We start from the raw sequence: 65339 nt of genomic DNA on the forward strand, positions 1-65339 counted from the left end.
AAGGAGACATGTTAGAGACCTATACAATCATTCCTGAAGTAGAGAGAGTGGACAGAGAAAAAAATTTCTCCCTCTCACAGTACTAGAAACAGGGATCACCCCATGAAACTGAACGTTAGGAAATTTAGGACCGACAAGAGGAAGTACTTTTTCACACAGCCACAGGATGTGTTGATAACTTCTAATTTGAATGGCTTTAAAGCGGGCTTAGACAAATTCATGGAGGTCAGGTTTATCAAAGACTACTAGTCTGAGGGCTACCCTCAGCTCTTGCCTGTGGGCTTCTCAGGGACATCTGGTGGGTCAAGGTGTGAAAGAGGATGTTGGTTTAGATAGGCTTTGGGCCTGATCCAACAGGGCTGTTCGTATGCTCCCATGGGATGGGGGATTTGTTGATTGAGGCTCAATATCTGCCCCTTCAGGGAAGGAAGGGAGGAGGAGAGAGTCGCAGTTGTGGGAGGAACCAAGGGAGAAGGCAGCAGGGAGCTAGCTGGGGAGAGCCTTAGCAAGGTGAGTGTGGAAATGGCAGCTGAAGCCCAAGTACTCCTATCAGTCTCACAGTGGACACCAGCAGAGAAAAGAAAGGAGCACCAGTTTTTAGTTAGTTGCATTGGCTTCTTGTGCCTGTTTTGAAACTGACTAGCCTTTGTCTAAAAAAGCGAACTGACTAGCTTTTGTCCTGTAGGAGCTACTTTCGCCATGTGATAATTAAATCATAGAATCATATAACTTTAAAGCTGGGAGCAATATTGGAAGTCTTCTAATCCATCGCTACTCAGTGCACAGAACCATATCCGTGAAAAAGAGCCCAGAACTTAGCAAGACTTTGCTCGAATTCGGATGTAATGTGGAACAAGTTAAATGGGGTAGAGGTTGGAACTCCATTATTTCTGGCCATGGTCTTCAACTGAAAGCAACTTGTGGTTTGCCTCGCCAAACTCCATTTGCAATCATAAAGATGGCAGCACAGACCTGCCTGGGATTGCGCCCTCTCCATGCCGGTCGCTTCTCCGAGCACCAGCCTCGCTCCTCCTGTGTCCAATGCAGCTATGTAGTAGCCCGACAGCAGGGATGCCACCACGTGACATCCCAAACCTGTCAGCCTATCAAGCGGCAAATTAGCACAGGGCGTTCCCTCTCCCCACTCTGTCTCTTGCTCCCCCCACCACCTGTCAAGCAGGGGGGAAAGGGGAGAGGATGGCAGGGCGGGCAGTAAGCGCTTTGCTCCCTGAGAATCAAGTGACAATGATGTATGTTTGAGGCTCAAGTGGCCTAACTTGTGGACTGTCTAGCTAATTTGAACCAAATTAGTTACAGTTGTAGTGAGTGACACACAGGGACACCTCAATGGCGTAGTTTGTGATGATGTCATCCACTCCATTTCAAGATGGCAGACGCATAAACTGTGAAGGTGCAAGTGGGCTAATTTGCAGACCGTCTAACTGATTTGAACCAAATTAGATACAGTTGTAGTGAGTGACACATAGGGATGCCACAATTTATTTATTTATTTAACACATTGGTATACTACCCAAAACACAAGTCTCTGGGCAGATTAAAACAAAATGGCATAGTTTGTGATGATGCCATCCACCCCGATCCAAGATGGCGGATGCATGAAAGTTGGAGGCGTAAGGGTCTAACTTGTGGACAACTTAACCAATGTGGACCACATTTAGTCCAGTTGTAGGGATAATGAAAGGAAAGTAGGCAGATTAGTTCTTACCACAACAACTTGTTTTACACCAGAACATGCTCAGGGGAAGCTGGAAACTTTTTTATTTTATTTTTAGAATAAATTCTGAATAAGAGACTTCTCACTCACCTGCACATACCACATTTTGCATGGACTGTCCTACGACTCTCCCCTCTTTCTCCCTCACCTCCACTCACTCTGTCTGGAGTGTGCCAGCCCTAGCAAAGTTGGGGGGGAGGGGAGAAACTCCTAGCCCGATTTTTGTGATCATCAGAACCACCAGGCTCACAGCTGAGCCCAGTGGTACTGGAGCGGCTAACCTGCTCCTGTAGCCCGCCCCTTACCCCAGGTTTGCGGAGCAAGCGCTCCGCAAACCTCGGCTATCTGCTCGTGAGTAGCCACAGCGTAGTTCTGCACTGTGGCTATTTGTGAGTAGACCCCCGGCCGGGAGGCTTAAAAGCAGCCTTGCGGCTTGCCCAGTATGCCCTGCACGCTCGCTCAGGGCATACTGGGGCTTCCGGGGGACGCATGGCCCCCGAGCTCCCCAGCCCCCACCAGCTCCGTCTCGGGGCCGGTGTGGCTCAGGGCTCCCTGCCTGCTCTCTCAGGGCTCCCTGCCTGCTCGTGAGCGGGGAGGGCAGGCTTAGCCTGCTCTTCCTGCTCACCACTAGGAACCAGGTCTCACTGATCGTGAGACCCAGTCCATTAAGTGTTATTAAGAAACTAAAACATCACACACTGAGAGAGAGAGAGAGAGAGAGAGAGAGAGAGAGAGAGAGAGAGAGAGATTGAACAACATACCCCAATAGTTGCTACCTTCAACAACTGACATTTCCTAACACACTCTGAGGCTATTCACACGATGGGGCGAAATTGGGCTAGCGGAGGATAGCCCAATTTTGCCCCATCGTGTGAACCACCGGGCTTGGCTGCAGGCCCGGTGGTTCCTAGGCGGGTAACCTGCCTAAGTACCCCTGCCCTTAAACCAGGTTTGCGGAGATTACTAAACCTGGTTTTAGTAATTGTGAGTAGCCACGGCGTGGCTTCACGCTGCGGTTACTCACGAGGAGACCCCCGGAGGGGAGGCAAAAAGCCGCCCCCCAGCTCCAGGGGTCTCGCCAGCATGTCCTGCACACTCGGGCAGGGCATGCTGGACCTTCCGGGGGCCTTTCGGCCTCCGCTCCCCCCAGCCCCCGCCAGCTCCGTCATGGAGCTGGCAATCGGCTTAGTGGCTTAGCCCGCTCTGCCCGCTCACCCTGCTAAACCGGGTCTCACTGATCGTGAGACCCGGCTCTCTCTATCTGCCTTTAGGGACCTATTAACACAATTCCTCATGCCTCTAGTGGTTAAAAGAAGTCACTGCGGCACAAAAGAATCAGGGCTGTAGATTTCTCACTTCTAACAGCTCTGTTCACTGAAGGGGCTGCTTGCATGTCCCTAAACTAAAGTAAGTTACACCAGAGCACACCTGTGCCAACTCCCAAACGGAGCAGTGGAGGTGGAGGTGCACTATCACTTGTGGCTGTCACCATCCAACCTGGTTAGCTTTCCCTCCTACCTGGCTTCCACACAATCAATTCTACCCAGTTTTTCCTCTTACCTTGCTTCCACACAACTGGAAATTGGGAGCACACCTCAGCTCCCAAACCTGGGTAGAACAGAGTTTTTGACTGTGTCTTCTCTGCTTCGCAAAGGGGGAAATTCATGTTTGCTACCATAAGACCAGCTCTCCTCCCTAGACCAGGGAGAGCAACAATGTAAGCACCCCATTGCCAGAGCTCCTTGAATGCTGTTGTGTGATGCAACGCCCACAGGAAAGAATGGCTGGCGTATCATGCAACTGCATGCCCTTCATTGCAACTCCATGGGTGCAGATGGTGCTCAAGCTGCCAATGTTTCTCAAGAGAGCCCGCATGGCGTAGTGGTTAGAGTGCTGGACTAGGGCCGGGGAGACCTGAGTTCAAATCCCCATTCAGCCATGACACTTGCTGGGTGACTCTGGGCCCGTCACTTCTCTCTCAGCCTCACCTACATCACAGGGTTGTTGTGAGGAGAAACCTAAGTATGTAGTGCACCGCTCTGGGCTCCTTGGAGGAAGAGCGGGATAGAAAATGTAGATCATCATCATCATCAGATTAGGATGGACAGGGGATATGCAGGCCACGGCCTTCTCCACCACTGTGCCTACTTTGTGCAAGTCTATTTCTCTGCCTGCTTGATCCTCTCCTTATATGTTTTTAGGTAGCACAGGGAGATTCCCCTATTTATTGGTATCTGGCCTGTGAAACTGTCTTAAGGCACTTTCCTATTCATCACAGAGCTGAACTACAACTCCCATCAGCCCTAGCCACAATTTATTGTGGTTTGGGATGATGGGAGTTGTAGTTCAGAAACATCTGGAAGCCCTCAGGTTGGAAACCCCTGTCATAGAGCCTTTGCGTCCTGCCTCTCCAGTCATAAGAAAGGTCAAGGTCATTTACAAACAAGAACAGATATTCTAAACAGCAAAATACACAACTTAATTATTATATGTTCATTGTCAACACAAACCAGTCTAGGCAAAGTTTAGCTATCTGGTACATTTTAAAATCAATAGAAATTGCCCTGCAATTGGTTTGCCCATCTGGCAAGCAGAAGAGTAACAGAAGAGCTATGAACCTGTAACAGCCTGCCCTGGATTCTGTTGTTCAAGGGCAACAATACCAGCTCAAATCCAGAAATCCCACTGCCAAAGGTCTTCTCTGTGGTTGCCCCCAGCCGCTGGAATGCTCTCCCAGTGAAATGTCTATTCTTTGACATCTGTGGCTGCTTTGAAAGAACAACTAAAGACCATTTTATCTGTTCAGGCTCTTACCGCTTAGGGGCTGCCAGGTTTCTCAACCTTCTTTTTAAGGGTTGTCCATTGTTTTATGGTTTTTCCTTTTTAAAACTGTATTTTAATGGATTTTAATGGGGTTTGTATTACACTTTGGGATACGATATGCCTTGGGATACATTTTATGAAAGGCGATATAGAAATTGAACTATAAATAAACAAACAAATGCATAAAGGATGGCGCTGAGACTACACGTGTGTCAAGGTCGGGTACAGATCAGCAGAAATTGAATGGACAAGGCTTTATTTTTAAATGCTGAGTGGCAAATCTAGAGAAAAACCTTTGTTCTCATTTAGGGTGAGTGTCAGCGCACTGGTTATGCGGGCCATCTTGCCTCCTTGATATCAGAAATGCAGATGGATTCATTGGCCAATATGATCGCAATCAATCACAAGTCCGTCGACCAAGTCTGGGTTGGCCTGTCTGATGAACGGGAGGTGAGTCCCCCGACCTTGACGTTCTTTTCCCCATGACTGTGTCCCAGTCCCAAGCTGGAGGAAGGAGTGGATCATTGCGAACTGCAGCATTGTTGCAGGGATGGGATGGGGAGGGCAAGTCTAAGAGATGGTCGCAGGGTCACAGGGATGGAATGGGGAAGGCAGCAAGCTAAGAAGGGTTTGGATAACTTCATGGAGGAGACTTCTATCAATGGCTACTAGTCAGAGGGCTATAGGCCACCTCCAGTCTCAGAGGCAGGATGCCTCTGAGTACCAGTTGCAGGGGAGTAACAGCAGGAGAGAGGGCATGCCCCCACCTCTTGCCTGTGGGCTTCTCGGAGGCTTCTGGTGGGCCACTGTGCGAAGCAGGATGCTGGACTGGATGGGCCTCCTTGGGCCTGATCCAGCAGGGCTGTTCTTATGTTCAAGTCAGCAACAGGCCTCCAGATGCCACTGGTGTGTTTGCTTGGCGTACCTTTTGCTGAGTGGTACTCTGTCACTGTTTAAGCCCCTGGTGGCGCAGTGGTAAAACTGCCGCCCTGTAACCAGAAGGTTACAAGTTCGATCCTGACCAGGGGCTCAGGGTTGACTCAGCCTTCCATCTTTCCGAGGTCGGTAAAATGAGTACCCAGAATGTTGGGGGCAATATGCTAAATCATTATAAACCGCTTAGAGAGCTCCGGCTATAGAGCGGTATATAAATGTAAGTGCTATTGCTAAGTGCTAAGTGTAGAACGGCATGTTTCGTCTGCCCACGGTGATATTTTCTTCTCCACATGGTTTCTCAGGCAGGGATGTGGGCATGGACTGATACAAGCCCATTCAACTACAGACCATGGAAGGCAGAAACCCAGCAGTCAGGAAAAAACTGTGCCATGCTGACACGGGAAACAGGTGAGAAGCAGCTCAGATAACCTGGGCTCAAAAGGTGATTTTCTGGACCAGAGGTTTGTGTGGGTGCCTTGAGAGTGGGGGATTGCAAGGTGTCCTGCATGGCCCTGGCTGACTTATGGGTAGCTTGAAGCAGGAGGAGGAATCTTGCTGCCTGGCATGGTACTCCACTCACTATATTTCCCAGAATGGAAAGGTAGAGGCTGCTTTCTATCGAGTCAGACCCTTGGCCCATCCAACTCAGTATTGTCTACCCAGACTGGCAGCAGCTTCTCCAGGGTTACAGGCAGGAGTCTCTCCCAGCCCTTTCTGGAGATGCTGCCCGGGAGTGAACCTGGGGCCTTCTGTGTGCAGGCATGCAGATACTCTTCCCAGAGTAACCCATTCCCCTATGGGGGGATAACTTATAGTACTCACACATGTAGTCTCCCATTCAAATGCAAACCAGGGCAGACCCTACTTAGAAAAGGCAAAAATTCGTACTTGCTACCACAAGACCAGCTCTCTTCCCATCAGGGTGTTATGAGCAGCCCATTCTGGAAGTTCAGGCAGGGCAGCAGCAATTTATTAGAAAAATATCAAAGCAGAATATTTTAGAACTCTAGAATGGGGCTTGTCCATTCATCAACCCATCCGCGCAGAGGACTATCAAACCATTCACACCATGCCCAAACTCATGGTATTCTCCTTCTCCTTGCAATAACTGGGGGCGTCTAGCTTCAAATCCTCACATGACAGGCAAAGTATAATTTGCCGTTTAGAACAGGAGAGCCATCCTTCTGTATGGAAGTTCTTTTTCTGAAATCCTACCTGTGGCATGTCTGTTTTTCAGGATCATTCACAAAACGTCTATACAATCACATGACTAATAAAGCAATGACACTCGGCGTGGAGGGGCAGTTATGTTTCTCCTTGCCAGAATTTAGGTCGCTGTCCCATTTAATCCCATTTTCAACTCAGATTTTCCAAATGGTGGGGCTGCAGCGGTACGTAATGTACCCAATTATACCTTGTGTAATTCTTGCAAGCAGAAGACATTGTTACAGCAGCCTCAAGGCAGTGAGGACAAGACTCCTGTGCCTTTGAGGGATGCATACAAAGGCTGCTTGGCACTGGATCAGCTGGCATTGCAGAGGGGAGAGAATCCACTCAAAGCCCCTCTTCGGGACCTTCTTCCTATGAAAGATGAAGTTCTCTCTTCTTCCATCTGGTCACTCTGCTGATCACTGCTCTTCTTCTGCTGAACCCCTGAGTTCAGAGGAAACGCCTCACACTGAATTCTGCCTCTCTCAGGGAAGTTCTCAGCCTCAATTCCGTGTTCCTATTCCACCTCTAACAGATACCCAGAACAGAAATCCCAGACACTCTGGGCCCAGACTTTCAGGTATCTCCTGTCCTGTATCGTTTAGTGTTGCACCAGGCATTAATTTCAACCCGGTGCGGTTGGGTTTGTGGTTTTTTTGCCTCACTGGAGAACTAGGATTGGACACGTTGCATCTCCTTTTTTTTTGGCCTTCTATGCCACTCATAAACATATGCCTCAACAGATTCAGAATTTGCATGGAGAAGTTTTAAATAATACCGATACCTGCGAGGTTTTCTACTGTCAAAATCTCATACCTGCTATCTCTTCATAATGCTAGAGCACATGCAGGTGGAGGCAGTCGAGTGCAGGAGGGAATTCTGCCCACAGTTTTCATCAGAGGGGCACACAGGAATCAGCAAAGAGAAAGGTGGGTGGGGGGAGTGCAGAAGGGCAGGCTCTGATCTTATTTTACTCTTGCCTTTCAGGGTTTCTGAAACTCATCCCTGCACGCTGCAGCCTACCTAAACCCTACGTGTGTGTGGGGAACCTGTCGTAAGGAAAGCTGTTCATGAACCACAAAAAACCCAGAAATGTCTGGATTGATGGCTTGTGTGCTTGAATAAACCTTTCCAAGATTTAGGAATCGTTCTTCAGTTTGCCCTTGGCATTCACACATGTTTTGCCCAGGTTTTGAATAATTCTCTAATGTCGTTCCTACGACCTCCCGCTTGGCCAGAGAGGGCGGGTGGGCGAGCACCGACCTCCCACCCCCCCAGATAATCCAGTGGTGATCCTAGCCACATGGCTTATGCACCCACATGGCTGGCGCTGCCACAAGCGGTGCAGTGTTGTGGAAGCCGGGAAAATGCATCCCGGCCTCCAGAGATCCCACAATGCACCATGCAGCCCGAGCATCCACATAATTCTGTATCAGGTAAAAGGTCGGGTTCTATTCCCGGGCTACCCAGGGAGGCAGCACCGGGTTCAGCCTCGATTCGACACTTCATTCGAGCAGCCCTTCCCAGGTAGGGCTGGGCTGCTCGTGTGAACAGCCTGACTATCTTCTTGATCTCACACTATTTTTGGAGAGTGTGAATGGTGAGGTGAGAATAGCCCTAATAGCCCGGTATTCAGTCAGACCTTTGGTCCATCTAGCTCAGTATTGTCTACACAGACTGGCAGCAGCTTCTCCAAGGCTGCAGGCAGAAATCTTGTCTCTCAGCCCTATCATGGAGATGCTGCCAGGGAGGGAACTGGGAACCTTCTGATGCTCTTCCCAGAGTGGCCCCATTATCCCCTGAGGGGAATATCTTGCAGTGCTCACACTTCTAGTCTCCCATTCATATGCAACCAGGGCAGACCCTGCTTAGCTCAGGGGACAAGTCATGCTTGCTGCAAGACCAGCTCTCCAGTGTTCAACCGACAAATCCCCAGAATGTCGGTGTTATTGCTGGGACCCATAGGGGAGTGGAGACTCTGCAGCATTCCATGGGGAGTGGTATTGAAGACAGCAGGGAAACTGGAGGGGGGGGGGATAAATATACGCTTTGGAGAAGTGGGCAGCAGCAGTGGCAGGCAGTGTACCTAGCTGGAATGCACCAAGGAAGGCTGTGCTGCCTCAAATGGTGCAGCCTTACCCAGAGCACTGCAAAAAGGGGGATTCCATCTCTGGGGAGGCAGCCAGCACATCCACCACTGCTTTTGTTGCCTGTTTCCCCAAGCAGGGCTTTATCCTTACATTTGCAGGTCAGCTGCCTCCACTACCATGCTTGCTGGGCTCCTCCTCCCTCTTGAATTCCGAGGAAGGCCCTGGACCGGCCATAATCATTTCCTATTTATGCTGCCAATGGTGCAGCAGAAGGAATAGTGGAAATGGGGATGGGGAATTTCAATGCAGTCCTTGTTTACACATATCATTTCCAAATACTCCAGGTGTGAGATGTTCCATGTCAAAGCAGCAAGTCGGAGTGACAGCATAGCCAGGGGTTTTGTTCAAATTGTGCAGGGACATTAGGCTGGTTCACACAACCATCGCAATCAGGGTAGGAGGTGGAGTACCCTGTTGTGGATATTCGTGAGAACTCATGCAGATCTTTCCAGTCTGGTTGCTCAAAGCAGGGCTACCTAGTTTTCCTACCTTGCTTTTAACTCAAGCTGGAGGAGAGGAAAGCTCTCCTGCCTTGGTTCTGTGCCCATTAGAATTTATTATTTGATTTATTTTATTGTTAAATTTCTATACTGCCTTTCATTAAAACCAGCTCAAGGCGGTTATAATCCATGCATCTCGTCTTCCCAGCCTCTTGGACCCGGCACACCCTCCCCCACATGGAAACCATAGAGAGCTGTGTCTACAGGAGACTGCTGTCAAGGGACATATTAGCCCGCAAAGCATTCTCTATGGTCTTGAGAAAGGAGCAGCTTTGGCAGGGCTGGGTCCGCCTCCTGCTCCTTTGGGGCCAATGAGAGAGTAGCTGTTGACCTCATGAAGCTCTTCCATTCTGCAGGCAGCACAAAACGTGCTGGGAAGGCAGAGGCAGCCCTGGAGGACCTTTCATGGCCGGGTGGCGCTTGCCACTGCCAATTTCAGTGGGCCCTATGGCCGGCTTGCTCATGTGTTTCCTGGGTTTGCAGACCAGAACAGTAGTTCCTAGGGTGCCCACCTAGCCACCCTGCTAATGGTCATGTAAATGAGCCTATTGGCTGGCATGATGTGGAAAATTTCTCTAAGTAATCCCATTGAAATTAAAAGGATGGGTTAGGCTGTGCTATAGATAACTGTGTTATGGGAAGATGGGCAAAAATAGTCTGACAAAAATCAGAATGCTAAGTGGTTGATGGACAGGAAACAGAGTGTAGGGATAAATTGAGAGTTTTCACAATGGAGTGTGTGTGTGTCATGCATGGTGTGGAGAAAGTGGAGAGAGAAAAATTCTTTTCCCTCTCACACAACACTAGAACCAGGGGTCACTCCATGAAACTGATTGCCAGGAGGTCTAGGACCAACAAACGGAAGTACTTTTTCACACAACACGTGATCCACTTGTGGAACTCTCTGCCACAGGATGTGGTGACAGCCAACAACCTGGATGGCTTTAAAAGGGGGTTGGATGACTTCATGGAGGAGAGGTCTATCAATGGCTACCAGTCGGAGGCCTGTGGGCCACCTCCAGCCTCAAAGGCAGGATGCCTCTGAGTACCAGTTGCGGGGGAGTAACAGCAGGAGAGAGGGCTGTTCATATGTTCTTATGAAGAAAGTAAGAAGTGGGGTCCCCCAGGGATCTGTACTGGGAACGGTGCTTTTTAATTTATTCATAAATGATCTAGCAGTAAGCAGCAAGGTGGCCACATTTGCAGATGATACCAAACCTGTTCGACGTCGAACCTGTTTGCACGCACCTAATCTCCAGCGGTTCCATGTAGAGGTTAAAAGGCATTGGAAACAGTATGGAGCCCTGGGGGGTGGCATGTGAAAGTTCAGATTTTAGCTACCAATATGTATCCAAGGGACACCATCTGGAATCTGCTCGAGAGGTAGGAGCGGGACCACTGCACAGCAGTGCCCAGCCAGTGTTCCCTCTAACACGGATTCCCAGATGTTGTTGAGCACAACTGTTTGAAATTGGTCCAGGTATTCAGTTTCCTCCAAGACTGTCTGGAGCTGGGAGGCCACCACCCTCTCAATCACCTGCCATGGAAGTTTGGAGACAGGCTTATAGTTGCCCAACACTGAGGGATCCAATGCAGGCTTCTTCAGAAGAGGTCTGCCTCCTTAAGACAGGGAGGCATCCTGCCCTCCCTCAGAGAAGCATTTATAATATCTACCAAGCCTTCTACAACAACCTTCTGCTATATAGTATAAGCCATGTCGGACAAGGGTCAAGAGGGCAGGTGGTAGGCCACACCGTTCCAAGCAGCTTGTCCACATCATCAGGAGTCACAAACTGAAATTGATCAAACCTAACCACATAAAAGGAGTTGCTGGACACCTCCACATTACACATCGCAGTAATTGTGGGATCTGAATTGAAGTTGGCTGAAATACAAGATTTTATCCACAAAGAACTCATTAAAACTGTCACAGTGGGTAATTGATGGTAATTAATGTGGATTACAGTCACCTTAAGTGATGCAGCAGGGAAATGCTTGACTAACAAGCAGAAGGTTAACTATTCGAATCCCCACTGATATATTTCCTAGACTATGGAAAACACCTATATTGGGCAGCAGTGATATAGGAAGATGCTGAAAGGCATCATCTCACACTGTGCGGGAGGAGGCAATGGGAAACTCCTCATGTATTCTACCAAAGAAAACTTCAAGGCTCTGTGAGCTCCAGGAGTCGAAATTGACTTGACTGCACACTTTACCTTTACAACACTGAAGTGATGTGTGAGAACCTACACCAAGGTGGTTTATGGCCCCAAATTCCCACCTTGCCATGGGTTCACTAATGACACTAATGTCAGTAACCCACATTAAACCTAGATTCAAACAACTGCGTGAACAAGCCTGGTTATTTTAGAGTCTGTGTAAGAAATAAGAGTCAGATCCTTTGAACCACTCAGAATTGCTAAATAATGTTGATTAAGAATCCCCTCCCCACCACAGGAGTGGGGAATGCCAGACAAGACTCCCTGAGACACTGACAGATCTGAGAAATCCAAGTTTATTTACTAGAACGATAAGATCAATAAGATTTTGAAGTAACGGCTGTACCAGTGCAGCAAGACGGGAGAGCCTGCTCCAGAGTTTTGCTGGGATCACAGCCGTCTATCAGTGTTGGGATCTCCATCTCCTCCTTCCTCCCGGAGCCCCTCAGCTCCAGCCAAACTGGACCTCGGTCTCGCAAATGAAGAAAGCCTCCTCCTGGCAGTTCTGAGAGTAAAATTCTCCATTCTGGAGATAGGCACAGGCCCAGGGAGCCAACTTTGCATCCCTGCAAGACAGAAGGGTAGAAGGAGTGAGCATCTGGTGCAACAGAAGCCTACTTTGGTGCTTCAGGGATGTCACACACAGGAAACCAAAGAGAAACTCTTCAGTCTGATGACGTTTCAAAGCACCCTCCGTACAAAGGGGCCTTCTACCCTGGAAATTTGGGGGGTTATTGCTCTGATGTCACACTTTGCGGAGGAGTAGGTCAATAATCATGTTGACCCGGGGTGACCTGACCTATGCTGCTATGTGTAAAAGAGCGGAATAGAATACATTTCCCATTTGTGTGACAGGTTGAAGGGACAAGAAAGGACCTATAAAACCTTTGGACTGATTAGTAAGAGATTCAAATGGTTTGTCCTGAAAAAAGCTTTAGCTGAATATCCCCACTATTCAAACAAGTGTTTACAGGAAGCTTTGGGATGCGGAATGAGGGAGGGTCTAGGCCTCACTCTGCAAGGATGTCATCGTGTGGGATGGAAGGCAGCCTGGAGACATACCAATTGAGATGATAGGGAGTTCCATTCGCCCCTCTCCACTTGCTGTCACTGTCATATTTTAGGCTGATCCAGAATTTGTGGTATTGGTATTGGCGATAGCGCAGGTCAAAATGTTTCTTTGTTTCCTGCATCAGGAAGTCCTGCAAGGGAAAGTGACAGCTCTCTAGCATTCCCTGCCTTCAGGGGCAGCGAGTTTCTACCATCACCCCAAACTGTCAGACCCATTTCGATGCCTAAACATAACTCATTCCAGACACTCAGCTAGATTAAAAGGTATGAGCCACAGGGCTGGGACTCACCATTATGCTAAGATCTCTGTGGCAATGGGGGTCCCTTCTGGGATGCAGAGATGCAGAATATCCAATGTGCAAAAGCTGGGGGATTTTTTCCATGATCGACCCTGCAGCTCAGATCACACTGGCTATTTTCTGGTCATAAACCCTCAAAAACCAATTATCAGTTCATCTGGTGGCTACTCAAGGACAGGCCTTCTGCTTTGCTGCCTCAAAGCTTCGGAATGTGCTCTCTGCTGGAAGAGGAGCCTCCTCACATCTGACAGCTTTTTAGTGGGCTGTTAAGACTTGTAAAAGAATATTCTACTCATTAGTCATGCTGGCATCCGCTTACACTTGTTGGCACTTTTGCTCATGTGTTGCATACATTCCAGCTCAGCTTCTGGTGTTGCAGCTTAAAATAATGCCCTTGCAACCTGGAGAAATCTCTCCAATGCATTTAAGAGATTGAGGCTGCTCTCACACGCAGCCAAACACAGGCTTGACTGCATGTGAGAACTGACGGGATCACCCCTGACCCTGGCGGCAAACCCACCTGCAGAGCCAGCCTCTTAAACGAGGTTAAGGGAGCAAGCACTCCCTTAGCCCGGTGTTTTTAATCATAGGAACACAGGAAGCTGCCTTCTACTGAGTCAGACCCTTGGTCCATCTAGCTCAGTATTGTCTTCACAGACTGGCAGCGGCTTCTCCAAGGTTGCAGGCAGGAATCTCTGTTAACCCTGACTTGGAGATGCTGCCAGGGAGGAAACTTGGAACCTCGATGCTCTTCCCAGAGTGGCGGCTCCATCCCCTGAGGGGAATATCTGACAGTGCTCCTATGTTCCTAGGATGACCCCCTTAAAAAAATAGAGGTTAAATTCAGGTTATACATGCATTTACTCAAAAGGAACAGGACTCTGAATTTAAGACAACTTCCTATTTTGTAATATCAAAAAATTTGGGAACAACCTAGTCTTGGATTCAGGTAAATACAATATTGGAGAATTGATGGAAGCAGCTAATTTTTTAAGAATGAGGCAAGACCTGGTGAACTTTAACATTTTCGGTTCTTTCAATTCCACCATGCTGTTTCAGCTTGTTTTTCTGCTTGTGTGTCAGCAGACTCGGGGAGGGGAGGGGAGGGGGGGTCCCCATAATGCACCACGTACATGCACAGTGCATTATTGGAGCTCCAGGGGGGAGGGGGCGCATCCCGGCACCCTGACCCTCGGAGCTGCTGGCAGCAGCCAGTGTCAGTCTGGGCAAGCAATCCACCTGCCCAGGGACAGTGGAACGATAGTCTGTGGGGAAGTAAGCACGTTCAGGCTTCCTCCCCACAAACCGGGTTGCCCTTTCTCACTGCTCGTGAGAAAGGCCTCGATGGCTTGATTCACATAAGCATTCAAATCAAGGTTTCATGTTGGTTGCCAACATTAGTGCGATTGTGTGAACCCATGCCAAGGTGGTTTATGACCTGAGAGGAATCTGAGATTCGTGCTCTGGCGCAGGCTAAAACAATCATACCAATGTCAGTAACTCACATTAAACCTAGATTCAAACAACTGTATGAACCAGACCAATCTGTATTTTCTCTGTCTTATAAATAATAGTAATAAATTTGACCCCCAGCCCCGTAAATTATTTATTTATTTATTTATTTATTTATTTGATTGATTGATTGATTGATATACCGCCCTTCCAAAATGGCTCAGGACGGTTTACAATTAAAACAAACCACTAAAACAATAAGGAGCTAAAACAAATTAAAAACAATATAACAACAATTAACAATTTAAAAACATTTTAAAACAACAATTAACCAATTACAGTGATTAAAAGCCCCAAAATTGGGTTAGAATATTAAAACAGATTTAAAAACCCTGGAAATTAAGCACTGCTTTCACTTTTCTTGGCAATATTCTGAGAACAGTCCCATTTTAATTTGTTTAAAAGAGTTTGCCCTGTCTGTGGATACTCCTGCAGAACTGCTACACCTTCTGCCCAAAGAGCTCTCAACTCTCCCCGAGAGTTTGGTTTGGGGCGGTATAGAAATCCATTAAATAAATAAACAAACTACAGATCCTCCTTCCCCACCTCCATTTGCCCAGCAAACCAACCATGACTCAGTACCATCTCCTCCTTGGTGCTGACAACTGCCAGAGTGGAAGACACCTCTTTGCAGTAGCCCATGCTCGAATGCCAGCCCATGGAGCGGCTGCTGAAAAGGAAACAGTGTTCTCCTCGCTGCACCCACTGGATTTTGCACACACTGCAGATGTTATCTGGGGGGCGGGGAGGGGAAGGGATAGAGATCCAACAGCTCACATGGGTATTTAAAAACACAGTAATCTCCCCACCCACCCTCATCTACTGGAATTCTGCCCTGAAAAAACTCCAGATTGGCACTAATTTACACAGTTCAGACAAACTGAAAAAAGAAGCAATTCATCTTCATGCTTTATTTTGCTTATAACACATGAAGCTGCCCTACCCCGAGTCACACCATGGCCCATCTCATGCTGCCACTCTGAATGGCAGTGGCTCTCCAGGGTATCGTGCTCTTCCCTAACCCTGCCCCCACCACACCCTGAATTTCGTCCCAAAATTACCCACCCCCATTTCTGCCACTATTTTTGCCAGCTGTGGAAATGAGCCTGGGAATTTTGGTAGGAAGGGAAATCCGCCCCCCCCTTCCACAGCTGCTAAAAATAGTGGTAGAGCCCTCCCAAGGGGCCACTCTGGGAAGAGCCTCTGCATGCTCTAAGTTCCCTTTCTGGCATATGCAGACAGGGCTGAGAAAGACTCCTGCCTGCTACCAGTCAGTGTAGACAATACTGAGCTAGATGGACCAATGGCCTGACTCGGTAGGCAGCAGCTTCATATATCTGTCCACAGGGGGCTATTCTCCTTGTTGAAATGAGCCAGGGCAGGACACGTGACATGGCTTGATGTGACATGAGGCAACACTATGCATCCTTTCCTGCTGCGTTCCAGTAAGGAGAATGACGTCATCAGGGAGATGGATGGTGCACCTGCCCCTGCTGCCCCTTTCCCCAGGGGGCTCGTTAAGAGAACGAGGAAACCACTGCCATCACTGCTTCTAGTGAACTCCCCCTGGCCCCTCAGAATACCCAAAAGCTTTTGTCCGACCTGTGCAAAATTTGCAGGGATTTCAACTCTCTTTTAAGCCCGGAATACCACCAGTATTCCAGCAAACTGCTGGAGTTGAATTCTTTGGCCCCAGTCCTGTCTTCAATGGGAACTCCTAAGGCTGGGGGGCTTCTAGAAGCCAAGTATGCGCTCTGGCCCTGGGCTCGTCTGCCTCTGAACATGAAGCTTCCATCCAGCCATCATGATTAATAGCAACTGGCGGACCCATCCCGCTCCATTCATTTGTCTAGAGCCTTTTTCCAGTGATGTAAATAAGTGACCATCTCACTAGGGTTATGGTAGGCTGTGTTGCTGCTGGAAGGCTAACCTGAGTCTGGGGAGAACATCTTGTTCACTGCTTCAAAAATACAGAGGAAAGATGTGCACATCTCCTCTTCCAAAGCCTATATTTTAAAAGGAACAAATACATTTGAGGCGGATGTTTACCTAATGGCACAGCGGAAAAGCAACCTGCCTAGGCTTGCATTTCCATAAGAGGGAAATGCTTCTTTAGAATGGACTCCTTCCATGGAAGATGAGCCCATATCCTCTCGCACAGGGGATACTCCTCTGGGGGGTGGGGGCCTCCTTGCAGTGGGTGATTCGATCATTAAAGGTATAGAATGATGGGTTTGTGACCCGCGTGTTCACTGCATGGGGACTTGCTTGCCTGGTGCGAAGGTTGCAGACATCACGCAGCATCTAGACAGGCTCCTAGGCAGTGCTGGGGAGGAGACAGCTGTCGTGGTGCACGTCAGCACCAATAATGTGGGGAAATGTAGTCGGGAGGTCCTGGAAGCCAAATTTAGACTAATAGATAGCATATTGAAGTCCAGGACCCCCAAGGTAGCATTCTCAGAAATGCTACCTGTTCCACACGCAGGTACAGTGAGACAGTAAAAGCGGAAGGGTTTCAATTTGTGGATGAGATGTTGGTGCCAGGAGGAGGGATTTAGATTTGTTAGGCACTGGGACACATTTTGGGGCAAGCAAGGCCTGTACAAAAGGGACGGGCTGCACTTGAACCAAGATGGAACCAGACAGCTGGCACTTAAAATCAACAAGATTTCAGAGCAGCTTTTAAAATGATGCCTGGGGGATAGCCAACGGGAGCTGGGCAGTATCCAGTTCGGCAAAAGTCGTCCTTTAAAGTGCGAGGGTGCAAATGATTCAGATAAAACAGAAGGGGACAGAGCAGAAACACACAAAGAGCAAATAGAAGGCTGTGCCAGCTGGTCAAAGATTCCAAAGAAAGATAGCATACAACAGGTGAGAGATTCACCGTATAGGTGCCTATATGCCAATGCCAGAAGCCTACGAGCCAAGATGGGTGAGCTGGAATGCTTGGCTGCTAACACAGAACTAGACACAGTGGGCATAACAGAAACTTGGTGGAACAGTGAGAACCAGTGGGACACTGTTAAACTCTATAGAAAGGACAGGGAGGGGCGCCTTGGAGGTGGAGTAGCATTGTATGTTAAAGAAGGGATAGAATCTAACAAGCTAGAAACCCTAGGTGGACTGGAGTCCTCCACAGAAACCCTGTGGGTGACAGTACAAGGCCAGAAATGAAATGTGTTACTGCGGACGACCTATCGCCCTCCGGATGAAAACGCTGACAATGACTGGGAGTTGCAGCAGGTAATCAGGGAGGCGTCAAGGAGAGGCAGGGCTGTAATAATAGGTGACTTCAATTACCCACACACAGACTGGGTAAATTCACAGTCAGGTCATGACAGAGAGGTCAAATTTCTAGATACACTGAATGACTGTGCCCAATAGATTCTATTGAGCATATTCTATTATCCTGTAAAATACATAGGCAATCAAGGGAGCACTTAATTCTACCTCTGGTCTGTAAACAGACAGACCAATCTGCTGAACAAATTGTTAAATTTTTACTCTCTGATGAAAATGTTTTTAATTTTAACTCTGTAGCTAAATTTTGTTATATTGCTTTTAAGATGTATAATGAGAACCTATAGAGTTTTCATAAATTGTTCTGCTATTTGTATGCATGGATTGTTTGGTCTAGGACCGTAAATAAAACTTGACTTGACTGTGCCCTACAACAGTTGATCTTGGAACCAACCAGAGAGAAGGCAACCTTGGACTTAATCTTATGTGGCACCCAGGGCCTGATGTGTGATGTCAGTGTCATCGACCGTTTAGGGAACAGTGACTATAGTGCAATCAAATTCAGCATACATGCAGGGAGAGAATCACCAAGGGGAGAAGAGGAAACTTCTCCAAAATATGGTGAAGAGAAAGCTGAAAGGGAAATCCAGGAGAGTCACCGCTCCAGAATGCATGGAATTTACTCAAAACCACAATACTAGAAGCCCAGTTAGACTGTATACCCAAAAGGAGGAAAGGTACCACTAAGTCCAGGAGGATGCCAGGATGGCTAACAGGTACCATCAAGGAAGCCATAAAAGGGAAGAAGACTTCCTTCCAAAATTGGAAGGCCTGTCCAAATGAAGAGAACAGAAAGGAACACAAACTCTGGCAAAAGAAATGCAAGGTGACAATAAGGGAGGCAAAAAGAGAGTTTGAGGAGCATTTAGCTAAAATTATCAAGGGGAACAACAAAAACGTCTTTAAATACATCAGAAGCAGGAAACCTGCCAGGGAGGCGGTTGGACCATTAGACAATGAGGGAGTGCAAGGGATGATTATGGAGAACATGGAGGTTGCATTGCAGAGAAGCTAAATGAGTTCTTTGCATCCATCTTCATGGCAGAGGATACTGAGCATATACTTGTTCCTGAACCAGGCTTTTGGGGGATGGAGGCTAAAGAACGGAGTCAGATAGAAGTGACAAGAGATGATGTTCTAAACTGTCTGGAAAAACGGAAAACTAACAAATCACCAGGGCCGCATGGCATCCATCCAAGAGTCCTCAAAGAACTCAAATGTGAAATTGCCGACTTCCTTGCTAAAATATATAACTTATCCCTGAAATTGGGCTCTGTACTAGAGGACTGGAGAGGAGCAAATGTAACACTGATTTTCAAAAAGGGACCCAGAGGTGATCCAGGAAATTACAGGCCGGTTAGCTTTATGTCCGTTCCAGGCAAATTGATGGGAAGCATCCTCAAGGATAAAATTGTAAATCACATAGAATAACAAGCCCTGCTGGGAGAGAACCAGCATGGCTTCCGCAAAGGTAAATCTTGCCTCACAAACCTTTTGAAGTTCTTTAAGAGTGTCAATGAGTTTGTGGATCAAGGCAATCCTCTTGACATAGTATACATGGGATTGTTTTAATGAAGGGCAGTATATAAATTTAACAATAAATAAAATAAATAAATACATGGACTTCCAAAAAGCTTTCGACAAAGTTCCTCATCAAAGACTCCTGAGGAAAATTAGCAGTCATGGGATAAGGGGACAAGTACATGTGTGGATTGCTAACTGGTTGAAAGACAGGAAACAGAGGGTAGGTATAAATGGAGAGTTTTCACAATAGAGGAAAGTAAGAAGTGGACCCCAGTACTGGGACTGGTGCTTTTTATAATGCCCTTATACAAATCTATGGTGCGGCCACACCTGGAGTACTGTGTACAATTCTGGTCACCACATCTAAAAAAGGACATTGTAGAACTGGGAAAGGTGCAGAAGTGTCAAATCTTTTAGCCCAGCTCACCCAACAGGATTTACAACCCCCTTCAGCACCCCCACTGTGAGTTAACAGAAAGCAGCAGCGAAGCTACACGAAGGAAAATAAAAGGCTCACAGAGAAAATAGTAAATGAATTAAGTTCCCCTGAACTGAACTAGGTACCCTCCTCTAACAATAACTGAAAAGAAAACACAGAGCAAAGAATGAAAGAGTGAAGGACACCAGAAACAAGGAATTAACAGAACAAAGCAGGAAATGATAAACAAGGGCAAACTAGCATTCCAAAAAGTCAGGAATTCTGATAGCACATGGGCTGTAGTCAGTGATGTTGCTAACAGCATCTGAGCAATTGACAGACTGCTAAATATATATGGCTCAAGAGAACCAGCAGCCAATCAGGCTTCCCTGAGTCAGCACTTCTGCTTCCTCTCTTGTTATCTCCTGCACCTGTGTGACTCTCACTGAGCCTGCCTCTTGAGATGTCTTCTCAAGACAGGTGAAATCCCAGGCTCCTCCTCATCAGAAATCATGTCTGGCAGCTGTTCTGAATCCTCAGCTCCAGAGTCTAGTCTCCCTGCTAAATCCTGTTGCTGTGCCTTTGAGCCCTCACTAGCAGGCGAATCCTCCTGCTCTGACTCTTCTGAGTCAGAAGTCTGAGCCATGACAAGAAGAGGACAACCAAGATGATCAGAGGCCTAAAGCACCTTTCTTATGAGGCAAGGCTACAACACCTGGGGCTATTTAGTTTAGAAAAAAGACGACTGTGGAGAGACATGATAGAGTTCTATAAAATCATGCATGGTGTGGAGAAAGTGGAGAGAGAAATTCTTCTCCCTCTCACATAACACTAGAACCAGGGGTCATCCCATGAAATTGATTTCCAAGAAATCTAGGACCAGCAAATGGAAGTATTTTTTCACACAATGTATAATCCACTTGTGGAATTCTCTGCCACAAGATGTGGTGACAGCCAACAGCCTTGATGGCTTTAAGAGGGTTTTGGATAACTTCATGGAAGAAAGGCCTATCAATGGCTACTGGTCTAAGGGCTATAGGCCACTGCCAGCCTGAAAGGTAAGATGCCTCTGAGTACCAGTTGCAGGGGAGTAACAGCAAGAGAGAGAGCATGCCATCAACTTCTGCCTGCAGGTTTCCAGCTGCATCTGGTGGGCCACTGTGTGAAACAGGATGCTGGACTAGATGGTCCTTGGACCTGATCCAGCAGGGCTGTTCCTATGTTCTTATGTAAAGAGCAGGAGGCTGTTGGTTTGAATCCCTGCTGGTGTGTTTCCCAGAATATGGGAAACTCCTATATCAGGCAGCAGTGATATAGGAAGGTGGTGAAAGGCATCATCTCATACTGCACGGGAGAAGGCAATGGTAAACCACTCCTGCATTCTACCAAGAAAACCACATGGCTCTGTGGTCACCAAGCGTCAACACTGACTCAACGGCACTATTTTTCCTTTCCTTTTACTGTAATATTTGGAGGGGGCATTCTCCACAAGGAAAATCTCCACTAGGGCATTTTCCAGATTATACGCTGCAATGTACTCGCACTGTATCTGCTAAGTGCCCCTCTATATTGCCTGTGTTTCCACATCAGTGCCACTGCATTGTCAGCAGGGTGCTGTTAATATTTCCCATCAATTGTAATGATGTGTTTTTGCCCTACAACGTTGTAAATGCACTGCAGTAAAGTAGCTGTATTTTTCCATTGTAGGGAGCCTTGCCCCGCATTTTTTGCATTGTAGTGTGTTGCGGTATGGACAGTTCTTTGCCTCTCCGCACCCGTGCTTGCTTCCTCTGCCTCCTCGTCGTGGGGAGAGAAACAGGCAGGGGAAAATCTCGGCTTTCCCCTCCTTTCCTCCCCACAGATCCCGAACCACACATGTCATTCCTCCTCTACTTGCTTCCAATGTAACTTGAACTTGTCAACAAGAAGGGGAGGGGAGAGCAGCTGAGCAGATTTCTTAATCCAATCTTTTCTCGTGCACTTTTTACTAAAGAGGAACCCCATTAAACTAAATCATTTACTTCTGTGCAATCTCACTTGCTTACTACTAGGCAAAAGGCAGGGAGAGAGAACCATCACTTACTTAAAAGGAAGCCCATTGAACTGAATAATGATTCATTTACTTCTGTGTAATCCCACAGCGCTCACTGGAGGAGCCCTCCCCTCCCCCTCCTATTTATTTATTTCCCTGGAGGTGCGCCAGTTCCTGTCTTTCCCCCTTCCTGGCTCGCCACAGGATTCCCTTTCACCCCTACCCCCTCTAAGCAGTTCTCTTGTTTTGTCACTCCAAAGGATCTTCTTACGTGCCGTCTTTTTCTTTTTAATCTCCGCCCTGCCGGTTATTGCTTGCACAAAACTGGATTGATGCAAGACAAAAGTTAGATTTTTGTTTTGGAATGGCGCTTTCCCGTGCTGGCAGATTTGCACAAAGAAGCCGAGAAGTTACAAAATTTTTTTATGTCACCCCCTCCTCCTGCTCCATTGGCTCAAATGGAGCAGGAGGAGGGGCAGATAAATGCGTTTCACGGAGAACATGGACAGTCCTGCCTTGAAAACAGGTTGCAATGGATGGAAAATATGAACGGCCACCAGCCTACAATGAAGCATTGAACAATGCTTTACTCTTGGCTTTAAATCGTTGCACGATTCCGGCACACTTTGCAACACTTGACCCGTTGCAAATCTCGTAGTCTGGAAAATGCCCATCCTTGATCATGCCCATCTTACTTCTGCCAGTTTGAAGATGTATCAGCGTTTCGGTCAGGACAAGGATCTGCAAGTGCATCTGGTGTGACTGTTCCTTAGAATGCTTTGATAGGCTGTTCACTTGAAACAGAGAAAACACAGGCACAGCTGAATTTTTAGTCCAACAATAACGAATCAGCTCAACCATCAGTATATCCCTGTGGACTTGTACCACCTCCAAAGAGGCAACATGGGCCATTGCAGACCATTGCAGACTATGGCTACGTTAGCACATAATGTGAAACCAAAGGTTGCCGAAATCATGGTTGTGAGCACTGAAAGAGATTCCCCTCAGGGGATGAAGCCCACTCTGGGAAGAGCAGAAGGTTTCAAGTTCCCTCCCTGGCATCTCCAAGATAGGGCTGAGAGAGATTCCTGCCTGCAACCTTGGAGAAGCCGCTGCCAGTCTGTGAAGAAAATAGGTACATTGGTCCTCACCGTGAAGGTGTCTTCTGGCTGGTGTAGAAGAGGTCATCCAAGCTTGGGATTACTTCCCCCCACATGCTCCAAAAGTGAGGAAGTAGTCATACTTGAAGATCTTTAACCCAGTGCATGTGGGCGGATCTCCTCAGTGCTTAAAACAGCTCAAGCTACAGAATGAAAACCACAGAACATAGCAATAGCAATAGCAATAGCACTTACATTTATATACCGGTCTATAGCCGGAGCTCTCTAAGCGGTTTACAATGATTTAGCATATTGCCCCCAACATTTCTGGGTACTCATTTTACTGACCTCGGAAGGATGGAAGGCTGAGTCAACCTTGAGCCCCTGGTCAGGATCGAACTTGTAACCTTCTGGTTACAGGGCGGCAGTTTTACCACTGCGCCACCAGGGGCTCATAGAACATAACAGAGAAAATACAACAAAATACAAACAATAATGCAGAGAAAGAAAGAAAAACTGTCCCTCTACAACCAGATCATCAGCTCCAGCCTAACACAACCTGGGCGGGCCTTGGGTGACCTCTTCTACACCAGCCAGAAGACACCTTCACGGTGAGTACCAATGTACCTTTCTTGGCTGGTGTAGGAGGTCACCCAAGCTTGGGACATACCACAGTACCAACCATGGGAGGGAAAATACCCAATCTGGAACTACTGACCCGGAAGGACCCGTTGCAGGACCCTCCGACCAAATGCCGCTCTGGCAGCTTCATGTTCATCCAACTTGTAATGCCTTGAAAATGTAAAAGGTGACGACCAAGTAGATGCCTTGCAAATATCTTCAAGGGACGCCGGTGAAGATAACGCAGTGGAAGTGGCTGCAGATGTAGTTGAGTGTGCCGTAATCCGACCAGGCACCGGAGGTTTCTGGGCTTCATACAACACCGTAATGCATGAACGGACCCATCGTGCGATAATAGCTGTAGAGACCTTGCATCCCATCTTAGAAGCCTTAAAGGCCACGAAAAGAGCATATGACTTACAAAAAGCCTGCGTCCTGTCAATATATATCTTCAACACCCGCCTGACATCCAGACGGTGCCACTCCTTCTCTGCAGGGTGACGAGCACCTGGACAAAAAGAAGGTAAGTAAATGTCTGCCTCACGATGAAACTGAGACTTTACCTTAGGGATAAATGAAGGATCCAGGATAAGTCTCACAGAGACCTTAGAGAAAATACACAAATTACTCTTAACTGTCAGAGCCTGCAATTCAGAAACTCTCCTGGCTGATGTTACAGCTACTAAAAAGGCCACCTTCCAGGACAAAAACTGCAATGACACAGATCAAAGTGGTTCAAATGGTGGAAACTGCAGACCCAGCAAAACAATATGCAAATCCCATGACAGAAAACGATGGCAGACTGGTGGAGACAACAAAGCTGCCCCCCTCAAGAACTTGTATAGAAGAGGGTGCCGTGCCTGAAATGAACGTTGATGAGGGGAAAACATCTGGATCAAGCACGCCGCCTGGCGTTTAAGCGTGTTGGGTTTCAGACCAAGCGCAAGGCCATCCTGAAGAAAATCCAGTAATTCCCTCAACCTGCACTTGTCCGGCTGCAGGGAGCGCTTTGCTGTCCAACGCAGAAAACTACGCCAAGTTGATTGGCAAATCTTGTTGGTTGAACACTTTCTAGATGCAAGGATGGTAAATCGGACCTTGACACAGCAGACCTGGATGGTCTGGCAGTCTGAATGGATGACCTACGGCCAAGTTGATGATCTCGGAAAACCAAGGCCCTTTGGGCCAAAAAGGCGCAATCAATATCAGGGATGCCTGTGACCCTCGCAGCTTCCTGAGGCAACAGGAGAGCAGCAGCACTGGAGGAAAAGCATGCAGCAGACATGGAGGCCATGGCACTGATAGCGCCCAACGTCGGAAAACGTGAGTAAAACCTCTGAAACTTGGCGTTCTGAGGATATGCGAACCAGTCTATCTGGAGACACCCCAGCAGCTCTGTGAGCCACCAAAATACTTGAGGGTGCAGGCCCCATTCTGCTGGCTGGATCTCCTGCCGACTTAGCCAATCTGCCCGAGCATTGGAAATTCCGTTCACGTGATGGCCCAGAATGGATATTAAGTTGTTCTCCGCCCAATCCAACAACTCCACAGACTGAAGGAAAGGAGATCTTGACCTTGTCCCCCCTTGCCTGTTTATGTGTGCCTTGGTTGAGATGTTGTCTCTACACACTAAGATGTTCCTTCCCTATGCCAAGGGCGTGAAGGCTTTTAGGGCCAGAAAGGCAGCCTGCAGCTCGAGCCAGCTTATGCTATGGAGCAACTCCTCCACCGACCAAAGCCCCTGGGCAGAACTGTTCCAACAGTGAGCCCCCCAGCCTGATAGGCTGGCGTCCATTGTGACCATCACTCTCTCAGGTTCTATGAACAGCTTGCCCTTGTCTAGGTTCCCCGGGCCGTCCAACGAATCGACTCGCAAAGAGACACCGAGAGAGGAATGTTCTTGTCGCGCTTGAGAGCAATCCTGTGCTGTTAAGAGAGGAGAGCCCACTGTAACTGGCGTAGATGAAAACTCGCCCAAGGCACTGAGTCCATAGCCGCCACCATAAGACCCAACAACCTTGCTAGATTGAGAAGGCTGGCCCACGGTCTCGAAGCAATCACACAAGCCAGTGACGATAAGACTTCCATCCGATCCTGTGGCAGAAACAGTTTGCATACTGAGGTGTCCATTACCATGCCCAAATGATGAAGGCTCTGTGTGGGCATCAGGTGACTCTTGCCCACGTTTATCAAAAATCCATGGGCACATAACACAGACATTGTTCTGGACAGAGCCAACCAAACTGCCCCTTCCGAAGTCGCACAGATGAGCAAGTTGTCAAGGTAACAATACAGGTGGACCCCCTCAGTGCGTAGAGTGGCCACTAGCGGACTAGAACCTTTGTAAAAACTCGGGGGGCTGATGAAAGCCTTAAAGGAAGGGCTCTGTACTGATAATGCCTCCCCATGTAGCAGAAGCGGAGTATATGTCGACTGAGTGGATGAATGGGGATGTGCAAATAGGCCTCCTGGAGATCTATTGAAGCCATGTAGTCCCCCACCTGCAATGCCTCTGAGGTGGTACAAAGGGTTTCCATCCTGAACCTCCTCTTTATCACAAAGTAGTTGACTGGGCGTAGGTTGAGAACTGCCCTGGCCGATCCATCCTTTTTGGGCACCGTAAAAATCACAGAATAGATGCCCTTGCTTCTCTGAAGAGGTGGGACCTCCTCTATGGCCCCTATAGCCACCAGATGCTGAATGGCCATGGACAACCCTTGTGCTTTTCTGGTTTCCTGGATCTTGGGATAAGGAGGAATCTGTTTCCTGGGGGGCTGGCCAGCTCCACTTTGTACCCGTGTAGGATAATGGAAAGAACCCACCTGTCATTGAGGGATTCTTTCCAAAAGGCGGGCCCCCACTTTGCCTGAGTGGAAGTCAGGACTTCTGCTTGGGGCCCTGCTGCTGGTTTCCAAAAGACTGACGGTTCTGCTGATTGAACCCTTGCCTGCCTTGGCCTCTGGATCTGTTCCACTGTGATCGAAAAGGCCTAAAAGCCTCCCTCTGAAAAAACTGAGGTCTAAACGCCCTGAAGGTTTGTGTCGGTCTACGATTAAAACTCTTGTCCTCCTTCCTAGGGGCTGATGGCAGAGCCCTGTGCTTGTCCTTAGTTTCAATGAGGACCTCTTTCAGGGCCTCATCCCCAATTAGCTTCCCCCCAGCATAGGGAACAGCAGCTAAATTAGCCCTAGACGTATTATCAACTTTCCAATATTTCAGCCATATGTTGCGTCTTGCCAGGACACCTGCACTGACCGCACGTGCCGAGAATCGAACACTGTCCAGAGTAGCAAGACCGATGCTCTAGACACCAAGGATGCAGTGGTGTCAGCTCTGATGGTCATTGCTGAAGCCTTGTGGGCCCTGCGCAGTGCAGATTCTGCTTTTCTGTCTCCTGGCTCCTTAAAAGAGGAGTCCCCATCCTTGGGTACCACTACGCTACTAAGTAGGGTCCCGAAGGGAGCATCCGTAAGTGGCACCTTCAGCAAGTCCAGAGTCTCCTCCTCAAAGTTGTACAATTTGATAACCAATGCCAACGTACGTCTGGGAGTCGCAATAGCCGCCCATTCCTCCTTGATGGTATTAGTAAAGCCCTCATGCATCACTGATTTAATCTGCGGTACCTTAGCCTTAGGCAGCACCAAGGAGTCCTTGGACTCAGGAGAGACCTGTTCCTCTGTAACTGGCTTCAGATCAAGCGCAGCAATAGGCTGGTTAATTAGTGGCTGAAAATCCTCCATAAGAGAGAGCCTCTGACTGTGTAAGTTTGCAGCAGAGTCCTCAATAATCTCCCCCTCTTCCGATGAGGAGGGCCCCTTGTCTGGGTTGCCCAGCAATGTCTCCGACCCACTGCCCCCGGGTCGCAATAAATCTGGGGAGTCCTCTCCTGACTCGTCTGAAGACCTCCCCCTACCCCTGGGCACAGAGTCCTGGCGTATAGCCACCCTGGGCTGCTTAGCGGGCACCGCCTCCTCCTGAGAGTCTGAGGACAACACATGGATCACAGCCTGCCTTGCAATGCCTTGCAGGTTTCTGCGCTTTAAGTGCCGCTGCCAGTGAGACTTGAACGGCCTCCTGAATCCAGCCCTTTACAGTGGCAGCATCGGGGGGAACCCCCACATTCCCCGTAAGAGTAGGCCCTAAGGGAGGGCCCACATAGGGGGCATCTGCGACACCTCCTCACCCCTCTGAGCAAGTCCCAATCTCACTGAGAGGAGATGTTCATGGCCTTCTGGGTGCTCCTACGCCCCATCCACGGGCCCAGCACCGCCTGCCTCATCATCCCGCACATCCTCCCCGTCTGATTCCGACGGGCTCTGGGGCGGCCACTCCTGCTGACGTTCCTTTCGGCGCAGCCCCAGCACTTCCTGAGGCAGTCCTCCTCCTGCACACCCAACTGCTGGGGAAAGGAGTTGGGGGGGGGGAGGGCGAGGCCAAATCTCGTGGGCTTACCTTGCCCGCACTGCCGGGCGAAAGCTCTCCCACCAACGGGGCCTTCTTGTCGGGACGCCTCCACTTCTTGTGCCGCCACTTGTGTCCTGCTACGGTGGATTGCTGGTGGCATGAATTGCGCCCAGTCTCCTCACCGGTATCTGGCGACAGAGAGGACCACTGTGGCCTATTGGTGCCAGCAAGGTCCTCTGATACATCCGCCATTTTCCTTACAGGATTTGCGCAGTCCCGGGTTTTTGGCGGGAACAGGCGCCGACGGGCGGATCTCTCCCTAACGGCCAGGAGTCCGAAGGTCTTCTTAGCGGACATCGGCCAAAGGGTTGGCAAGAGGTGAGGAGAGGTAACGAATAACAGAATGGACAGTAGGAAGAACAGATATGAAATAATATTTTTTTAATTGTAATTTTTTCTTTTTCTTTTTTCTTTAGTAACTAGAGAAAACTAATAGTAGTAGAATACCAGGTGAAGAATAGATTGGAAATAGTCAAAAACAATAGGAATATAAGCAGAAGAAAAGAAGAGGCCTAGTTAACTAGGCCAAAGCCAGCGAGCTGTAATGCGAGCCTTCTGGAGCAAAGGCAGGAAGTAGAACTGAGGAGATCCGCCCACATGCACTGGGTTAAGGATCTTCAAGTATGACTACTTCCTGCCTTTTGGAGCATGTGGGGGGATGTAATCCCAAGCTTGGGTGACCTCCTACACCAGCCGAGAAAGACCACTGGCCTGACTCAGTATATGGCAGTTTCCTATGTTCCTATGTCCAGTGTTCGAGACAGTTTGGAGGTGGGAAGGGAGTTTCTTTAAGGTACAGGAAGGGTGCTCTTACCTCTCCCGCCACATTTCCCCTGCTGGCTCTCTCCCCAAAATTGCTGGTATGGGGCTGCAGCATACCTCCTTGCAGCCCCAGTCAGCATCAAACTGGTAGTGCCATGAGAGAGTGTGCCATGAGAGGTCCAGTCTACTGGAGAGGACATTAGGCAGCTCACCAAACGTCAGTCTCTGCTGGACTGCGTGCTCATGAGTTGAGCTATCAAAAAAGCCCCCCCCCCCCGCGTTGGCCCCCAATTCTCTCTGGTTAATGATAGAACTTTTGCATTATGATCCCCCTCCTCTCCAGGGAAGCCTTTCATGCACCCAAAGGAGATTTTACCATTCCATGTCTCCGAGAGTAGCCAGGTGGGCAGACTGGGGAAATACTGGGATCAGAGATAGTTATTTATTTATTTGATTGATTGGTTGGTTGATATACCGCTCTTCCCCCCCCCACAAAAAGGCTCCGGGCAGTGAGCCGGTTCGTGCACATCCCTACTAGTCCCCTGGCGACAAGCTGCCACGGGGTCAGGAGTGTGGTTTGGTCTGCATGGACTTTACTCTCATTCAAATTTCCTGGGTTTGGTGTGCATATCTGCCACAGTGGGGACTGGGGTCACTGTTCCAAGCAAAAATAAAGGACATGTTCAAATGGGCAGGTGGCTTGACAGCAGGCTCTCAACTGATTCTTGGCAGCAGTCGCCAAGCCAGGGAGAGGAGTTGCCAGGGTACCCATCCTCACGGCTTATTTGTTTATTTAATAAATGTGTGTACCGCCCACTACAGAAGTCTCTAGGCAGTTCACAGCATAAAACAAACCAAGAATTTAACAGATGAGAATATCCATAAAAAGACTTGCTTGTATCAAGCAACCAGGCTGGGCGGCATCCACCATCCAGCCCATATGCAAATCTCTAGAGCCTGACACTCTCCTGAGTGGGAGAAGGGATGTCATCACACATTATTAGCGATTCTGCCCGACACCCCTGTCCCCACAGACGGTTCTTCTCATGAGATGTGAAGGGGTATCTCTATGACCTTCCACTCCATGAGTGAACAGTCCACTCAGGAGCAGCATCCATCCTCATCACATGGGAGGAATTCACTAGAGGCAATAGTGAATCCTCTGACCCTGCTGCCCAGCCCTTTTCACGAGCAAGCCCAGGGACTACATGCATTCCCCAAGGGTGAGGGGCTGGGTTCCCCTTCCCCAACACCACTGTGCAGGAAATAGACCTGAGCGATTCAAGAATTCCTGGTTAGGGCTGCCCTTCAAACCCAACACCTGGTATTGCTGCCCTGCCATCTGTTCCTGTCCCAGCGATCTAAGGGGGTTGCCCTGTTTATGTTGCCACCACGACTGCATGTGCTTGTGGACGTACATCTTGATTGCTTCATTTTCGGAGAGCTAGGCACAGTGCCCGTCTTGCCATCCCATCCCCTTTCTCTCCTGATTGCCAGGAGGGGGGAACGAGGGACAGAGTGGGAAGAGGGCATGCCCCCGTGTGACTTTCCCGTTGGACAGGCTTGGAAGCTTGAGATGGGATGTGGCAGCATCCCTGTTGTTAGGCAACTGCTAGATTAGAGCGGAGACAAGGGGGTGGGGCAAGTGCTTGGAGAGCCAGCCAGCCAGAAGTGCCGAAGGCATGGAGCGGTCTGGGCCGGCCTCTATCATTACAGAGAGGTTCCAGAAATGGCATGAAACCGCGGTTATGGAGGCATCCACATTCGGACTTAATGCTGCTGCCGTTGCGGTGGTAGAACTCACCACAAACTGAAGGTTCAAATTGGAGTTTGGGGAGGCAAACTGTAGGTCGCTTTTGCTGCAAAACCGCGGTTTCACACATTCATACGTTCACAAATTCAAACCTCTGAGGATAAGCTACACTCTTGAGCAAATTTTCACTCCTAAGAAATGCAGCAAAAATGCAAATGTAAATTTACCATACTCTTCAAATAGATCAAGCTTGTTTCTACTGAATCAGGTAATTGGTCCAGCTAGCTCAGTCCTCTACACTGACTGGCAGCATTTCACCAGAGACTCAGACAGAGACCGTCCCAGCCACAGATTGACCCTGGACCTTATACATATAAAGCAGGTGCTCTGCCACTGAGCTATAGTCCCCTTGACTGTAGGCAACTTGAGACATGCAGAAAATCATTTTTAATTTGTACTAATGGAGTAGTAATTTGTTCTTTCTAATGTGTACTAATGCAAGCTGGCTGGAAGACATTGTCACTGAAGGAAAGAGGATATGATCTAGGTCAGTATGAAGCTAGTAGTATTTAATATTTATCCAAGTATACTTTGACTATATAGGACCATTCAGGTAGTGGCAGTGATATCTTGGTCTGCCTGATTATCTCTGAGGATTTGTGACAGGACCAAGTTAGATGGGAGCTGAATAACAACACTGATGTCTCTATTCACATTTTTAAGAAGAGCAGCCATTAGAACCCACAGGTGGAGGGTTAACCCTTTCCCCTGACACTGTGGCCCCAATGCAAACCACCTTTCAATGAAAACCACCTAAGTTGCTATTGGGCAGCTTCTCTTCTGGGGCAATAGCAGCTTCATGGGAGTGGGGCAATTTTAACCAAGATGGCATTATTGAGCAGAAGTGTTAACCACTCCCCGCTCTCTCCATGGTCCAGATCCAGAATGAGATTTTCCCCACTGTTGAAATATATGTGGCATGATGCATATCATGTCATCTTTAGTATGATCTCAAAAACAGGCCTGAAAAGGGGAAAACCCTGATGGTGTGTTCTGCAGGCTACTGAAGGCGTTAACAGAGGCAGAGTCCAGATTGGAAAAAGCACTGTATTTACCCAAATCAAAAATGACTCTGAATTTAAGATAATCCCCTTAAAAGGTAGAGTATAAATACATGTTATACTTGCATTTACTTGAAAGGAACAGGACTCTGAATTTAAGACAACCTCCTGATTCCTAATATCAAAAAACTAGGGGAGGGGGCACACCTAGTATTGGGTTCACGTAAATACAGTAATCGTTTTACTGTGTTCTGTGCTGGTCAGACCTCACTTGCAATACTGTGTCCAGTTCTGGGCACGGTATTTTGAGAAGGAGATTGATAAACTGGAAGAGGTTTAGAGGAGGGCAATTAAGTTGGTGAGGTATCTTAAAATCACATCCTATCAGGAACAGTTTATGGAGGAGCTGGGGATGTTTAGCCTGGAGAAGAAAACACAAAGAGGAAATATGAAAACCATCAGATATCAAGACTAGAGCCATTGGATTAAAATTATGAGGAAATAGATCTGACACCAGGAAGGGTCTCCTGACCATAAGAGCTGTTAACAGCAGAACAATCAGTCTCACCCAGAGGCCATGTCTCCCTTGCTGGACTAAAATTAATGGGCAGAAATTACAAGGAAACAGATCCTGCTCTCCCAGTCTTGGGTAAACATATCCAGCTCTTTTAACCATTCATCATAGGATCTGGTTTCTAGACTCCCCACAAAGCAAAAGAAATTATTTCCACTCTAGGTTAGACTACTTCTAGGACCACAATGAGGGTGGTTAAAGAACAGGGAATGAGTAGATCAGATGTCTCCATCAATCTCCTTAAGACCTCCCGAGGGACCCCACAACCCTGAAGAACAGAGATTCAGTGGCAAGGCAGCAGGAATACGGCCTTTTCCAGCCCTTCTTTACCTTTGTGACCTATGAGGATCACCATTGTCAACATAATTGTACAGAGGAGCAGGAGGGAGATGGCAGCAACATGCCAATTGGTGGTAACTGCAGATTCATCTGAAAGAAGGGAAGGAGACAGATGTGAGGGGAGCAATCTTTCGGTTCTAATGTCCTAGGGTTTCAGGGCTATCTCTGAAGTTAATTCAGCAGCTTAAAGCTAATAGTGAACACATCCATGCATCTTAAGGAATCCTAGCTGTTTCCACTCCATGCTTCCAGAGCGAAATGGCACAGACCTCTGGAGTTCTGATTCTTGGTTGTCCATCTGCCCTCCATTCTAACTCTTGAGGCCCCAATTCACTTCCAGAGCTACAAACCTAAACATAAGAAGAGCCCAGCTGGATTAGACCAAAATGTCTCTCTAGTTTAATATCTTGTTTCCAAAGGTAGCCAGGCGGATGCCTATGGAAGCTCACATGCATAACGTGAAGGACTGCCATCCCCCAACTGGATGCAGATTGTTCTTATTGGCATTCAGAGACACACTGCCTCTGATTATGGAGGCTTCCATTAGCCATGACAGCTACATGTAACAGACAGTGTTACATTGATTTGTTTAACCACATTTAAAAACCATATGGTACATCTTATGGCAATACATGTGTAGTTTGAAGAAATACTTTTGGGGGGCCTGTTCTGAATAAATTACCCAGGAGTACAGAATTTTTTTAAGGAAAAACACTCCTTAATCCAGGAGTACAGAATTTTTCAGAAATGTACCTAATTTCACATGAATTTCTGACACTGCCATATATTATCAAGCCATTGGTCTATCCAGCCCAGGTCTGTGATTGGCAGCTCTTCGCTGACATCTCTCTGACTAAGCTTCTTCTCCAGTCCTGCTCCATCACCCTTTTAAATTGAGGTACAAAGGACTGAACCTTGGAACGCTTGAACAGCTGTCACTAAACTATGCTATGGCCTCTTCTATGAATGGTAGTTAGTTGCCAGGAAAAATTCCTGTTCCACAGGAGAGACCTCTCTACTTCCATCAAGTAGATGGACAGGCACAGACATGAACTCCTCTGTATTCCAAATCCCTCCAAAGTTGGTCTACTTTGTAAAGTGCTACTGGCTGACATGGTGTATAATGCTAATAGGAGTGTTTTATGGCACCACTGCTGTGCCTCAGGGGTATACTCGTGAGTCGAATGGGCCGTAACCCAAAATTTGGCTTTTAAAAAGCCAAATCTGGCAACAGAGCTGTGGACACAGAAGAAGGGGCACCATTGGCTGGAAGACATTTGCTACGCAATCAGCATTGCTGTAGCTTTCCCCATTTCCTCCAATGGGAGAAATGACAATTCGATGTGGAAAAAGAGGCCTGCATATTTCGTATCTATCACGTGCAGGAAAAAGCAGCTTGCATACTTCTAATCAAAAATCCACCTCTGTCAAGTATATTATGTTCAGCTCACAAGTCTGCAATATTCAGCTGTTTCACAGTTTAGCATGGTCAGCAGTGTAGGTTTTTCCAAGATCTCCTGTAGTGATGGAAAAGGAGGAACTGAAAATTACTCATCATGTTATTTCCAGACATTATGGGAACGAGGAAGAATGGTGATGTTTACCAGACAACATCAGGAAATAATGTGCTAGGCTGGTGTCTTTAAGATTACACCTTAAGTGGCGTAGTGGGGAAATGCTTGACTAACAAGCATAAGGTTGCTGGGTCAAATCCCCACTGATATGTTTCCCAGACTATGGGAAATACCTATATCAGGCAGCAGTGATATAGGAAAATGTTGAAAGGCATCATCTCATAATTAGCGGGAGGAGGCAATAGTAAACCTCTCCTGTAACCCTAACCCTAACCGGGTGAAAATAGCTGGGACTTCCCACTGTTTCACTGACAAGTGAAAACTGATTAGGGGAAATGGAAGCATAACATTTAATTTATAGCCTGAGGTCTTTGATTCCTGGCATAAAGGAAGGGACTTATGGGAAAAGGATATTTGGAGTCTGTGAGCAAACGGGTGAAAACAATGGTCACGCCAGCATAAAAAACAAAACTTTATCATTGGCAAAGACTAAATATATTTAACTGACAGTTCAAAATTCAGAGATGGGTGGTGGTTTCCAAGCTGTAACCATAAAGCAATAAGCAAATTCAGACCTTCCCCTGAAGAACGAGCTATAAAGTTCTGGGCTACAGTGTTTAGGAGTCATCATCAGATTCACATTGGATCTGCAGTTCATGATTTGACCACCCAATACTAATATTGCTTTTCTGTGATGCTGGACTCAGATCTGCAGACTCCCTGGAGTGATGAGATATCTATCTAATAAACCCTAAATTTGTATCCTTTGAGTTTGTGCTTCATTTTCTAAGCACTGGCCAATCCGCTGAACAAGAACCTACAGTATAGCTAAGGTCTGGCCAGGCAAGGCTATTAAACAAGACATTGGTTAATCTATTGGTTAATCAATACATTAGTAATCAATAAATCCTACAGCTGGTAGCACAACTGGTGCGCTTCCCAGAGGCACTGATGCTTCTGGGTCCATAGCAGCAATACCTTTCTGTCACTATTAACACTGTATATCATGTCAGCCATTGAAAGCACTCAGAGCACTTCGAAAAAGTGCTGTATACAAGAACTGCTCAATCCCTCCAAAGAGACAAACCAAGAACTAGGGGCAGATTATTTTTTTAAAAACATTTATATGCGGCTTTTCCTCCAAGGAGCCCAGAGCAGTGTACTACATACTTGAGTTTCTCCTCAATTTGCCACCATGCCACAACTTACAACAGCAGCAACTTACTTTAGACCCAATTTCACCTCCAGAACTGAGTGCTGGGACCCAGACATACTGGCTTCATCTTGAATTGAGCCTAGAAGTCCAGGGTAATTGGTTCCAAACCTTACAAACTCAAATTACATCTCTCTCAGCCAACGGCGTTCTAACACTAATAGTAAAACTGGGCATTTATTTACCACTTTTGAGTGTTAAAATGCTTTCATGTATATCCCCTTGTTATAATCCTGAAAAAACCCACCGTGCAACCTAGGCTACTAGGACGGAGCTGTGGCAGGCAAGTTGTAGCTTGCCAAGGTCACCCTTGGACAGAAGACAGACAAAGCAGGGAATTCCCAATTTGCAGCTCAGTCTCATAGGCACAACGCTGCACCAGTTAAGTTGGTCAGAACTGTAAATCATTTCATAGGCAATGCGAATGGCAAAGAAAGATAAATATTACGTCCAGGTCTTGGTTCTGAATTCCTTCCCTGTACTCCCTCAACAACCTTAGTTGCTTCCTTCCCTACAGCTGAGAACAGATCCTAGAAACCCTTGTTCTTGCTGATTTGCTAGATCGGGGCTGAACTACAACTCCCATCATCCCCAGCCACCGTGGCCTACAGCCAGGGATGATAGGAGTTGTAGTCCAGCATCTGCAGCTGGGCTGAAATTGTGCAGCCCTGTGCTAGATAATCCCCCCCGCCACTGCACACCTCCCCCCAAATAATGTGTTTATTTATTAAATAAGTAAATAAATATGATAGATAGATAGATAGATAGATAGATAGATAGATAGATAGATAGAGAAAGCAAGCAAGCAAGCAAGCAAGCAAGCAAGCAAGCAAGAAAGCGCTAGAATTGAATCCACCGATCCCAGCCAGGAGGACCCCTGCCACCGCCATTCTTCAAGCACTTACTGATACTGGGGGGGAAAGATGATTTCAGAGAAGTGTCCTGCCGCTTCAAGGGGGGCCGTCCCGAGCGGCTTTTGCTAGTCTCCTGCCACTTCAAGGTGGGCCGCTCTGGGCTTTTGATGCTCTCCGGTTGCTTCAAGGAGAGGTGCTCTGCGAGATGGTGGCTGGCCTGGGGACGGGTCTGATTGGAGCGACCACTGAGGAACGAGGTGGTCTTCTCGGGGAGGATGGTGAAAGGCTCAGGGTTGACCTTGCTGTCCTTGTGCATCCTACCTGGCCCCCAGGCCAACCTCTCCAGGAGGTGGCGGCACCGATGCCCACACCACACTCTTCTTTAGCCCAACCCCCCCCCAGCCTCAGAGCACCCCAAATCTGCAGACCCCCGGGTTCCAAGGCGACGCACGAGGCCTTGAGGAAGCAGCCAGTGGGGGGGGGAGGCCCCTCCAATGCCTTGTTTTAGGGCTCACGGCAGTGGGAAGGGAGGGAGGGTCCCTGGGTCCCCTCCAAGAAGAGACAGGGTGCCTTTGGGGAAGGGGAGGGGGCTCTGGCTGTGCCAGGACCCCGCCTGGGTTCTCCAGAACTGGGGGAGCTCTGGGGAAATGGCCAAGGGGGAGTCCAGCAAGCTCAGTCTGGGACAGGAAGGAAGGAAGAAGGGATGTCTTCTGCAGAGGAGGGCGGAGGCTTTTGAGAGGCTTCCTGCTCCCTGGCAGGGGGTAGAGCAGCAGGCTCAGGCTTGGAAGCCTGAGCTGGGCTGCATGGTGGGAGTTGAAGTCCCCGCTCCCTCACATTTAGGCCTAGCCTCCTACTAGATGACTACATGTCCCACAATGCACCCCTGCCACAGCCCCCATTCTCACAGGAAGTGAGATCACTGCTCCCTCCGAGCCAAGAGGCCTTTCCTCTGCAGAACAGCACTTCCTCTAACAGGGGCTGACTACAACTCCCATAATCCTCCAGCTGGGGATTCTGGGAGTCGTAGTCAACAACATCTGGGGATCCCTGTTAGAGGGGACACTGTGCCACAGACTACATTTCCTGGGTCTTTTTCGAAGCCTTTTTGTAAGAGTGAACACAAAAGGACAGAGTTCTCTGGCAGCTTAAGACTGGAGGACTTGGAGGCGGGGTGGGGTGGGGACAGAATGATCTTTCGTGGGGGGAGTGTTTGCTGTGACGCACCCCACACCTGGAATAGTAACAGAGCTGCCCAGAGCAGATAGTGAGGAATTCCAGGACTTAATTCCTGCACTGTCATGTGATTCTTAAAAACAAACAAAAAACACCACCATTTGCTACCATTCTTCACGTATGAATTCATGGCGGCTTCCCACCTTATTATTATTTTAAATGCAGTAGAACACAATAGCCTCTAAAAGCATAAAAGTGCAGGGGGCAAAACAGACAATGATGACAATAGAGCACTGAGAGAAAGAAACACAGAAATAGGGGAAGGCCAGATGAATTAAGAAAGTCTCCAGCTTTTGTTTAAAATTGAAGGCCAGGGCAGGGTGTGAGCTTCCCAGAGGTCAAGGGTGTTTCATGGGGTCAGGGCCACCATACAGAGATGGGACCTTCATAATCTCTTCACCTAATGCTCTTCAGTGGGGGAAACAATGTCAGATTTTGCTGTTAGTATCCTTGCCTGAAGATTTCTGGTAGGTGTGGGTCAGGATATATTGAATTATAGAAGCTCATGGGACTGTAGAATAGTTCATTTTTAAGGCACCACATATCCGCATTGACCTTTTTGCTGAGACAGGCAACTGCTTTTGAATCTTTCTCAGATCTGTTTTGGTGTGTGTGTGTTTTCCCCTAAGGACGCCAAGATGGCTCCCCTAACACAATCTGGAGAAAGCTCTGGGCATCTGCTCAGAGACAGTGGGGCTATTCTTACGATCACAAAAGTCGGGAAATCCTAGCCCGATTTTTGTGATCGTAAGAATCACCGGGCTTGCAGCCGAGCCCGGTAGTTCTGGAGCGGCTAACCCGCTCCTGTAGCCTGCCCCTTAGCCCAGGTTTGCGGAGCAAGCGCTCCGCAAACCTGGGCTAACTGCTTGTGAGTAGCTGCGGCACGGCGCCGCGCCGAGTAGACCCCCGGCTTAAAAGCAGCCTCCCGGCTTGGGGGTCTTCCCAGTATGCTCGCGCAGGGCATACTGGGGCTTCCGGGGGCCACGCAGCCCCCGAGCTCCCCAGCCCCCGCCGGCTCCATCTCGGAGCTGGCCATTGTGTGGGCGGCCGATCCGGCCGCCCAGGGCTCCCTGCTCGCTCGTGAGCGGGGACAGTGGGCTTGGCCCACTCTTCCTGCTCACCTGTTCAAACCGGGTCTCCCTGATCGTGAGACCCGGTCCAGCATCTTTAGGTCCTTTGAAACAAACAAACAAAACACCACACTTTCTTCCCTACAGAGGAAAGATGGGGAACTGAAGCTGAGATAAAGTGACTTGATCAAGGCTGTCCAGTGACTTTCCACCCAAACAGGGATAACTCTGGCAAATGTTAAAGGGAAAGGGGAAGACTAGCAAAGCACCCCAATGTGCAGATGCATACAACCACAGCATTTCTGCCATCAACCAGACACTAAACAGTTATTTGTAGGGTGAAACGGTGTGTGTGAGTACATGTCTTTCCTTATTACAAAAAAGGGGATCAAACAATGAACTTTTAAAACAGAATGATCCATCTGGACTGTTTTCTCTGAGCAATCCAGGTGGGTCTGATAGTCGTTCTTATGACTCTTGCAGTCTGTCAGTTTCATTACCCTTCATGTCAATTTCAACTATTAAGTGTTTTTCTGGTGGCTGTTGCTGGTGTCTTTTTAGAATGTGAGCCCTTATCACAGAGGAAACCCTCTTTTCTTTTTCTGTGTGGACTCCTTTGCGAACTTTTTTTGGGTTGAAAAGTGATATATAAATATTTGGCCCGTTATAATGCCATGAATGCAGTTGTGCCGCAGGGGAGATTCCAAAATATTCCTTATCATTGTCATGTTTGTCCGTGTGGATCAGAACAAGTTGAAACGACGGCTCCTGTCCTTTTGTATTGCCAATTTTATAGTGACACTAGGAAGAAATGTATTTCTCCTCAACTTATCCTGTTTCCAGGATTAACTGAAATTGACTGTTTAAATTTAATTTTAAAGGATTGTAAAGAGGAGAATTTATTCAATGTTACTAAATTTTGTTATATTTGTGGTGTTATTCGGAATGAAATTGTTAATTCTAAACGATTTTATTCTTGTAATTCTGACCATTGGCTGTACTAATAAAGACTGAGACTGATATATAAATATTTATCAATAAAATTATCAACTGCACAGTTAACTAATGTGGAGCCATCTTATTTATTTATTATTTCTCTGTGTAAACCGCCCTGAGCCACTTTTGGAAGGGCGGTATAGAAATTGAATTATTATTATTATTATTATTATTATTATTATTATTAATATGAATACCATGGTTTCACTAGGACTTACTTTAAGGTAAGTGTGCATAGGATTGCACCCTTACTAAGTTTGTTTTAAAACACATTTTACAGACAGCAGAAAAATGCTTGCTAGACTGCTTACCTTTATTTGTGCAGGCAACCTGAAATCCCTTCAAATGTTTTTCAAACACTTATTCATTCACAGATTGTAGGGTGGAAAGTAAAGCCAGGGCTAACTGTGAGTGGAGGGAAGTTTTTCTAGAGGAGAAGGAAAAGGTGGATAGACAGAAGCCTGCTGTGGGTGTCTTGTTGTGAACTCATCAGTACCCCAATGCAAGCAACAAGGGATAAAGAGGTTTGGGCAGTGGGAAATAGGACTTCTACATGGGCAAATGGGGGTGAGCGGAGAGGAGGGTGAACGTCTCCCAGAACCAGGAACCCGCTTCTCTTCAGTCATCCAAATGTACCTCTCCTCTGGACTGAAACCCCTGATTTGTTTCTCTTTGCCCAGTCCAAGATATAATTGGTTTATTTGGACTAGTATTGTTTTTGCTTCTTCACCTAAATAATAATTTGTACACTGCCAAACATTTTCCTCAAACACATGTCTGCAACACAAATAGGCTTAATTAATATTCCTGAGTGTGACAGGAAATAAACTCCTTCAGTGTGGCTCCACAAATAGTTTCCCTGAAAACTGAAGCAGCAGACTGTATGCTCTGCCTGTGGCGTGGGTGGATCATCACCCTATGCATACTCACTCAGAAAAAACAGCAGTTAATTAATGATTTCCTTCCTTCCTTCGGCACTTTCCTTTATCCCAACAGGCAGAACATGCATTCCGTTCAGGTTTTCCTATGAGCTACAGTACAAGTAGGAATTAAACTTCCCATTTCCTAGAAACAGTTCATAAATGCACAGGAGGTCAGAACTGCATTGCATGGATCTGTAATTCATATGCCTGCTGGTTATTTGAGATTAAAAGATCAGAAGATGTTGCAGACTAATTCACTAATTCAATTTCACTTCTCCCTTCACTTTGCCTATGAAAGACTATCACATGCATTGGTTCTTGCCAGCTCAGATCCAAATGTAGTAAGAAACCTCAGAGGGTGTGTGTGTGTGGGGGGGGATCAAACTGTAAACTGCAAAGCAATTTTTACTTAAATGAGCCATTTTTACTTAAATGCCAAAAATGTGTTTGGCTTGAAGTGAACTTAAATCTTTGCTGCATCACGTTTACTTGTCCAGTTGTATAATGCTGTTAACCAGAAGCCAGTCCTACTGTGTTAAATGAGGCTTACTTCGTAGCAGCTGTGCATAGAGTTACAGCTGCAATCACTTTTATCACAGGATCTTTCCTCTCACTCCCTACTGTGACCTTTTAGAGCCCTTTTGTATGGCTTGTTTGGAATGAACAAACTGCAGTTCAAGAAGCATGTCCACTCATGATAACAGTCCAGATTGCAACAAAAGTGTGGGATATTTATACTATCACAACTAATATTTATATAACCCTTTTCAACAAACGTACTCAAAGCAGTTTACACTGAAAAATAAACAACAAGAGGTTTCTCTCTTGTTTGAGCTCACAATCGAAAAGTGTGTGTGTGGAAAGTGTGGGGGCGGGGGTGGGGGCGGGGGCAGGGCAGGGCGGGTAGACACCAGCAACAAGCACTGGAGGGATGCCTTGCTGGGGTTGGATAGGGCCAGTTGATTTCCCCCTGCTAAACAGATGAGAATCACTACTTTTAAAGGTGCCTCTTTGGCTAGTTAGCAGAAATGCAGAACTCTATTTATATACTAGTGCAGAAATCTGGGTGCAGAAATCTATTTACATACCAGTTTGTCACTGGATGTTCACCTGGAGCAGCAGCATTGATTTTTACTGAGAACATATAACCTAGATTTCTTAGAATTATCCAAGTCTCAATAAGTTCCTGGGGCTGGCTCCTAGAGAAGTTCCTGCATGCTCAACCAACCTACCTCCTTATGCTGAAGCAATGGAAGGGAGAGCCTCAGCACTTCTTGTGAAGTCTCAACAAAGGTCTCTCTCTCTCTCTTTCTCTGAAGGCTACAGAAATTGCCTGGGAAGCATTCGCTACTCTTCCACCATTTTCTGCAACTGAATTTGTTCCCCATGGTGGAAGGAGGGTGGAGCGCCAACTCCTTTTCACCTGTTTGCCCACCTTGTGTTTTCTGGCTTTCTTTCCCCCGAATCACCAGATTGGAGGGGAGATCTGCCATCTTGATCACACTTTGCATAGGGCAACTGGATCCTTTAAACGAAATGGAGAGGTGATATTTGTTGATGTGACAGAGAGAAGTGAGGAGCTTCAGGGACATCCTGTTCAAGACTAGGGAGAGAAGAGTGCAGGGGGTGGAGCTGCCTAAAAAGACAGACACGAGAGAGTTTGCAGCATCTTTCAACCCCATGGCATGGCAATTAGTAAGCATACCTTTTCAAAATGCTTAGAAGCCATGGAATATAGAGTTTCCATGGGGCTGTTCCTGGCAGGGTTGATACAATTATAATATTGGGCAAGCTCTTTTCTGCAATCAGTTGATTTCTAAGGGTTGTTCCAGACTGTTTTGTTCCAGCGAGGGGTTGATATGCTAAAGTACCAGACAGATTTCTATCCCAAAACATTGGTCACAAGTGTCTCCTATACATCATCTTGTTTTTTGCTTTCAGCTTGATTTTTAAGAGTTAATCTGACCTATTCCATTATGTTCTATTTGATTATGTTTTACTAATGCCTGGGCGCTTTCCAGATTACCCACTACAACTGCGGTAAAATGTTTCAACTTGGCAGGATCGTATTCACAACAATCCCCAGAATAAAAGAATCCTACAACGGGGAAATACAGCAACCTGCTTGCAGTGCACATACGACATCATAGCCCTAAATCGCAGCAATAAAATCCAAAACAAGGCACTGCAAATATGAACAGCAGCCAACTGACAGCCTAGGGACTGTGGTGCCACAACACTGGAAGTGTGGAAGCCCAGTTAGCAGATATCCCGTGACCCCATTGTAGGGTCTAATCTGGAAAGTGCCCTGGATTTCATTCTCAAACTATTGTTTGCATTTATATGTTTAACACATCCCACAGCAAATAAATTATTTCTGAAATGCTTTTTCTGGGCCATTCTGAGCCATTCCAAGTGAAAACAATACCATGATTATTTATTATTATCTACAATATTTGTATACAGTGCTGCTTTTCATCATCATCATCAACAACAACAACAACAAGCCCTCCAAGCAGTTTATATAAGAAAAGGAATGAGACAAAGAATCAGCGAAGGGTTTGCTGTCCCAGAACCACTCATAATGCAAAAGAAACATGAGGAGGACCCCGGCAGCCGCCATTGGAGGGATGCTGTGCTGGGGCTGGATAGGCCAGTCTGCTCGGGGCTTCGGCAAGAAAGTGCATCTTTCTCAGGCAGGCAAGAGAGTTTTCCTTGGCAAACATATGATCGAAACACGTTGGAATCGACGTTTCCCCCACCGCCTGCTCTTGTACTGTTGTTGAAACCACCCCAGCTGACCCGGGCCCCCTATTTTGCAGTTGCTCTCCCGCTGCCGAACAGAAGAGAGCCTCCAAAAAGCGGTTCTGAGCCCAGGTCTGCGCTCTCTTGATCCAGGGTCTGTTCAACTGCCACCCCCACCGGGCACTTAGCATTCTGACTGGCCACGAGGCCCCCTTAGCCCCAGGGCAGAGGGCTGGCAGAACCAGGCAGCAGCTGCGGCTGGCTTTGGGACAGGGGAGCTTCGGCTGGAAGCGGCTCCCTCACAAAGCGTGCTATCCCCCCCCAAAAAAAACCCCCACATACCCACACACATCCCCCCGCACTGTCCCCACAAGGCCAGAGCTGAGGCCTCTCTGGGTGTTCCCCTAACGCTGCTCCTCGGCCAGGGCAGAGGTGGCCCAGGCAGCTACCAGCCCCAAAGGTTAGGGGCCTAGGATCTGCCTGAGACGCCTCCCCCCCGGGTGGGGGAGTTGCTCCGGGGAGACAGAGTGGCCGAGGGCCACGCCTCTGCCTTAGGTTCTTGCGTGGGTCCCCAGACCTCCGGGAAGGGGGCGCGGAGTGCAAATGGACCACCAGGCCAGAGCGGTCTTCAAGGCCGGGCGGCAAGCCATGACCAAGCCCGAGCCCCACACAAGCTACAAGATGAACATCCGCCCCACGGGCACCCCAGGACCGGAGCACATGAAAGGGCCGGCCTTCTGGAGTGCCGCCTCCAGACAGCACAGGCAACAGGCCTCCCCCGTCATCCGGAGCCTCTGGGAGATGGACGACAAGGTCCCTGTCCCCCCCAGTAAGTGGGCGCCCGTGAAGACTCGGGCAGGGTGGTCCGAGACCCACAGGCAGGCAGGCAGGCAGGCTTGTCTGCATGGGGCTGAGAAGAGAGAGGAACTGAGGGAGCTGCCATATACTGAGTCAGACCATCGCTCCATCTTGCACTGTATGGTCGACCCTGACTGGCAGCGGCTTCTCCAAGGTGGCAGCAGGCAGGAGTCTCTCTCGGCCCGACCGGGAGATGATGCCAGGCAGAGGTGCTCTTACCCCAGGACTTCGGGGCCAAAGTCCCGGGCCCCCAAATCCCCTTTAGACTGTCCTGCATGGAGTGCTTGCCCGGCAAAGCATGATGATGCTTAATTTACAGGCGGGGGGGGGGGCCCTCAAAACGTCTTACAATCCAGGCTCCAAAATTCCCTAGGCGCACCTTTGCTGCCAGGGACCGAGCCTGGGACCTTCAGCGTGCAATTCCACTGAGCTTAGGTAGGGTTGCCAACTAGCGGCTTTTACTGAGGCCATGCAAGTATTTGGGGTACCAAACGACCTTTTTTGCACGAGGAGGTACAGAGTCTGTTTTGGGGACCAAACAATTCTTTTGGGCTTCATGTGTGTGTGTGTGTGTGTGTGTGGTGGTGGTGGGGGTTTGGCCCGTTGGCAGCCTATTATGCCAGCCTTTCAGTGCCTGCCACCCTGCCGCCCTCTGAGCTCAATGCAGAATACTGTTTGCACAGCTTTTCCTAAAGAGGCGGGGGCGGCAGGGGGGGAATGAAGTGCAGCTGCTTCCAGTTGATCCTCTTTCCCATCCCACTGGCCACGTGTGAGCTGAGCCCCGGCATTAACACAGAGCCATGCTGCCTGCAAGCCACCAATTCGTCAGGTACAGCTGTGCTGGGTAAGACGAGCGCACCCACCCCAGATCCTCTCCCCAAGGGAGGAGGGAAAAGCAGCGGAAGCTTCATAGACAAGCAAACTCCCGGCCTTCCGCTTGGCTTTTCACTAGCATCTGATCAAGGATCCAGAGCATGCACAGCTCCTGAACGAGGGAAGGAGGCTTCTGTCAGAAAGCCTCGTGTGTAGCTTTACCTTAAAAGATGGCCCCTACCCCCACCCCACATATACAATCTGTGAGCCAAATGCAATTTGCAGAGCCACCAAATTGGAATTCTCTCACCCAGGAGACACGCCTGACTCCCTTATTGAGCTGGTCTTGTGGTAGCAAGTATGTCTTGTCCCCTTAGCTAAGCAGGGTCTGCCCTGGTTGTATTTGGATGGGAGATCTAGAAGTGTGTGCACTGTAAGATATGCCCCATAAGGGATGGAGCCACTTTGGGAAGAGCAGAAGATCCTAAGTTCTCTCCCTGGCAGCAACTCCAAGATAGGGCTGAGAGAGACTCCTGCCTGCAACCTTGGAGAAGCTGCTGCCAGTCTGTGTAGACAATTCTGAGCTAGATGGACCAAGGGTCTGACTCAGTATATGGCAGCTTCCTATGTTCCTAATGGCAGAAGATACTCTTATTCGTGGGTAGTATTGGGAAGGGTCAAATTATTGATGGTTCCTACTGACAGACAAGTGACAACTGAAGCACACTCTGTACTCAGATGGCTTATTTATTTATTTATTTATTTATTTATTTATGGATTTAATATTGCCCAATCCACAGACTCAGGGCAGTGTACAAAGCAAGAACAGCATCTGAGATTTTTTTTAAAAACCTAGACCCTTAAATTAAAGGGCAATTGCCTGGCAGAAAAGAAATGTCTTCAATAAGGATTTAAAGGCAGAAAGGCAGGAGGCAGACCAAATCTGGGGGGAGGAGAGTTCCAGAGTAAATGGGCAGCAAGGGAGAAAGCCCTTCCACGGGCCCTAGTACTATGGACCTCTCTGAGACCAGGGAGTGAAAGAAGCGCGGCCTGAGAAGATCTCACAGGACGGGACAAGAGAGGCCTGGGGTGGACCATATGGGGACGGGAAGCCGCAATGCTAGGCTTGCTTAGCCCAAGCCCTGTGCATCTTCATCTTTCTTTTCTCTGCTAGAGTTTCTCGGTGTGGTCAACTGGTGGCAGCTGTCTGTGTTTGTTCTTCTGGCAACCATGCTGATCTTGTTCATCATCCTGATGAGTTTAGTTAGTGCCTGTAAGTATGTGTGGGATGGTGACTTTATTGATAGATTATTATTTATTTAAAAGGTGTGTATGGTGCCTTTTGCCCTTGGAAAACAACTAAAAATAATAAAAGTAATAAAAAAGCAGTAATTATAAACAGCAGAAGTCAGACTAAATCTGAGCTAAAATACATTGATCTAAAAGCTTTGTGAAACAGATGGGTCTGCACACTTCAAAACTGCAGGAGAGGGGATCTTACTAACTTCCCTGCCAGTTCCAAAGATGTGGTCCTTCCTTTCTTCCTCTGCGTCCACTTCTGTTGCCTCTTGGATCTCCATGTAAGAAGCACAGCAGGTAGGACTGCTTCCTGCCTAAGAACATAAGAAGAACAGACCTGCTGGATCAGGCCCAAGGAGGCCTATCCGGCCCAGCATCCTGTTTCGCACAGTGGCCCACCAGATGCCTCTGGGAAGCCCACAAGCAAGTGCTGGTGGCATGGCCCCTCTTGCTGATGCTGCTCTGCAACTGGCATTCAGGGGCCTCTGAGGCTGGAGGTGGTCTATAGCCACCAGACTAGTAGCCATTGTAGACTTGTCCTCCATGAATTTATCTAAGCCCTTCTTAAAGCCACCCAGGCTGGTGACAGTCACCACATCTTCTGGCAGAAAATCCCATAGGTTATTTATGCGCTGTGTGAAAAAGTACTTCCTTTTGTCGGCCCTCAATCTTTTGGCATCAGAGGGGAGAGGGAGAAATATTCCTCTCTCTCCACACCATGCATGATTTTAAAGATCTCTGTCATGTCTCCCCTCAGCCATCTTTTTTCTAAACCTAAAAGCCCCAGGTGTAGTCGCCTTGCCTCATAAGGAAGGTGCTCCAGGCCCTCTTGCTTCACCCAATGCTCTTTTGCCCACCAATATATCTCTTGTTAACTACACCTCGTTGCTTTCAGATATGGAGAAGGCGCACAGCATAAGTGCCCTGGTTCCACAGCTGCAAGCTCAGGAGCAGAGGTTAAAGGAGGCTGTGAGGAAGGAAGCCAGAGGCAAAAGTGAGTGTGCCCAAAGGGGTCAGGAGACACATGGCCCTCTCCCCACCCTATAACTGGGTCTCCTGGCTGGCATGTGATACCATCGCATGGCAGGCCTGGAAGAGAGGCCCAAAGCTATGCGGCCATAGTGAATAATAAAAGCGTTCTTAGCACCCTCAAAACATCATTCCTGGGCTCCCATGGCAGTTAAGCCAGTTTGCATTTGCAGTCTAGGAAAGTCTTTGGAGCCCTTAACTCTAGTTTGGCCTTTGAATCTTCAACTGACCCCAGGTACTGGCCTTTGGCTGACTCTCTCTACCCATGGGATCCTATCTAGTTTTCCTCTGAGCTCATTAAAGCCAGTTTCCTGGAATCCAGGTACATGTCTGACTTCCTTAAGGTTTCCCTTCTTTTGATATCATGAATTCCAAGATGGTCCCTTTCACCCAGGGTTCCCCCACTTACACTTTCTCAGCCAGCTCTTCCTTATTGATAAAGACTAACTACAGGATAGTTGACCCCCACCCCTTGCCCCACTGTACCTTCTTCTTCTGAAAGATACCAATATTGCCAGTGTATTTTGAGTTGTCTCCAGCAACCCATCAGCTAAAAATTCATCACAATGAACATGAGCACCAGTGCAGTTCAAATACATAATACGTGATGGCTTTTAAACAGCCGCACACTGAAAAGCCGCCCAAATACTGTATTTGCCTGAATCCAAGAGGAGGTTTTCTCCCAGTTATTTCCAGTTTTAATATAGGAGGGTCATTCTGAATTCAGAGACCTTTTTCTTTTGGGTAAATACAAGTATAACCTGCATTTGTAATCTCTATCTTTTGCAGCATTATCTTACATTCAGAGTCACCTTCTATTTGGGTAAATACAGTATACAGGTGGACCTCCTTATCTGTGGGGGTTTCATTCCATGGCTGTACCACGGATATGGAAACTGCAAATAAGGAATCATTGATCCCTATGGGATCGCGGGGGTTATGTTTCTGGTCGGCCATTTTCTGCTAAAAATGCCCCCAAATCAGCCTAAAATGGCTGAAAGCCAGTCAATTTTCGCTGGGGGGGGGAGCTCCTTACCTGTCTCTGCTGCTCCCCCCCAAGTCATGTTGTGCCCCCAAATGGTTGAAAATTGCACTTTTCCTGTTTTTTAAAAAACAGAAGCCATTTTGTGGCTCCGAGACCTAAAAGAAGGCCCGAGACCGGGCCTTCTCTGTGGCTGACCTGGGGCTTTGGAATGCACTCCTTGCTGAAATAAGAACAACCCCTTCTCTGTTTGTTTTTGGGAGGATCCTGAAGACGTACCTGTTTTGTTTCAATTGAAATTGAAATTTTTTGAGATTGTTATTTGTTTTACGAACTTTAACTGTTTTACATTGTTTTTATATTGTGTCTTAACTTGTACAGTGCCTGGAGATTTCTATATCATGCAGTATAGAAATTAAACAAACATAAAATAATTAAACAAAATTAATTAAAAATTAATTAAACAAAAATAAAACAATACATAAAATGGTGGCCGGGAATGACCTCCACGGTCATTTCTGGCCACCCCCAACCAAAGGATACGCAAGGTCAATGTGCGCCCCCCCACCCCCGGTGTATGCCGAGGTCGGGTGTCACTCTCCCAACCGCAGATACATGAAACCACAGATAACGAATCTGTGAATGAGGAGGTCCTCCTGAATAAACAACAACATGAGATGAAATTGCCAGGGCATTGTCCTGGCGCATTGTTGCTGAGTAAGTAGTGTGCTCCCAAGCTTTTCTGGGAGAGAAGAGCAGAACTGGAGCAGTCCAGGAAGCCTCACCCACTTTGCTTTTTCTCCCCAGCCTTGAACTGTAAAGCCTGCAAGAGTAATTGGGTGCAGCGGGCAGATGCCTGCTACCTGCCCACCACAGAAGTGATGTCCTGGGAAGACTGCATAGCACACTGCAAGAAACACAGTGCCAGCCTTTTAATCGGGAGCACGCATGGAGAAATGGTGACCACTCATTGGGGTTTTCTGCCTTGGCACTTGGTGGTGGGGGAACTTCAGGAACTGTAATTACATTTCACTCCCATTTAAATTTTGGCAGATTCAGCAGGATTCATATGGAATATTTTGAAATGAAATATTCAGGGAAACCCTTGTTTGTTTGTTTGTTTGTTTGTTTGTTTGTTTAGCGAGAAGTTCTCAAAACAGTTTACATTGATCTTTTCCTGTCTCCAAAGGGCTCACAATTTAAGAAGGTATGCAAGGTAGAAACCCACAACACCCACTGTTGGGATGCTGTGATGTGGATGGAGAGGGCCAGTGCCTCTCCCCCTGCTAAACGTAAAGGGAATCACCACTTTGAAATGTGCCACTTTACCCAGTCATCAAGAGTCAACTGAAACGTCAATCATGCTGATACTTTCCAAGGCAATATGGTTGAGCAGTAACTTGCAAAATTTATATTTTACATGCATATTGGGAATATAATTTAAAATGGGAAATTAGGAAAATGTGATGGGGGGTAAATAAATCATATTTAAATCATATAAATAAATCAGAAGCATTGCAGGGTATGCCAGCCTGTGTGCCCCTTAACGTGTGGGGCTGTGGTTGTTGCCCTGTGGGTGAGTCTGTGCAGGACGGGCCAGGGGGACAGAGACTGTCCAGATTAAGTCTGAAACCATCCATGATTCCTGGATGAAGGAGCAGACCAGGTATGTATTACAGAGACTTGGATGGGGGAGGCTGGTGGCCTAGTCTGGTCCCAGCTTCTCCCTCTAGGGTACTCTGTTGAGGAGCGGGTGCAGGGACATGGGTGGGGATGTGGAGTGGCTGTGGTCTGTAAGAATAATCTTTCATTAACCAGAATCCCTGTGGAAGTGTCTGACCATATTGAATGTGTGTACCTAAGTTTGGGGACCAGAGATAGACTGGAACTTCTGTTGGTGTACTGATTGCCATGCTGCCCAATGGAGTTCCTAACTGAGCTGACGGACTTGGTCTCAGGTTTGGTGTTGGAGTCTCCAAGGCTTGTCCGAGACTTCATTGTTCACTTTGGGACCAATCTGTCCGGGGTGGGTCAGGAGTTCATAGCAACCATGACAACTATGGGCCTATCTCAAAGGGTCTCGGGACCGATGCACATTGCAGGTCACACACTTGATCTGGTCTTTCACTCTGATCAGGGTGGTGTTCCGTGGGTGGGGACTCCTGTGATTTCCCCATTGTCATGGATGGACCACCATCTGGTTATGGTTGGACTCACAGTCACATCCCACCTTTGCAGGGGCGAGGGGCCCATTAGAATGGTCCACCTGAGAAGGTTATTGGATCCAGTAGGGTTCCAAGAAGCCTCGGAGGGATTTAGTGTTGGCTCTGCAGGTGATCCTGTTGATGACCTGGTGAAGAATTGGAACAGCAAACTCACCAGGGCAGTAGACATGATCGCTCCTAAGCGTCCTTGGGAATTTGCCAATGAACGATGTCCTTTCTGCCGAAGGGACGTGTGTATCTAGTTTGACTCTGTTTTGAAGCATGCCCCCAAAGTCCACATTTTCCTGGTGGAATGCAGTTAGGACACAAGAGGGAGAGGCTGGATAGATCAGACCACAGGTCTATCTAGTCGAGGAGCCTCTTTCTAACAGTGGCCAAGCAGATGCTTCCAGGAAGCCCATGGGCAGGGCGTAGAGGTATTGAGGGTATTAAGAATACACAGATATCCCTGCCTTTCTTTCCCCCAGCCAAGCAATTTAGAAGTGTTGACTTGGAATGCTGAGGATCCATCTAGCTATTGTGGCTAAGAGGACTCCTTCCATGAAAAGCTCCCAGCTTTCCTGATTTGACATTAGATGTATAACTGTGCAGATTTTTACAGTGAGTAAAATTTCAGAAATGTAATTTCTGAAAATGAGAGTGTTCGGGAGCTAGACTTTTAAAGACATGCCTGTTGTCCCATGTACTTAGGTGATTTATCATTGAGATCATCAGGAGGGGTCCGTCTTCAGGTGCCACCGGCTCATCTGGCAGCAACCTGGGGTTGAGGGCCTTCTCTGTTGTCACCCATGGGTTGTGGAACACAATGCAGTGGGACACAACCCAGGGTATATAAGAGGATTGTCTTTACTGGAGACTTTCAGGAGATCCTTAAAGACCCATCTTTTTAGCCATCTGGCTTTTAATGATAGTTAGTTTCAATGTTATCTAGTTGCAATTGTAATTTTAAACTGCTTTTAATTGTTTTTTTATTTTAATTGTGTGTGTTTTAATTTTAATGTAAACCACCCCGAGCCACCTTTGGAAGGGCAGTATATAAATCAAATAAATCAAACAAACAAACAAACAAACAAACAAATAAATGTATACCTGCCCCATCTGGGAAGCTTGGGGCCAGAGACAAAAGCAAACATGTACATTATGGCCTATGGGATTTCCTTCCCTTACATTCACAGATATTCCTGCTATTAGAGACCAATAAGTGGACCACCATGAAGTACAGAAGGCGTGTCCCTGGGAATTACTGGATTGGTTTGAAGTACAACTTGACTCAGAAAATCTGGCACTGGGCAGATGGAGAATTTCTGCACCTCATGCTGTGAGTCTCCCCTCCCCTCCCCCAGGACTGAACTTGTAAACATATGAAGCTGCCTGATGCCAAGTTAGACTATTGGCCCATCTAGGCTAGTGTCAGCACTGACTGGCAGCAACTCTTCAGCGTTTCAGACAGAGATCTTTCCCATCCTTACCTAGAGATGCTGCCAGAGGCTGAATCTGAAGCCTGCATGCCAAGCACATACTCTCCCCCCAACCTGCGGCACCGAGCGACAGCCCAGTGCTGGGCTGGCCCCACTCTCTGGCCACATGAGGCAATTGCTTAACTCAGGAAGCAGATTCCGGAGGGACTCCGTTTTCCTGTCTCCTCCATCTTTCAGTATTGCTTAAACCAAATTTGAATTCTAGTCCATAGCAGGGGTGAGCATCATTAGGACTTTTTATTACAGATACAGAAAGGTCTAACACTACTCTATGTGACTTTGCTTTTGGGCTACAGGACAAGCCCACCTCCCTAATCCCACCAGCAATCTTTCAAGCAGACCTTGTTCCCTTAACATTAGCAGCTTGGGTCCAGGGTGCTTAGGAGAGTGCCTACTTTTTCATGAATCCTGTCACCTATTAAGATGATCTGGAGAGGTCCGGTTACAGTTGCTGCCAGCTTGTTTGGTGGTGACTCAGACCCAGACCTTCTCTGTGGCTGCCCCAGGGCTTTGGAAAATGCCCCCTGCTCAGTTAAGAGCATCTCCTTCTCTGTTTGCTTTTAGGAGGCCCCTCAAGTTGCACCTGTTTTCTCAGATTTTAAACTGTTTAATTTGTTTTTCTCTTATGAGCTTGTTTTTACTTTGTAATCTGCGAAATTGTAACTGTTTCTAATCTGCTTTATATTGGTTGTGTTTTAAATTCCACACACCACCTAGAGACGCACATATCAGGCAGTACACAAATATGATACAAGGAATATTGGGCTCGTTCACATGATCATTATTAAGGTGGGAGAAGCCTCCTCCCCTGTTTCAGGAGCAGTGTGTGCTCTCGTTTGCCAATTGCCTGTCAGTGGAAAGCAGAGGGGCCTCTCTGGTCAGAGAGGTGCCGTCTGGCTGGAGGGCTCCCTCCTACCCAGCAGCTCTACCCAGGTCTGTAATGAGGTAAGAGGGGGAGCCCTCCTACCCAGCAGCTGCTGAGCATGCGATCAGCAACAGCAGCACCTTCAGCCTTGCGTTTAACTCTCAGGTGGCTGGCAAATGGGAGCCTGTGCAGCTCCCAAACAAGGGCAGGAGACTCGCTCTGCCCTAATCTTGATGTGAACAAGCCAGCCATCTGTCCACATGGAGATAGGTGGTAAAGAGCCCCCCCCCCAGTAGGATCACAGAGTTGCAAAGGGCTGCTTGATGCAAGCTGGCCCTGAGCCAGCTTGGAAGGGCAGTATAAAAACCAAATCCAATCAATCAATCAATAATCCAGAGCTAGCATTTCCCAGCAGATGACCTCAAAGGCAGGATGCCTCCGAGGACCAGTTGCAGGGGAGTAAGAGCAGGAGAGAGGGCATGTCCTCAACTCCTGCCTGTGGCTTCCAGCGGCATCTGGTGGGCCACTGTGTGAAACAGGATTCTGGACTAGATGAGCTTCCTTGGGCCTGATCCAGCAGGGCTGTTCTTATGTTTTTATGTTCTTATGACTGTTCAGCCTCTGTCTGAAGATCTCCAGGGAAGGAGAACCCTGCCCCCTAGGTTACCGGTTCCATGGTCAAACTGCTTTTGCTGTTAAGAAGTTTCTCTTAAGGGTTCAACAGAAATCTACCTTCTTGGAACTTAAACCCTTTAGGTCTAGTCTTGTCCTTTGAGGCAGCAGGGGACAAGTCTTTAAGGCCTTGCACACAAGCAGTTGTGGGGGGTGGGGGGTGGGTTTAAAAATCTCCTGCTGTGGTTTCCATAGATGAGCAGACTCTTTGTTTGGGTCTGCAATCTCAGCACCCACACGATCCAGGAAGACTCAGTCTCCATTTTTAAATCGGGAGCTGGGTCCTCTGAGGATCGAAAGGGCTATCCCAGCATGCATTGCACTTCCAGGATACTGGGAACCCTCACTATATCACCGGCTATCCCCTGATTGGCTACGAAGGGGCAGGAGGCGGGACCAGTCTTAATGAAGGCATTGCTAGCAAAGGCCAATCCAACAGATTCCGATTGTACTTAAACAAATTTAAAGTGTCATAATAGGCACAAATAATGTGATACAGATATAGTAACTGTTTATCTGGTTTTTTAAATTAATTTTTTATATTGTTTTAGTCTGTACACCACCTAGAGATATCTATATTAGGTGGCATATAAATTCAATAAATAAATAATAAATATCTCCCATAAATGACTAGAACAAACTCCTCCACTTGTTACTCATTCCACATTGCTATAAAGGCACAGCGGAGAAGTAACTTGCCTAGGGAGCAAGAGGTTGCTGGTCCGAATCCCCGCTGGTCTGTTTCCCAGACTGTGGGAAACACCTATTTCGGGCAGCAGTGATATAGTAAGATACTGAAAGGCATCATCTCATACTGCGTGGGAGAAGACAAAGGCAAACCCCTCCTGTATTCTACCAAAGACAACCACATGGCTTTGTGTTCGCCAGGAGTCAAAAAGGAGTCAAAAACTTCACCTTTTACCATACAAGGTACACATATACTGTGAAGTCCACCATGGTGACCAGATGACCTCCGTTTCGAGTAAAGATCTTTATCAAGTAGGAAAAATATAGAATGTGATGAAGTGAATCTTTCTGAAAATGGAGGCTTATTGAGGTTTATTATTAAACTTACAAATAAAAATATCTAAACATACTGCAGTATTTAGCGTAAAACGTAAATTTAATGTACAAGTAATTTTGATAGTGTACACATTCATAGTGTACACAGACAATGGTATTCTCCGTGACACTCTATGGATGCGAAAGCTGGACTGTGAAAAAGCAAGACAGAAAAAAGCATTTACATTTTTAAACTTTGGTGCTGGAGAAGACTTTTGAGGAGACCATGGACAGCCAGGAAAACAAACCAATAGATCCTAGAACAAATCAATCCAGAATTTTCACTCAAGGCACAAATGACCAGGCTCAAACTATCATCCTTTGGACACATTATGTGAAGATCCAGCTCCCCTGAGAAGTCCATAATGCTGGGGAAAGTTGAAGGAAAAAGAAGAAGAGGACGACCAGCAGCATGGTGGATGGACTCGATCATGACAGCAATGAATGCACTACTGAAAGACCTTCAAGGCCAAGTGGAAGACGGATCCTCCTGGAGAGCATAGATCTATGTGGTTGCTAAGAGTTGACACCCACTTGATGACACTCAATCAATCAATCAATCAATCGTGTGTGTGTGTGTGTGTCTGTGTGTGTGTGTGTGTGTATATATATATATATATATATATATATATATATATATATATATGAATGAATGAATTATTTTTCATATGCTCCTTGGAACTGTGGAAAGTATTGCATAGATTCATCACAATAATCAATCTCAGTTCTCAGAAAGATTCATTTGAAGCTGATTGGTATCTGATAGAACCGGCTTATTTATTTATTTATTTATTTATTTATATTCAATTTGTTTTTATTTTATTTATCCAATTTTATTTGACTCTTATTCTGTAAACTATACTGCAGATCAGACCCAGATAGTGGCTTGTGCTGTAATATCTCATTTTTTTCCCATTAGCCAGAAGTCTTTGAGCTGAAATGTTTGAGCTTGGGTGAGGAATCAATGAATTGCATTTAACATGATTTAAATGTCATTTTAACCTGAGACCTTGGGTTAGGGTGGTATAAAAATGTGCTAAATAAATAATAAATAAATAAATTTTCAAACACATTCAAATATTAACTTGGAAATTCTTTTCACTGGAATTTTTGTCAGGATTTTAGGATAGATAATTCAGTAGCATAACCTTTGCGTACACTGTTTTTATTTTAAAGACTAAAAGAAACGCCACTTAAGGCTGTTAAAAGCTAAACTTTAGAGCTCCCAAAGAACTGTATGTTGGAAATAGAAATATTTCCTAAGCTGCAAAGTGAATTACAGCTTTGAAACTGCCCAATTTGACTGGTTGTCATCCATTCAGTATGTTGCTAATTACATTTGCGAAAAAGTGAATTTTTAGAAATGAACAATTTTCTACAATAAAATTGAAAAAATATAGTGGTGTGAGATTTTTATTATTTTAACCCTTTTCCATAACAGAAAATTCCCCATGGGAAATTTCTGGCATTTAGAGGGGGAAAGGATGCAGCACCTACCAACATTCTACCCCAATTACCCACCCTGTCCCCTCTTTCAAAACATGTATCAGTCTTGTACAGATTGTTCTAGAATGACCCTTGTGCAGGAATAGATCAGAAACAAAACATCTGACAGCTTTGACCAGATTTTTTAAACTGAAATATGCAATTTCACATTTTAGCATTTTGAAATTTCAAAATCCATTTTGAGTGACACTTAAACACACACCACACACACACACACTTACTTCAGGCAGTTATGTTAACCCAGGTTCCACCTGTATTTCTTAATCCCTGAAAGTATCCATAATCAAAATGAGGTTTGGATTTTTTTAGATTGCAGTGCAATAATTTAGATTCATTTCCTTTCGCTAGAAAATTCAAGGTAGGACTGTGTAGAAAGTTCTTGAAAAGTGCTTGAGTCTCTCTAACTTTGTTACAGGTAGAAAGTGCTTGAGCTTCTCCCCATCCACCCCCACCCTCTCATGATCTGATGCTCTACCACCGTAAGTGCTGCCCATTTACGGTCAAAACAGCAGGAGTGGGTGAGATGCTAACATGTCTTTCCTTTTCCTAGCACGTCTATCTCAGTTAAAGAGACTGTACCCGCTGAAGACATCTGCGTCTTGTTAAGCAACGGCGAGGCGGTCACCAGTCACTGTGCATATATAAACCACTGTCTGTGCAAGAAAGTGGTCTAATGAACCAGGCAACTCACCACCCTAGACGTCCTCCATGTCCCTTTTGCTACAGTCCCATTTTAAGCTCATTTGCTGGCCCCTTTGCCTTCAAGAAAACTTCAGCGGACATCTCTGTAAATGCAAGTAATAAAGTGCATTTCTTACTCTGTGAAGGTGCATGCATTCCCCACCCCCTGCATTTCTTTCTTCCTCGGTGTGCCTGCCTTGGCCATATAACTCTTCACAACAACTTGGACCCTTTTGTTTGACAGAATTCCGTAATGGGAATGAAGTGAGATTGAAAGAGCAACTTCATTTGCCCAAATCATTTCACATCTAAAATGCTCCATGGAGGGAATTGTTAGCTCTTCTGAATTCCCTACCAGTCAGAATGCCCTAATTTTAGAGGCCTTTCTGTAACCTCCCCCCACAGACGAGGGGGGAGGTTTTATCCCTTAAAGAGAAACCAGCCCCTCAAAATCTCCCCTCCTCCTGTTAGTTAGTTTGAAGCAGGGGGTGGCTAGAGGTGGTTCGGTTTAGAAAAGCCTGCTCACCTCCTGAAGCCACTTCTGCTCTTCTCAGAGTAGGCTTCAAACTTGCGTGGGGCATCCGGGGACTTCCAGGGGTCAGATGTCCCCGATCCCTGCCTCCCCTACCCGCTCCAGTCATGTGGGCGGCTGATCCGACTAAGCCTGCTCTCCCCCAGCGCCCAGGAAGGCTCTCCACACTGCTCATGGGGAGAGCCTCACAGTTTGCCATGCCAGCCATTGACTCACGATTGATTAAGTGCCGTCAAGTCAGTGTTGACTCTTAGCAACCATAGATTTGAATAATAAATAATATTTGAAGTTATAATATTTGAATAAAATTTGAATTTATTATTCAAATCTATGCCAACCATAGATTTGAATAATAACAAGTCAACCAAGAAGAAAGGAGATAATCAGCCAGTCACTATTCAATGGCAGATAACACACCAGAAGCACTAGAATGGGCAAACAAAATGGCTACTTGAATCAACAATTCAATTCAAATCAGGATAAATTCAATTCGACCCCTAGAATCACCATTAGCTCCAATGGTGATTCACTTGGTCATATCGGTTGAATCAACTTGATTTGAATCAAAACAATTATCCAGCAAATCTCAATGCACATCCCTAGCTGTCACCACATCTTGTGGCAGAGAATTCCACAGGTTAATTATGTGTTGTGTGAAAAAGTACTTCCTTTTGTCGATACTGAATTTCTTGGCAATCAGTTTCATGGGATGACTCCTGGTTCTAGTGTTATGAGATAGGGATAAAAAATTATCTCTCCACATCTATCATGTTTCCCCTCAGTCATCTTTTTCCTAAACTAAAAAGCCCCAGGTGTTGTAGACTTGCCTTGTAAGGAAGCACTCTAGGTCCCTGATCATCTTGGTTACCCTCTTCTGTACCTTCTCCAGTTCTACAATGTTCTTTTTTAGATGTGGTGACCAGAATTGTACGCAGTACTCCAAGTGTGGCCACATCATAGTTTTGTATAAGGGCATTATAATATTAGCCGTTTTATTTTCAATCCCCTTCCTAATGATTCCAAGCATGGAATTGGCCTTTTTCCACAACTGCTGCACATTGAATTGACACTTTCAATTGCCGCACATTGAATTGACACCTGTCCACCATGACCCAAACATCTCTCTCCTGGTAAGTCACTGACAGCTCAGATCCCATCAGTGTATATGTGAAGTTGGGGTTTTTTTGTCCCAATATGCATCACTTTATATTTGCTAACATTGAACCGCATCTGCCTTTTTGTCACCCACTCTCCAATTTTGGAGAGATCCTTTTGGAGCTCCTCACAATCTGTTTTGGATTTCACTACCCTAATAGTTTGGTGTCATATGCAGATTTGGCTACCTCGCTGCTTACTCCAACTTCTAGATCATTTATAAATAAATAACAAGTTCTAGTAAGAACTAATCAGCCTACTTTCCTTTCACTGTCTCTACAACTGGAGTAAATTTGGTTCAAATCAAGGTCCACATGCTAGATCTCCTGCACTTCAAATGTTCATGTGTCTGCCATCTTGGATGGGAGTGGATGACATCATTACAAACTACACCATTGAGGCATTGTCCCTGTACACTACAACTGTACCCAATTTGATTCAAATCGGTTAGACAGTCCTCAGGTTAGTGCACTTGCACCTCAAATGTTCACACAACCACCATCTTGGATTGGGGTGAATGACATCATCACAAACTATGCTGTTGAGGTGTCCCTACAGCTGCAGTAATTTTGGTTCAAATCAGTTAAGTGGTTCACAAGTTAGCCCACTTGCTGTAAACAACTGTACCAAATTTGGTTTATATTGGTGCAGGTGTTGCGAAGTTGATTGGGGCGGGGATTGACACACGGAGACAAACATGGACACACACACACAGAGTGCCGGGTGATCTCATAAGCCTACTGGAAAGTAGGCTTAAAAAGCACTTGTCCCAGTACAGATCCTTGGGGGACCTCACTTCTTACCTCCATTTAGAGAACTATCCATTTATACCTACTCTCTGTTTTTTTGTCCTTCAATCGTTTACCAACCACAAATGAACCTGTCCCCTAATCCCATGACTGTTAAGTTTTCTCAAGAATTTTTGATGAGGAACCTTGTCGAAAGCATTTTGAAAGTCCAGGAGGCTATTCTCACAATCGGCTAAAATCGGGCTAGGGGAGCCTAGCCCGATTTTAGCAGACCGTGAGAACCACCGGGCTCACAGGCGAGCCCGGTTGCCTCACAGTGGGTCATCCACTTAGGAAGCCCTCCCCTTAGCCCAGGTTAGCGGAGCGAGCGCTCCACTAACCGGGGTTTTCAGATCATGTGTTGCTGCGGCAGGGCTCCGCGCCGTGGCAACTCACAAGGAGACCCCCAACTGGGAGGCTAAAAAGCAGCCTCCCAGCTCGGGGTCTCTCCGTGCGGCCCCGATCCCTGCAGCCCCTGCCAGCTCCGTGACGGAGCCGATAGTTGTGTGGGCAGCTGATCCAGCTGCCCGGGGAGGGCGTAATGATCGTCTGTGGGGAGAGCGGGCTTAGCCTTTGGAGGCGGGTCTCACCAATTGTGAGACCCGCCTCCAAGTATAATGTGTCAACTGGGTCACCTTTATCCACATGACACTCTCAAAGAACCCCAAAAGCAAGGTGAGGCAAGATTTACCTTTGCAGATGCCATTCTGGTTCTCTGCCAGCAATCAAATAAATTCTCAATTTATCCCTAAGAATGCTTTCCATCGATTTGGCTGCAACAGATGTTAAGCTAACCAGCCTATTTTACAAACAAACAAACAAGCAAAAACTGGTAAGGTCGAAGGTTCATGGCTTCTGCTCAAGCTGTGTCAGTTAAGGATGATGCAATGTACTGGGTTGATTTTGGAGCGAAAGGAAGGTTCAGTTCTATTGGTTATATTTTTTTTAAATAGAGGGAATGAGTTACCCTGGTTGGGTTGTTTAAAAACATGTTGAAGAAATTTATGTATGAAATGGGTTGCATTCAGTATAGTTAGTTCAGTTTTTGAAAGAAAGTGGAGAGTCTGCCGTTACAAGAGCTGGAGTGTGCAGAAGTGAAGAATCAAGAAGAGAGAACCAAGCAGTCAGGAAGCAGAGTTGGTGCAGTGGAGTGCTGTGCAGAGCACAGAAGAATCCATGTGGTTCAAAGTCTGAAGTCCCAAGCAATAGCTGAAAATCACTACAGAGAGTGGAGACTCTCTGAAGGGTGCTAATCACAGAACCACCAGGCTGGTAAAAGTGACTAAGAATTTCAACCAGCTGTCCACCATGACCCCAAGATCCCTCTTCTGGTCAACCAATATGCATCACTTTACTCTTGTTTACGTTGAATCACATTTGCCATTTTCAGGCTGTTCGCTGCCCAAATGGGCGGCACGGCCAGTTTGCCTCAGCCCCTTCCAAGAGGCGCAGGCGAAGCCTATTGGCTGGCTGGCTCATGTGGGGGTGTGGCTATGGCCACATGGCCAGCGTCGGTGTCTGACCTCCTCAGTCCACTCTTTGCAGGCAGCAGAAGCGGACACAGAGGTCGGAGCTGCGATCGGCCGCAGTCAGGCCGTCTTTGGAGCTTTCAGCCTCCACTTCCCGGGCCGCAGCGGTGTTGGTGGTTGGCAGGGTTCCACCTTGGTATGTGGGGTTGGCAGTATTCAAGTGATCCCGGGGGCGGCGAGAGCAGGGGTAGTCTTCAGAAACTCCCCCCCCCCTCAGTTTGGTGCAGGGCCTTTGGGCCAAGGGAGGGCACGTCTGTTGGCTAGGCTTTCTCCCCTGTTAGCTTCTGGGAGCCTGGGTTGAGCCTGTGTGGGCCTATTGTAGAATTATGCTAGCCTTGTAATAGTAGTGATATATAATGTACTTGGCTAACTTGCAAGTTATAACGATGCAGGAATATATTAACAATAAACAATATATTAATGTTTAACATAGAAATAACTAGCTGAACTGCAAGCTCTTAATCTAAAGATAAGAAGCAATGTACCAATTGTACTAGCTCACTTCTGTAACCCAATGAGCCATGTGATCTTGACAAATGGGAATGCTTAGGTAGTACTTTCGAACACTATGTATGGAGGAACGCATGAGTGAGCAACATGAAGAGGCTCCCTGGCCCCACTCCCTCTCTAACACAGACAGTGTTTGGAAAGACGCCAAAGGCCTGAAGAATCAGTGAGAACCGGGGGGGGGGGGGGCCCTGCCAGTGACGTTGCAAGGGAAGAAAAAGCTGAAGGAGACAGGATGAGTACGTCTTGTAATCACAGAGATGAAAGTGGGCTGCAAATGTGCCAACCGGAACTGGACTGGAAACTTCCCTTTATAAGTCAGGCAGGAAACCAGAAGACCCCGGCGAAGCACCACCATCCCAAGTGAGGCCTCTACGCTTCTTCCAACACCCCTTTCAAAGACTGATCACCTTTGGAGTGGGACTAGGTGAGTGTGTGTGTGTGTGTGTATGAGTTAGAAGCTAGCTTGCTGTTTAATTTGCTATAATAAACATGGATCCTTGATTGAGTAAAACCAGCTGGTGTCTGTGTCCGTTTTCCTGGGGCTGCCTTGTCGTTGGTGGTGCAGTGCTAAAAAGACTTAGAGTAAATAAAGGTCCCACACTATGGCCCAGGGGTTGGTCTGGGCCCTGGGGGTTGTTTCCCTGGGGGAGCATAAGGCATTTGGGCAGTGGGTGCCCCTCAGGCTCCTAGGTTGTGCAATGGGGCCCAAGAAGGTGAAAGGGAAGACAGGCAGGAAGCCGGCTGGGCCTTCCTGGAGGTCTGTTCCTCCCTCTGACTCATCTTCTGATGAGGACAATGATTTGGGCACCATTAGGGCGCTTATTGCGCATTGAGAAGCCCTTGCAAAAGAGAAGTGTGTGGCGTCTGAGGGAAAAGATAAGGGTGAGCCTTCTGGGGTTCTGGCTGGGCCCAAGAAGTTGAGCACACAGGCTGGCAAGCTGACAACAGCAGACAGCAACCTCACAGGCTCTCACCACTGGGCAGCCACTGTCTCTGGGAAGCTGATGTTAAAGCCTCCTCCTCCCTTCAAGGCTTCTAGCCCCAGAATTGTTTCGAGGGGATGGAGTTCACCTTTCGCCCAAAGGGACGAGTTTATTTCTTGGGGATTTCAAGCAGGGGTTGGCCACCATTTTGCGTGGCTGGTGGGCAGTGCAGGGCGTTATGCTAGGCTAACCCCCACAGTGGCAGGTACAGTGTGGTTGGGGATTACATCTGGATTTGGTGAGCACCTTCAGGTAAGCGTTTGGCTATAGGTCGGCCAGGTTGGCTCCCGAGATGCTGTGCGGCTCAGGGAGGTCTGACCTGGACTGATCTACTCTGTCAGGCTAAGCTTCCCGGACATGCTGAGTGGCTACTGGGTGGTGCTGCTGTGGCAGAGGTCTGGCCTTAGGTTGGCTAGGATGGGCAGCTCCTGCTTTAGAGCACTGGGGGCTGCCTGGAGCCAAGGTGCATCGCCCGATGCTCTAAGCGAAACGTGCCCTGATGGTGCATGCCTATAGATACCGCACTGTAGGGGTGGAGAGAGCAAATCCTTGTTCTTTATTTCACATTGCATTTTGAAGTTGATAAATAAATTGTGGCCCTTATTTATACCAACACTTTTGTGTCTCGTGTCTTCTTCGGATGCTGGGCAGTGTTGCCCATCGCCCCAGTTGGCTGAGATCCTTTTGAAGCTCCTCAAAATCTGTTGTAGATTTCACTACCCTAAATAGCTTGATGTCATCTGCAAATTTGGCCATCTTGCTGCTTACCCCAACTTCTAGATCATTTATGAACAAGTTCAACAGCACTGGTCCCAGTACGGATCCCTGGGGGACCCTACTTCCTGCTTCCCTCCATTGTGAAAACTCTCCATTTATACCTACCCTCTGTTTCCCATCCTTCAACCAGTTACCAATCCACACCTATACTTGTCTACTTATCCCACGACTGCTAAGTTTTCTCAAGAGTCTTTGATAAGGAACTTGGTTAGAACCTTTTTGGAAGTCCAAATATACTTTGTTGATTTGATCACCTTTATCCACACACCTGCTGACACTCTAAAAAAAACCTCCAAAAGGTTGGTTCTATGTTTAGCAATTTTGTCCTTGAGAATGCTGCTTTCCAGTAGTTTGCCTGGAACAGACATTAAGCTAAGCGGACTGTAATTTTCTGGATCTCCCCTGGATCCCTTTTTGAAAATTTGTGTTACATTGGTTCCTTCCCAGTCCTCTAGTACAGAGCCTGATTGTAGAGATAAGGGATTATATGTTTTTGCAGGGAAGTTAGCAATTTTACATTTGAGTTCCTTAAGGACTCTTGAGTGGATGCCATCTGGCCCTGGCGATGTGTTAATTTTTAATTTTTTCAGACAGTTTAAAATGTCATCTCTTGTCACCTCTTTCTGACTCAGTTCTTTAGCCTCTGTTCCTGAGCAGCTCGGTTCAGGCTATGCTCAGTGTCCTCCACCATGAGGAGAGATGCAAAGAACTCATTGAGCGTCTCTGCCATCTCCATATCCTCCTTAATAATCCCTTTCACTCCCTCATTGTCTAATGGCCCAACCGCCTCCCTGGTAGGTTTCCTACTTCTGATATATTTTAAAAAGTTTTTGTTGTTCCCCTTGATGATTTTAGCTATATGTTTCTCAAATTCTCTTTTTGTATCCCTTATTGTCACTTTGCATTTCTTTTGCCAGAATTCGTGTTCCTTTCTGTTTTCTGGGCCCTTGGCTCAGCGGTAGCCATCTCACCTTGGTCCATTTTATCCCCAAACCTTTCAGCTTCTCTGGATTTCATATGAGAATTTTCTAATGGTAACTAGTTACCAGAAATAATAATGAGCAATTTTAAGATGGCTCATTATTATTTCTGGTAACTAGTTATAGTCAGAGCTGATCTGAAAATTCTCACACGAAATCCAAAGAACCTGAAGGGTTTGGGAATGAAATGGACCAGAGGGGATCTTGAGTTGCAGGATAATGGCCTCAACTACTCTACCTGAATCCACAACTAGCCCCCCCCCAGTAATTAGATCTTAGAAACTGGGGGATGGGGTGTTCTTTTTATATTCAGGGTCCTCTTCCTTTTGGGTAAATAGTATAACCTATGCTCCCTTAACCTACGCAGAGCATCTGCGCACTAGTACTTGATTGCTCACCTCACACCCCCCCACCACAGCTGCCTCACCTCAGAGTTCTCTCCACCCTCACCTGAGCTGCGTTCCTGCTCCTCCTCCTCCTCATCCCATTGCTCCATCCCCCTCACCCCTCTTGGTTGCGGCTGCAGCGTTGCTGGCACTGATTGGCCAAGCCGCAACCCCCTAACCCCAGAGACCTCCCCACCCTCACCCAAGCCCCACTCCTGCTCCTCCCCACAGGAGAAGCAGCAAAAGTTGACTGTGCCCTTCCTCACTGCCACCACCGCCATAGCTGCTTGTTCCCCTCAGGACTCTGACAGGCTCGGAACTGTCCCTCCCCTCCCTCCCTCCCTCCCTCAGCCAATAGCCTCCGTTACTCTGAGCAGCAGTGATGGTTGACCAGGCCCTTCCTCACTGCCACCATGGCCACTCGTTCCCCTCAAGTCACTAACAGGCCCAGGTCTGGTCCTCACTCTTTCTTAATTTCTTTCTTTCTTTCTTTCTTTCTTCCTTTCTTCCTTTCTATCTCTCTCTCTCTGCCCCGCTTCCTGAGTTGGTAAATAGTATAACTTGTACGGATCCCAAGGCGGTTTACAAAAGTTAAAAACATACAATAAAAATGACAGTTAAAATATTAAGCTAAAAATATAAAACAAATCTAATTTAAAAACTATAAAATACAAGCATAAAAACACATAGACACAAGAATATGTTCTGGTGTAAGAAATGCTGTAGTGCATTGCAGCTTATTTTGTGGTGGGGTGGGCCTCGAGGGGTGGTGGTGGGGTCTCACTGGGGGAGGGGGTTCCAAAGGCCTTTAGGTCCAGGTTCCAAAATTGCCTAGGTGCACCACTGGTCTTACATTCAGGTTCTTCTTCTATTTGGGTAAATGCAGTAAAAAGGTCAAGGCCACGATGACAACAGGAACTAGTTCCAGATATTTCCAGAAGCTTCCAGTTTGCAAACCTATCCCAAAAGGTGATGAACCTTTTCTTCCAAAGATGATGAGATAATTGGTATTGCTGTGGGGAGGAGAAATGACTCAAGGAGAATGCTTCCTTTCCAAAATACAAGCACACTTCCTTGTTGGCCATTGGAACTTGGCATTTGCATACCATTGAGGTCAAGAAAAGTTCCTGTACTAAACAGGGCGTTGGACTAGAAAGCCTCCAAAATCCCTTCTATGATGCTATTATTGTAACAGCACTCTAGCATGCCATGATTC

General features: G+C 47.2%; 3 protein-coding genes across 8 annotated transcripts; 2 read left to right on the top strand and 1 right to left on the bottom strand.

Moving 5' to 3' along the window:
* The first annotated feature begins 4911 nt into the window (after positions 1–4911).
* LOC128326533 (regenerating islet-derived protein 3-gamma-like) lies at positions 4912–7804 on the top strand. Its single transcript, XM_053253533.1, has 3 exons — positions 4912–5008; positions 5797–5902; positions 7691–7804. The coding sequence occupies exons 1-3, from the start codon at positions 4922–4924 to the stop codon at positions 7759–7761; spliced, it is 264 nt and encodes an 87-aa protein (XP_053109508.1). The 5' UTR covers positions 4912–4921; the 3' UTR covers positions 7762–7804.
* A 4051-nt stretch (positions 7805–11855) lies between these two features.
* LOC128327644 (early activation antigen CD69-like) lies at positions 11856–41835 on the bottom strand. Of its 3 annotated transcripts, none has more exons than XM_053256691.1 (6): positions 41704–41835; positions 32397–32495; positions 22427–22525; positions 15040–15191; positions 12638–12777; positions 11856–12141 (listed from the first exon to the last, which is right to left on the bottom strand). In XM_053256691.1, exons 1-6 carry the CDS (start codon positions 41777–41779, stop codon positions 12021–12023), a joined length of 687 nt encoding a protein of 228 aa, XP_053112666.1. In that variant the 5' UTR covers positions 41780–41835; the 3' UTR covers positions 11856–12020. The 3 variants fall into 3 exon arrangements, with proteins under 3 accessions (XP_053112666.1, XP_053112664.1, XP_053112665.1); XM_053256689.1 differs by lacking the exon at positions 41704–41835 and adding an exon at positions 36098–36965; XM_053256690.1 differs by lacking the exons at positions 22427–22525; positions 41704–41835 and adding an exon at positions 36098–36966.
* Positions 41836–42736: 901 nt separating this feature from the next.
* Positions 42737–56628, top strand: LOC128327646 (killer cell lectin-like receptor subfamily B member 1). Of its 4 annotated transcripts, none has more exons than XM_053256694.1 (6): positions 42737–42968; positions 45859–45957; positions 46879–46977; positions 48802–48953; positions 51395–51537; positions 56353–56628. In XM_053256694.1, the coding sequence occupies exons 1-6, from the start codon at positions 42866–42868 to the stop codon at positions 56474–56476; spliced, it is 720 nt and encodes a 239-aa protein (XP_053112669.1). In that variant the 5' UTR covers positions 42737–42865; the 3' UTR covers positions 56477–56628. The 4 variants fall into 4 exon arrangements, with proteins under 4 accessions (XP_053112669.1, XP_053112671.1, XP_053112668.1 ...); XM_053256692.1 differs by lacking the exon at positions 42737–42968 and adding an exon at positions 43195–43842; XM_053256696.1 differs by lacking the exons at positions 42737–42968; positions 51395–51537 and adding an exon at positions 43184–43842.
* The last annotated feature ends 8711 nt before the right edge of the window (positions 56629–65339 follow it).

Source organism: Hemicordylus capensis, chromosome 5 (assembly GCF_027244095.1).
Source record: "Hemicordylus capensis ecotype Gifberg chromosome 5, rHemCap1.1.pri, whole genome shotgun sequence".
Lineage (NCBI taxonomy): Eukaryota > Metazoa > Chordata > Lepidosauria > Squamata > Cordylidae > Hemicordylus > Hemicordylus capensis.

What these genes read in the sequence shown, in the direction of transcription:
- LOC128327644 (XM_053256689.1), bottom strand. Translation starts at nt 36,362, where the DNA reads ATGCACAAGGACAGCAAGGTCAACCCTGAGCCTTTCACCATCCTCCCC. An exon ending in ACATCTTCAAACTGGCAGAA is followed by an intron (nt 15,192 to 22,426) that starts GTAAGATGGGCA and finishes CCCGCCCCCCAG; the next exon opens with ATAACATCTGCAGTGTGTGC. An exon ending in ACTCCCTATCATCTCAATTG is followed by an intron (nt 12,142 to 12,637) that starts GTATGTCTCCAG and finishes TCTGTCTTGCAG; the next exon opens with GGATGCAAAGTTGGCTCCCT.
- LOC128327646 (XM_053256692.1), top strand. Translation starts at nt 43,617, where the DNA reads ATGGACCACCAGGCCAGAGCGGTCTTCAAGGCCGGGCGGCAAGCCATG. An exon ending in GAAGGAAGCCAGAGGCAAAA is followed by an intron (nt 46,978 to 48,801) that starts GTGAGTGTGCCC and finishes TTTTCTCCCCAG; the next exon opens with CCTTGAACTGTAAAGCCTGC. An exon ending in GGAGCACGCATGGAGAAATG is followed by an intron (nt 48,954 to 51,394) that starts GTGACCACTCAT and finishes TTACATTCACAG; the next exon opens with ATATTCCTGCTATTAGAGAC.
- LOC128326533 (XM_053253533.1), top strand. Translation starts at nt 4,922, where the DNA reads ATGCAGATGGATTCATTGGCCAATATGATCGCAATCAATCACAAGTCC. An exon ending in GCCTGTCTGATGAACGGGAG is followed by an intron (nt 5,009 to 5,796) that starts GTGAGTCCCCCG and finishes ATGGTTTCTCAG; the next exon opens with GCAGGGATGTGGGCATGGAC. An exon ending in CATGCTGACACGGGAAACAG is followed by an intron (nt 5,903 to 7,690) that starts GTGAGAAGCAGC and finishes CTTGCCTTTCAG; the next exon opens with GGTTTCTGAAACTCATCCCT.